The sequence below is a fragment of the Coregonus lavaretus genome (assembly GCF_964263955.1).
Source record: "Coregonus lavaretus genome assembly, contig: HAP1_SCAFFOLD_253, whole genome shotgun sequence".
In the NCBI taxonomy this organism is placed as follows: Eukaryota; Metazoa; Chordata; class Actinopteri; order Salmoniformes; family Salmonidae; genus Coregonus; species Coregonus lavaretus.
This window is the reverse complement of record NW_028164325.1, coordinates 577,573-649,661: the sequence shown is the minus strand read 5'-3', so window position 1 is coordinate 649,661 and position 72,089 is coordinate 577,573. Positions and strand designations below refer to the sequence as shown.

At 42.2% G+C, this 72,089-nt stretch overlaps 1 pseudogene across 1 annotated transcript; it reads left to right on the top strand.

The window, feature by feature from the left end:
- Nucleotides 1-54,277: 54,277 nt before the first annotated feature.
- LOC311117161 (NACHT, LRR and PYD domains-containing protein 3-like) lies at nucleotides 54,278-66,321 on the top strand (annotated as a pseudogene). The gene is made up of 11 exons (XR_014615537.1): nucleotides 54,278-54,544; nucleotides 56,807-56,923; nucleotides 57,241-57,325; nucleotides 57,456-57,704; nucleotides 58,081-59,942; nucleotides 60,205-60,378; nucleotides 60,787-60,960; nucleotides 61,369-61,542; nucleotides 62,980-63,106; nucleotides 65,006-65,099; nucleotides 65,654-66,321. The product of XR_014615537.1 is annotated as an NACHT, LRR and PYD domains-containing protein 3-like (transcript).
- The last annotated feature ends 5,768 nt before the right edge of the window (nucleotides 66,322-72,089 follow it).

The window sequence follows — 72,089 nt, the reverse complement described above, 5'->3', positions numbered from 1 at the left end:
TGCATAAAATTCAGATTTATTTGGTCACTGGCCTACACACAATACCCCATAATGTCAAAATGGAATTATGTTTTACGAAGTCTTTACAAATGTAATTAAAAATGAAAAGCTGAAATGTCTTGAATCAGTAAGTATTCAACCCCTTTGTTATGGCAAGCCTGAAAAGTTTCAGGAGTAGAAATGCGCTTAACAAGTCACATAATAAGCAGTAGGAGTGCGTGGGTGAAATCACTGGGGAAGACAAGACAGAAAAATGCATATTACAATCTACAGTTGAAGTCTGAAGTTTACATACACCTTAGCCAAATACATTTAATCAGTTTTTCACAATTCCTGACTCCTGAATCCTAGTAAGAATTCCCTGTCTTAGGTCAGTTAGGCTCACCACTTTATTTTAAGAATGTGAAATGTCTTTCATCACATTCCTAGTGGGTCAAAAGTTTACATACACTCAATTAGTATTTGGTAGCGTTGCCTTTAAATTGTTCAACTTGGGTCAAATGTTTCGGGTAGCCTTCCACAAGCTTCCCACAGTAAGTTGGGTGAATTTTGGCCCATTCCTCCTGACAGAGCTGGTGTAACTGAGTCAGGTTTGTAGGCCTCCTTGCTCGCACACGCTTTTTCAGTTCTGCCCTCAAATGTTCTAAAGGATTGAGGTCAGGGCTTTGTGATGGCCACTCCAATACCTTGACTTTGTTGTCCTTAAGCCATTTTGCCACAACTTTGGAAGTATGCTTGGGGTCATTGTCCATTTGGAAGACCCATTTGTGACCAAGCTTTAACTTCCTGACTGATGTCTTGAGATGTTGCTTCAATATATCCACATAATTTTCATTCCTCATGATGCCATCTATTTTGTGAAGTGCACCAGTCCCGTCTGCAGCAAAGCACCCCAACAGCAAAATGCTGCCACCCCGTGCTTCACGGTTGGGATGGTGTTCTTTGGCTTGCAAGCAACCCCCTTTTTCCTCCAAACATAACAATGGTCATTATGGCCAAACAGTTCTATTTTTGTTTCATCAGACCAGAGGACATTTCTCGAAAAAGTATGATCTTCGTCCCCATGTGCAGTTGCAAACCGTAGTCTGGCTTTTTTATGGCGGTTTTGGAGCAGTGGCTTCTTCCTTGCTGAGTGGCCTTTCAGGTTATGTCGATATAGGACTTGTATTACTGTGGATATAGATACTTTTGTACGTGTTTCCTCCAGCATCTTCACAAAGTCCTTTGCTGTTGTTCTGGGATTGCATTTCACTTTTCGCACCAAAGTACGTTCATCTCTAGGAGACAGGACGCATCTCCTTCCTGAGCGGTATGACAGCTGTGTGGTCCCATGGTGTTTATACTTGCGTACTATTGTTTGTACAGATGAACGTGGTACCTTCAGGCATTTGGAAATTGCTCAAGAGTTTGCAAAGCTGTCATCAAGGCAAAGGGTGGCTACTTTGAAGAATCTCAAATATAAAATATTTTTTGATTTGTTTAACACTTTTTTGGTTACTACATGATTCCATGTGTGTTATTTCATAGTTTTGATGTCTTCACTATTTTTCTACAATGTAGAAAATAGTAAAAATTAAGAAAAACCCTTAAATGAGTAGCTGTGTCCAAACCTTTGACTGGTACTGTATATATGTATTTATTTTTACACATACACTATATATACAAAAGTATGTGGACACCCCATCAAATTAGTGGTTTCGTCTATTTCAGTCGCACCCGTTGCTGACAGGTGTATAAAATCGAGCACACAGCCATGCAATCTCCATAGACAAACATTAGCAGTAGAATAGCTTTACTGAAGAGCTCAGTGACTTTCAACGTGGCACGGTCATAGGATGCAACATTTCCAACAAGCTCGCCGCCATTGGACTCTGGAGCAGTGGAAACACGATCTCTGGAGTGATGAATCACGCTTCACCATCTGGCAGTCCGCCAGACAAATCTGGGTTTGGCGGATGCCAGGAGAACGCTACCTGCCCTAATGCATAGTGCCAACTGTAAAGTTTGGTGGAGGAGGAATAATGGTCTGGGGCTGTTTTTCGTGGTTCGGGCTAGGCCCCTTAGTTCCAGTGAAGGGAAATCTTAACGCTACCGCATACAATGACATTCTAGACGATTCTGTGCACAAAGCAAGGTCCATACAGAAATGGTTTGAACTGGAAGAACTTGACTGGCCTGCACAGAGCCCTGACCTCAACCCCATCGAACACCTTGGGAATGCCTACTGCGAGCCAGGCCTAATCGCCCAACATCAGTGCCCGACCTCACTAATTCTCTTGTTGCTGAATGGAAGTAAATCCCCGCAGCAATGTTCCAACATCTAGTGGAAAGCCTTCTCAGAAGAGTGGAGGCTGGTATAGCAGCAAAGGGGGAACCAACTCCATATTAATGGCCACGATTTTGGAATGAGATGTTGGACCAGGAGGTGTAATGAGATGTTGGACCAGCAGGTGTAATGAGATGTTGGACCAGCAGGTGTAATGAGATGTTGGAGCAGCAGGTGTAATGAGATGTTGGACCAACAGGTGTAATGAGATGTTGGACCAGCAGGTGTAATGAGATGTTGGACCAGCAGGTGTAATGAGATGTTGGACCAGCAGGTGTAATGAGATGTTGGACCAGGAGGTGTAATGAGATGTTGGACAAGCAGGTGTAATGAGATGTTGGACAAGCAGGTGTAATGAGATGTTGGACCAGCAGGTGTAATGAGATGTTGGAGCAGCAGGTGCAATGAGATGTTGGACCAGGAGGTGTAATGAGATGTTGGACCAGCAGGTGTAATAAGATGTTGGAGCAGCAGGTGTAATGAGATGTTGGACCAGGAGGTGTAATGAGATGTTGGAGCAGCAGGTGTAATGAGATGTTGGACCAGCAGGTGTAATGAGATGTTGGCCAGCAGGTGTAATGAGATGTTGGACCAGCAGGTGTAATGAGATGTTGGACCAGTAGGTGTAATGAGATGTTGTACCAGCAGGTGTAATGAGATGTTGGACCAGCAGGTGTAATGAGATGTTGGACCAGCAGGTGTAATGAGATGTTGGACAAGCAAGTGTAATGAGATGTTGGACAAGCAGGTGTAATGAGATGTTGGACCAGCAGGTGTAATGAGATGTTGGAGCAGCAGGTGTAATGAGATGTTGGACCAGGAGGTGTAATGAGATGTTGGACCAGCAGGTGTAATAAGATGTTGGAGCAGCAGGTGTAATGAGATGTTGGACCAGGAGGTGTAATGAGATGTTGGAGCAGCAGGTGTAATGAGATGTTGGACCAGCAGGTGTAATGAGATGTTGGACCAGCAGGTGTAATGAGATGTTGGAGCAGCAGGTGTAATGAGATGTTGGACCAGCAGGTGTAATGAGATGTTGGACAAGCAGGTGTAATGAGATGTTGGACAAGCAGGTGTAATGAGATGTTGGACCAGCAGGTGTAATGAGATGTTGGAGCAGCAGGTGTAATGAGATGTTGGACCAGGAGGTGTAATGAGATGTTGGACCAGAAGGTGTAATGAGATGTTGGACCAGCAGGTGTAATGAGATGTTGGACCAGCAGGTGTAATGAGATGTTGGACCAGTAGGTGTAATGAGATGTTGGGCCAGCAGGTGTAATGAGATGTTGGACCAGCAGGTGTAATGAGATATTGGACCAGCAGGTGTAATGAGGTGTTGGACCAGCAGGTGTAATGAGATGTTGGACCAGTAGGTGTAATGAGATGTTGGAGCAGCAGGTGTAATGAGATATTGGACCAGCAGGTGTAATGAGATGTTGGACCAGCAGGTGTAATGAGATGTTGGACCAGCAGGTGTAATGAGATGTTGGACAAGCAGGTGTAATGAGATGTTGGACAAGCAGGTGTAATGAGATGTTGGACCAGCAGGTGTAATGAGATGTTGGAGCAGCAGGTGTAATGAGATGTTGGACCAGGAGGTGTAATGAGATGTTGGACCAGCAGGTGTAATAAGATGTTGGAGCAGCAGGTGTAATGAGATGTTGGACCAGGAGGTGTAATGAGATGTTGGAGCAGCAGGTGTAATGAGATGTTGGACCAGCAGGTGTAATGAGATGTTGGCCAGCAGGTGTAATGAGATGTTGGACCAGCAGGTGTAATGAGATGTTGGAGCAGCAGGTGTAATGAGATGTTGGAGCAGCAGGTGTAATGAGATGTTGGACCAGCAGGTGTAATGCGATGTTGGACCAGCAGGTGTAATGAGATGTTGGAGCAGCAGGTGTAATGAGATGTTGGACCAGCAGGTGTAATGAGATGTTGGACAAGCAGGTGTAATGAGATGTTGGACAAGCAGGTGTAATGAGATGTTGGACCAGCAGGTGTAATGAGATGTTGGAGCAGCAGGTGTAATGAGATGTTGGACCAGGAGGCGTAATGAGATGTTGGACCAGCAGGTGTAATGAGATGTTGGACCAGCAGGTGTAATGAGATGTTGGACCAGCAGGTGTAATGAGATGTTGGACCAGTAGGTGTAATGAGATGTTTGGCCAGCAGGTGTAATGAGATGTTGGACCAGCAGGTGTAATGAGATATTGGACCAGCAGGTGTAATGAGGTGTTGGACCAGCAGGTGTAATGAGATGTTGGACCAGTAGGTGTAATGAGATGTTGGAGCAGCAGGTGTAATGAGATATTGGACCAGCAGGTGTAATGAGATGTTGGACCAGCAGGTGTAATGAGATGTTGGACCAGCAGGTGTAATGAGATGTTGGACCAGTAGGTGTAATGAGATGTTGGGCCAGCAGGTGTAATGAGATGTTGGACCAGCAGGTGTAATGTGATATTGGACCAGCAGGTGTAATGAGGTGTTGGACCAGCAGGTGTAATGAGATGTTGGACCAGTAGGTGTAATGAGATGTTGGAGCAGCAGGTGTAATGAGATATTGGACCAGCAGGTGTAATGAGATGTTGGAGCAGCAGGTGTAATGAGATATTGGACCAGCAGGTGTAATGAGATGTTGGACCAGCAGGTGTAATGAGATGTTGGACCAGCAGGTGTAATGAGATGTTGGACCAGCAGGTGTAATGAGATGTTGGACCAGCAGGTGTAATGAGATGTTGGACCAGCAGGTGTAATGAGATGTTGGACCAGCAGGTGTAATGAGATGTTAGACCAGCAGGTGTCCACATACTTTTGATCATGTAGTGTATGTTTGGTGAAGTAATAAAGAAGGTGTAATATTTTGGGTAGATGTTCCTAGAACAGATTATAACTATATATGGACATATTATAAAGTATGTGAATGAATAAACTCTTAAGGATTAAAGTGTAACTGAGATGAGGAAGTGAATCAGGAGGCTCAATATTAGGAGGGTGTTCTTAATGTTTTTTACACTGATTGTTTGTTGCTTTATGTAATGGCATATATTTAAATGCTTTGTGTAATGTCACATAATTTAATGCTTTATGCAATGGCATATATTTTAATGTTTTATGTAATGTATTTTATCTATTGAAATATAATTTTGATATATTTTAAAATGTATTTTCATGGTGATTTATTATGTTTTTCAGAATCTCGAACCAAACTCTGAGATCAGTCTCTCCAGTACCAAGTCATCTGTCCATTAAAAGTGACATCTCTATGGATTATCCTATACATTTTAGTGATGGATCAGTGACCTTTGACCCTAGGTAAGTTACTGGTCAGAATTGATGATATTACTATTGAAGAGTAGAATCAATGATGCAATGATCCGTTTTGATGAACAGTTTATTTGTATTCTGGGGTAACATACTATATTGTTAAAATTCCATAGGTGTTATATTTAACAGCTCAGTCATTTAACATATGCTTTTATCCAGAGCAACATAGAAGCACAAGTAGGGTTAAGTGCCTTGCTCAAGGGCACATTGGCAGATTTTTCACCTAGTCGGCTCAGGGATTTGAACCAGCGACCTTTCAGTTTACTGGCCCAATGCTCTTAATGCTAGGCTACCTGCCTTTCAGTTACTGGCCCAATGCTCTTAATGCTAGGCTACCTGCCTTTCAGTTACTGGCTCTTAACGCTAAGCTACCTGCCGTGACAGGTTGAATCAGATGTGCTAGCTCTCAAACTGCTGCAGGTCAATGTAGTGACGGGGAAACAAAGCTTCCTGATGCAAAGAGGCTTTCCAACCAATTGTGTCAAATAGGTTAATTGCTCTGAGCTTCTTTATTCATTCACACAATGCACATTAGTGACATCTGCTGGTCAGAAATAAATAACAATGTGTGATTATCAGATAGAGGTATTTTTTTCTCAACTGATTTGATCAAAACGCTGTAGCGGTAAGTCGTTGGCTTTAATAGCCTACAGTCAGTTCACATCTTACATCATGCTTCGTTTTCTGCCTTCAAGTGGACTATTTTTCAAAAATGGAATATGGTATTATTGAGGATGTTTAAGAGAAAAACTTATACTATACTAAATAAAACAAATTATTTGAACAATAGTGCAGAAAGTGTGGTTTCACAAAACTATTTTCAAAATAGTGTCCATTCAACGGGATTCGAACTCATACTCCCACATCCTGGAATGTTCCATAGTTCCCTACTCTACCAGCTAAGACACCAGTCAGGTGAAATTATTTGTACAAAATCCTAACTAAATGTATAAGTATGGTAAACAGTAGCGGTCGGTGTATGAAAGCAGCTTAATCGAAGAAAGCACCAGAACCACGGTGAAATCAGTGGGATCTCGCATTTTGCAACACATGGTTTAAAAAAGCATGTGATCAAACGAAGCTTCGGACATCATTGATGACGTACTTCTGATAAAGTGATACATGCATCGGCACACTGATTCGAAGTTAGCTGCTTAGCGATTTCAACGCATGTCTTGGAGCTCCAGTATGAAACGTAACATCACTAGATCACTGAGGAGAGAATTGAGAACCACTGACTTAGTCAACCGTTCTCAATTGACACAAGGCCATACGTGAGTCGTTCACAAGACACCGTCACTGGCCATAGTCCTGTGTATTAACAGTCATTGCATAACACAACACATTAGAATAGATCAACTGGAATGATACTCACTCACTGTTACACAAAAAGAGCTTTGAACAAACCACACCCCAAAATGTTTGAATGAGCCACTGCCCCTACATTTAAATTATCACTAAAAAGCTAATAACCCTTTTGTGAACGGCAAAGAACCATTGAATGGCTTGAAGGGTTCTTTGAGTCATTATGGTTCCACATAGAACCATCACCCTTCCCAAAGAACCCCTGCGGAACCCTCTTTTCTTAGTGTGTACATTCTATACTTTTGAAGATTTCTACAATCTGAGTTCATATAGTTTAGTAATACCACTGTGGACATGTTTCTACAACCTTCTGAGTTCATATAGTTTATTAATAACACTGTGGACATGTTTCTACAACCTTCTGAGTTCATATAGTTTAGTAATACCACTGTGGACATGTTTCTACAACCTTCTGAGTTCATATAGTTTAGTAATACCACTGTGGACATGTTTCTACAACCTGAGTTCATATAGTTTAGTAATACCACTGTGGACATGTTTCTACAACCTTCTGAGTTCATATAGTTTAGTAATACCACTGTGGACATGTTTCTACAACCTGAGTTCATATAGTTTAGTAATACCACTGTGGACATGTTTCTACAACCTTCTGAGTTAATATAGTTTATTAATACCACTGTGGACACGTTTCTACAACCTTCTGAGTTCATATAGTTTAGTAATACCACTGTGGACATGTTTCTACAACCTTCTGAGTTCATATAGTTTAGTAATACCACTGTGGACATGTTTCTAGAACCTTCTGAGTTCATATAGTTTATTAATACCACTGTGGACATGTTTCTACAACATTCTGAGTTCATATAGTTTAGTAATACCACTGTGGACATGTTTCTACAACCTTCTGAGTTCATATAGTTTAGTAATACCACTGTGGACATGTTTCCACAACCTTCTGAGTTCATATAGTTTCGTAATACCACTGTGGACATGTTTCTACAACCTTCTGAGTTCATATAGTTTAGTAATACCACTGTGGACATGTTTCTACAACCTTCTGAGTTCATATAGTTTAGTAATAGCACTGTGGACATGTTTCGACAACCTGAGTTCATATAGTTTAGTAATACCACTGTGGACATGTTTCTACAACCTTCTGAGTTAATATAGTTTATTAATACCACTGTGGACATGTTTCTACAACCTTCTGAGTTCATATAGTTTAGTAATACCACTGTGGACATGTTTCTACAACCTTCTGAGTTCATATAGTTTGGTAATACCACTGTGGACATGTTTCCACAACCTTCTGAGTTCATATAGTTTAGTAATACCACTGTGGACATGTTTCTACAACCTTCTGAGTTCATATAGTTTAGTAATACCACTGTGGACATGTTTCTACAACCTTCTGAGTTCATATAGTTTAGTAATACCACTGTGGACATGTTTCTACAACCTTCTGAGTTCATATAGTTTAGTAATACCACAGTGGACATGTTTCTACAACCTGAGTTCATATAGTTTAGTAATACCACTGTGGACATGTTTCTACAACCTTCTGAGTTCATATAGTTTAGTAATACCACTGTGGACATGTTTCTACAACCTGAGTTCATATAGTTTAGTAATACCACTGTGGACATGTTTCTACAACCTTCTGAGTTCATATAGTTTAGTAATACCACTGTGGACATGTTTCTACAACCTTCAGAGTTCATATAGTTTAGTAATACAATCTCTCTCTCTCCTTTATCTCTGTAGTGGAAGGTCTACTCTGTTAGAGGATCAGTATTAACATCTACAATCTCTCTCTCCTTTATCTCTGTAGTGGAAGGTCTACTCTGTTAAAGGATCAGTATTAACATCTACAATCTCTCTCTCTCCTTTATCTCTATAGTGGAAGGTCTACTCTGTTAGAGGATCAGTATTAACATCTACAATCTCTCTCTCCTTTATCTCTGTAGTGGAAGGTCTACTCTGTTAGAGGATCAGTCCAGGTGTGCAGTGTGTCATCAGGTGCTGAGGGATCCAGTCTCTATCACCTGTGGACACGGGTTCTGCAGACAGTGCATCACCAGATACTGGGAGAAACCTGCTCCTTCAGGAGACTATGACTGTCCTCAGTGTAGAAAGAGATCCAGAACACGGCCTGTACTACAGCAGCTGAGTCAACCCAAGAAAACAAGAGGCTCTGAAAACAGTAAGACCACTTGCACACGTGGGCCAAGTCAATACCTTAATATGATTTACAGTAGGTAACTACAATATTATGAGATAATAGAAGTTACTGTAGTTGTGGAAGGCCCACTTTTCATCCTGTCAATGAATGTTTCTGATACACATCATTTTTCCTCTTCCCTTGTAGTGGATGACAACCTGCAGAGAGCTATAGTAAACCATAAAGACTGAAATGGAGGTATGAATGTGTGATAGAAGGCATGGAAAAAGCAGGGAACCAAACTCCCCTCAACAGGATTTACACAGAGCTCTACATCACAGAGGGAGAGAGTGAAGGGGTTAACAATGAACATGAGGTGTGGCAGCTAGAGACAGCATCCAGGACACCAACCTCACATGACACAGCAATCCACTGCAATGACATCTTTAAACCCTTACCAGGCCAAGAGAGAAGCATCAGAACTGTGCTGACGAAGGGCATCGCTGGCATCGGAAAAACAGTCTCTGTGCAGAAGTTCATCCTAGATTGGGCTGAAGAGAAGGCGAACCAAGATGTGGATATCATATTTGTGCTTCCTTTCCGGGAGCTGAACTTGATTAAAGATCTCCAGTACAGTCTTCTCAGACTTTTAAATGGCTTCCACACAGAACTAGACATAGGCAATGCAAAGAAACTCACTGCCTGTAAAGCTATCTTCATCTTTGATGGTTTGGATGAAAGCAGACTTCCATTGGATTTCCAGCGCAACGAAATGGTGTCTGATGTCACACAGACTTTCTCAGTGTTCAGCACTGGCCTACATGCTACAGATATCAGAGGAGGTTCTGGATGTGTTTGACCTGAAGCAATACAAGACATCACAGGAGGGTCGTAGGAGACTGCTCCCGGCTGTGAGGCGCTGCAGGAAAGCTCTGTAAGTAATATCCCACACCAAAATAAATTGTAGTTATAGCAGTATTTTAATTAGCTGACCAAACTTTCTATCAGCTGAAAACTCTTCAACAACCTATAACTGATCAGAAAAAGTTGAGCCATGTATGCACGGCGTACATATTAGTCATGCAGGGCTAACAGCGTAAGCAGGGAAAGCTAAGCGTAACATTATAATAACATGTCTGTCATGGTATTTACTCTGTGTTGACAGACTCACTGACTGTCACCTCTCAGACGCATTATGTGAAGTGTTGGCTTCAGTTCTCAGCTCAAACTCCTCACATCTGATAGAGCTGGATCTGAAGGAAAGTTATGGCCTGACGGATTCAGGAGGGAAGCTGCTCTCTTCTGGACTGGGGAATCCCCAATGCAAACTGGAGACTCTGAGGTCAGTATTCCTTTACTTGATCAGCAAGTGATAATTGTTCAGTCAATCCATGTGCTTCTAATATAATATGGGGCCTTAATTTTGTGAATTGTAATTTGATGGCGGGTGCTTAGACTCTGGGTTTAATCGGCAGAGGTTGCTGGGATAGCTGTTCAGTTTATAGTTTGGTGCCATTGCAGGTGCCTGATCTCTGCTCATAGTATGGCATCCTTTATTTTACTGGTACCCTGAAGTTGTGTAGCTCGCTTTAATTAAACCTTGAGTCTACATCTGAAGTTGGAGTGTCCATAGATAACTGTTTAACCCCGGCCTTACAATAGCTTGACTGCTCCTGTTATGAGCTTTAAATCAAAATCAGTGGAGGGACGTTGGAGGTCCAGTTGTGGAGTGCCGCAGAAAGGCTCTGTAAATACTTGTGTTGGTGCTTTCAAGACAACTGGGAACTCAGAAAAAAATTAGGTCAAATCCTGACGTCAGTGATCTTCAGGTCGGAAAGTCGGAGCTCTAGAAAGATCACATATCCTGATGCCGTATTTATTGTAGCTTGGGACTTTAATAAAGCAAATCTGAGAAAAATGCTTACGAAGTTTTATCAACACTTCGCCTGCAGTACTTGTGCTTCTAAAGATTTCGACCATTGTTACTCTCCCTTCCTGGATGGCTACAAGGCCCTCCCCCGCCCCCCTTTGGCAAATCAGATCACGACTCAATTTTGCTCCTCCCTTCCTATAGACAGAAACTCAAACAGGAAGTACCCTTGCTAAGTTCTATTCAACGCTGGTCTGACCGATCGGGATCCATGCTTCAAGACTGTTTTGATCACGTGGACTGGGATGTTCTGCGTTGCTTCTGAGAATAACATTGATGTGTACACTGACACGGTGACTGAGTTAATCAGGAAGTGTATAGGGGATATTGTTCCCACTATGACGATTAAAACCTATCCAAACCAAAAACCGATGGTCACTCTGACAGAGCTCAAGAGTACCTCTGTGGAGATGGGAGAATCTTCCAGAAGGACAACCATCCCTGCAGCACTCCACCAATCAGGCCTTTATGGTAGAGTGGCCAGACGGAAGCCACTCCTCAGTAAAAGGCACATGACAGCCCGCTTGGGGCTCTCAGACCATGAGAAACAAGATTCTCTGATCTGATGAAACCAAGATTGAACTCTTTGGCATTAATGCCAAGCGTCACGTCTGGAGGAAACCCGGCACCATCCCTACTGTGAAGCGTGGTGGTGGCAGCATCATGCTGTGAGGATGTTTTTGTTAAGTGGCAAGGATGGGAGACTAGTCAGGATCGAGGGAAAGGTGAACGGAGCAAAGTACAGAGAGATCCTTGATGAAAACCTGCTCCAGAGCGCTCAGGACCTCAGACTGGGATGAAGGTTCACCTCAGGAACGTCCAGTTTTGGGAAAGACCAGGTTACCCGGGAGAAAATTTGTTTATTTTTGGTATGGAACATTTGTAAAATCCAGGGAAGATATTAAACCCTAGTTCTGGAGTTCCGAGATTATCTTTGTAGGAACAGCAGTTTCATTTGCTGACTAGATTGTCTATCAGCTGAAAACTCTTGAACAAATTATAATACAAACTGATCAAAATAAGTTGCAACATCAAGCCATGTACAGTATTCACGTTGTACACATTAGACCTGCACTGGTAACTGTGTAAGGAAAGCTAAATGTAACGTTGTCATACAACCTGTCTGTCATGGTATTAACTCTGTGTTGGCAGAATCACTGACTGTGAACTCACCGACACATCCTTTGAAGTGTTTGTCTCAGCTGTCAGTTCAAACCCGTCATACCTGAGAGAGCTGGATCTGAGTAACAATGACCTGAAGGATTCAGGAGTGAAGCTGCTCTCTGCTGGACTGGGGAATCCCCACTGTAAACTGGAGACTCTGAGGTCACTATTCCTGTAGTTGGTCAACAAGTGATAACCTTTTATTAGATCCACATGTAATGGTTTTATATTAAAATGCTTACTCTGTGTTCATAGACTCACTTGCTGTAAACTCACAGAAGCATCTTGTGAAGTGTTGGCCTCAGCTCTCAGCTCAAACCCCTCACACCTGAGAGAGCTGGATCTGAGTAATAATGACCTGAAGGATTCAGGAGTGAAGCTGCTCTCTGCTGGACTGGGGAATCCCCACTGTATACTGGAGACTCTGAGGTCAGTGTTCCTATAGTGTAGTTGGTCAACAAGTGATAACTGTTCACCAGATCCACGTGTTTATAAAGGACCAAAATACATAATTCAATGTAAATCTGACACCTCATCATCTGACCTTTGACTGACAATATATAGATACATTTTTTATTTTATTTTAATTTAATGAAGCTGCCACTTTTTCTTTTCAGTACCAAAGAATAGCAGTGTCAGTGGCGATTTTAGCACGTAAATCTTGGTGGGGCAAAGCCACTACACAACACAACACTAAACAGTACATTCATTGGACGGTGACAAACGGTGCCCACAAACTGTTAGGGTCTACATAAAGCTCTCCCAACAGCAGTCCCAACACCTTACCACTGCTACACCTGGCTATCAGCAGAGCCTTGTCTGGCAGCAAAACAGTTCATTCAGCCTCATTTACTGCCTTTTAAAAACACATAGCTGATATGGCTGACTTGCTTAAACAAATGTGGTTACTACTGACAATTGAGATGTCCAAACTATGGCATAAGGGGATGACGAGCGGATAAGAGGCAATCCGTAATATCGATTAAGACATTAATGAGCGAGCTGGGACGGACGAAGTCAATATAACTATTTGTTCAGCACTTTTGAAATGTACAGCGACAGAATTCAGAACACGGGCCGTTCTTACAGTGTTCTCCCTGTACACCAAGTCAGAACTGTAGGATAAATAAAGGGGGAATATAAGCAGACAATGAAAGCTCTTACAATATTCAATGGTTACATTTCTCTAAAATAGGTTATAGGCTACATGTGCACCACCAAGTCAGAACAGTAGGCTAAACTATGAGGGGAAAAGGGACCAAATTATTAGGGTGAGGCACATGGGCTACTAACAGCTTACTACACAACATACACTTAATATTACTTTCTTAGCTGCAGTATACATATCTCCCAGGCATATTACATAATTCATGCAGTAGCGTACAATGCATTTTTGGACTCACCTTGTTGTTCTGTGCTCAATTGAACAGGAAGGTGGCGCGGCGGTCCTTCGTGGGCAAATTTAGTCATCAAACTTTGTCATCAAAGTCTGGCATTCTCTGGATTTATGGTGCTTTCAAGACAGCTGGGAACTCAGAAAAAAACAAGGTCGAATCATGACTTTAGTGACTTTCAGGTCGGAGCTCTAGAAAGAGGCCCAAGTTCCCGACTTAGAATTACAAGTTGGATGACCGTTCAAAACGTATTTTCCCAGTCGGAGCTCGTTTTTTTCAGAGTTCCCAGTTGTCTCGAACTCACTGAAGTCTGAGATTTCCAAGTTCCGAGTTTCCAGTTGTTTTGAAAGCGACAGAAGTCATGCTGGATTAACAGCATGGCCAATGTATTCAACCTTTTCTGGCCCATGATGTTGCATGTGAATGTTTATCCTTTTAAGCTTGGAAAAGAGACCCTTAAACCCAGACTTGGACCACACATCCACTCCACGGTATAGCAGGCTAGTGATCGCTTTGCAATGCTTGCAGTTAGCCACTGATTCCTTCTAAACCACTCGTTGTTGAATTTGCAATTTCCAACTTGTTGTGTAATGTTTATGTCCAATGGCCGATGAGCACTGATACGTTTTATCTATAATTTCCGTCCATAATTTATCTTCATGTGAAAAGGTTTGAAAAGGATTTGCCAGTAGATTGTCGACTTGATTCATGATGATGACTGCTAGCTTCCTAGTATGATGTTGATAGGATCAGTCCAATCAAAGCTACTGTAGATATAACGTGATTTGACGTCATTTTATCTGTGGCCAATGACGTTGAGCCTTCTGGGATGGGCACTTCTAATGTAACTCTATGGCAGCACCCAAGGGGCTTGAATTTTCGAGCTCTCCCCTTAGATTTTACGGTGACGTAGAGTCTCCATGAGTGACAGAACACTGAGCCAATCACGGCGCAACTAGAGAACATTACCAACCCCTATGCTCTGTATTTTCCGCTGGCTGCCCCACTACCACAGAAAGCACTGAGCTAGGCTGAAACACCTTCATTTTGAAGCTGCCTTACTCAAGAAAACAAAAAAGACAATGTTTGTATGCGGCTTTATTAACTCAATTTGTATTTTTAATTTTTTACATGTTTGCAAACTGATATCTGACACGTGTTAATGCAAAAATAACAAGCAAAACAGGCTCTTTTTTTAAAGCTAAACTGGTGGGGCTCAAAACAGCTCAAAACACCTGCCCTGAATGAAGGGTCGCCTCTTAGCAGTGTGATTTTGAAATCATGTTTAACTCTCTGCAGGTTGTCGCTCTGTGCAGTCGAAGAGGAAGGCTGTGTTTCTCTGGTCTCAGCTCTGAGGTCAAACCCCTCACACCTGAGAGAGCTGGATCTGAGTAACAATCACCCAGGAGACTCAGGAGTCAGACTGCTCTCTGTTGGACTGGAGGATCCACACTGGAGACTGGAGAAACTCAAGTATGTAGAGGGTTTGTGTCAATCTATGTTGATGATTGACTTACTGTAATAGAGCTTGAGACCACCTGAGTTGAGGGACAAGGACTGGATTGATCAGAGTAGACCACCTGAGTGGAGGGACAAGGACTGGATTGATCAGAGTAGACCACCTGAGTGGAGGGACAAGGACTGGATTGATCACAGTAGACCACCTGAGTGGAGGGACAAGGACTGGATTGATCACAGTAGACCACCTGAGTGGAGGGACAAGGACAGTAGACTATGTGATCAGTAGGAATGGATGTAGTCTATGACTCAACCTGAGCATCAGTAGGCCATGTGATTCAACCTGAGCATCAGTAGGCTATGTGATTCAACCTGAGCATCAGTAGGCTATGTGATTCAACCTGAGCATCAGTAGGCTATGTGATTCAACCTGAGCATCAGTAGGCTATGTGATTCAACCTGAGCATCAGTAGGCTATGTGATTCAACCTGAGCATCAGTAGGCTATGTGATTCAACCTGAGCATCAGTAGGCTATGTGATTCAACCTGAGCATCAGTAGGCTATGTGACTCAACCTGAGCATCAGTAGGCTATGTGATTCAACCTGAGCATCAGTAGGCTATGTGATTCAACCTGAGCATCAGTAGGCTATGTGACTCAACCCGAGCATCAGTAGGCTATGTGACTCAACCTGAGCATCAGTAGGCTATGTGATTCAACCTGAGCATCAGTAGGCTATGTGATTCAACCTGAGCATGAGTAGACTATGTGATTCAACCTGAGCATCAGTAGGCTATGTGATTCAACCTGAGCATCAGTAGGCTATGTGATTCATCAGTAGGCTACGTGATTCAACCTGAGCATGAGTAGACTATGTGATTCAACCTGAGCATCAGTAGGCTATGTGATTCAACCTGAGCATCAGTAGGCTACGTGATTCATCAGTAGGCTACGTGATTCAACCTGAGCATCAGTAGGCTATGTGATTCAAACTGAGCATCAGTAGGCTATGTGATTCAACCTGAGCATCAGTAGGCTATGTGATTCAACCTGAGCATCAGTAGGCTATGTGATTCAACCTGAGCATCAGTAGGCTATGTGATTCAACCTGAGCATCAGTAGGCTATGTGATTCAACCTGAGCATCAGAAGGCTATGTGACTCAACCTGAGCATCAGTAGACTATGTGATTCAACCTGAGCATCAGTAGGCTATGTGATTCAACCTGAGCATCAGTAGGCTATGTGACTCAACCCGAGCATCAGTAGGCTATGTGACTCAACCTGAGCATCAGTAGGCTATGTGATTCAACCTGAGCATGAGTAGACTATGTGATTCAACCTGAGCATCAGTAGGCTATGTGATTCAACCTGAGCATCAGTAGGCTACGTGATTCATCAGTAGGCTACGTGATTCAACCTGAGCATCAGTAGGCTATGTGATTCAACCTGAGCATCAGTAGGCTATGTGATTCAACCTGAGCATGAGTAGGCTATGTGATTCAACCTGAGCATGAGTAGACTATGTGATTCAACCTGAGCATCAGTAGGCTATGTGATTCAACCTGAGCATCAGTAGGCTATGTGATTCAACCTGAGCATCAGTAGGCTATGTGATTCAACCTGAGCATCAGTAGGCTATGTGATTCAACCTGAGCATCAGTAGGCTATGTGACTCAACCCGAGCATCAGTAGGCTATGTGACTCAACCTGAGCATCAGTAGGCTATGTGATTCAACCTGAGCATGAGTAGACTATGTGATTCAACCTGAGCATCAGTAGGCTATGTGATTCAACCTGAGCATCAGTAGGCTACGTGATTCATCAGTAGGCTACGTGATTCAACCTGAGCATCAGTAGGCTATGTGATTCAACCTGAGCATCAGTAGGCTATGTGATTCAACCTGAGCATGAGTAGGCTATGTGATTCAACCTGAGCATGAGTAGACTATGTGATTCAACCTGAGCATCAGTAGGCTATGTGATTCAAACTGAGCATCAGTAGGCTATGTGATTCAACCTGAGCATCAGTAGGCTATGTGATTCAACCTGAGCATCAGTAGGCTATGTGATTCAACCTGAGCATCAGTAGGCTATGTGATTCAACCTGAGCATCAGTAGGCTATGTGATTCAACCTGAGCATCAGTAGGCTATGTGATTCAACCTGAGCATCAGTAGGAATAAACAAGCTCTGTGTTATAATGAAAGGCTTTGAGCGTCATTACGCACTAGAAGGTGACACACTGCACAAAAGTGATACTCTGCAAACGTGAATTCCTGCTAACAGGGAACATTAGCCCAATACACATGGTCAAAGACGCACATCATAGGGATACAGTCATATAGGACCCAGCCCACTTTAAGATACAGTCTGCAACTAAATGGGACATAAGACAGAACATTTTAAAAACACTAAACTTGCCCAGCTGACGAGAACCTCCTGATCAGTCTGAGCATGTGCCCCATTGCTGAGCCGGCTGGCATGGCAAGTTGCAGGTGAATAAAGTACAGTGGCCTGAAGGGGACACAGATTCAGGTTCATTACTTAGAATCCAGAAGAACACGATAAGACCACCCTAATAATGCAGCAACAGCTGGGCTCTAGTTCAGGCTGGTTATTTCAGTTGGAGGCTAAAGAACGTGCTACAACAAGCAGCCTGTTCTATTCCAAAGGTGTAGGGGACAGGATGAGCACCCCTTGAAACACAACTATCTCATCTGGTTCCCCAAATTCCCCCTCACTACCTGTCTTTGTCGCCGGCAGCCCTACCCAGCAGCGAACGACAACCTGCCACCGTTAGAGCGAGTGCAATACAGATACTTGTAGGCTATGGAACCCAACGTTCATCAAAGCACCAGCTCTCCTCAATCACCTGCCTGAACTCTCGGATCGGCCTTATAACATTTTCTCAGAGACCCAGGCAGAGTTGGCAAGGAGGCACCGGCATAGAGCAGTTTGTTCATGATTTGGTGAAGTCATTCCTTGCAAGCTGTAATCACAGCGTCAACACAATACTGTAGGAAATGTTTGGGTTAGTTTGGGTTAGTTTTGATAATTATCAGGTTAGTTATGATAATTGATAGTATTCAGGTTAGTTATGATAATTGATAATTGTCAGGTTAGTTATGATCGTTTACAGTTATCAGGTTAGTTATGATCATTGATAGTTATCAGGTTAGTTAGGATAATTGATAGCTAGCAGGTTAGTTATGATAATTGATAGTTATCAGGTTAGTTATGATAATTGATAGTTATCTGGTTAGTTATGATAATTGATAATTATCAGGTTAGTTATGATAATTGATAGTTATCAGGTTAGTTATGATAATTGATAGTTATCTGGTTAGTTATGATAATTGATAGTTATCTGGTTAGTTATGATAATTGATAGTTATCAGGTTAGGTATGATAATTGATAGTTATCTGGTTGGTTATGATAATTGATAGTTATCTGGTTAGTTATCAGGTTATGTATGATTATTGATAGTTATCAGGTTAGTTATGATAATTGATAATTATCAGGTTAGTTATGATAATTGATAGTTATCAGGCTAGTTACAGTATGATAAATGATAGTTATCAGGTTAGTGAGAGAGATTTCCATTTACTAACTGTCTGTTCTTCTGCTCCCCCTACAGTGTGAAACCTGGTGGAGTGAACACAATCAAACCTTGGCCTAGAAAATGTGAGTGTTAACTGCTGGGAAGAATTAGCTTGTCATTACTCAGTCTTTTTTATAGTAAGGGGTTAGAAAATAATGACATCATTTTTCAGAGCTTGCTTGATAAGTGAGCTATGTATGTGTGGTTACACTGATAGGACTTCACTCTGTGGTTATGTTTTGCTGTGTGTTTGTGTTTTAAATGACCATACAGTATAACATATCATCATTCAGCAAGTCTTAAAGAACCTTTCCTTGGTCCTTTAATAACTAAAAACATTAACATTCTGATGTGGCCCTTTTAATACCTAGAAACATTAACATTCTGATGTGGCCCTTTAATACCTAGAAACATTAACATTCTGATGTGGCCCTTTAATACCTAGAAACATTAACATTCTGATGTGTTCCTTTAATACCTAGAAACATTAACATTCTGATGTGGCCCTTTAATACCTAGAAACATTAACATTCTGATGTGGCCCTTTAATACCTAGAAACATTAACATTCTGATGTGGCCCTTTAATACCTAGAAACATTAACATTCTGATGTGGCCCTTTAATACCTAGAAACATTAACATTCTGAAGTGGCCCTTTAATACCTAGAAACATTAACATTCTGATGTGGCCCTTTAATACCTAGAAACATTAACATTCTGATGTGGCCCTTTAATACCTAGAAACATTAACATTCTGATGTGGCCCTTTAATACCTAGAAACATTAACATTCTGATGTGGCCCTTTAATACCTAGAAACATTAACATTCTGATGTGGCCCTTTAATACCTAGAAACATTAACATTCTGATGTGGTCCTTTAATACCTAGAAACATTAACATTCTGATGTGGCCCTTTAATACCTAGAAACATTAACATTCTGATGTGGCCCTTTAATACCTAGAAACATTAACATTCTGATGTGGCCCTTTAATACCTAGAAACATTAACATTCTGATGTGGCCCTTTAATACCTAGAAACAATAACATTCTGATGTGGCCCTTTAATACCTAGAAACAATAACATTCTGATGTGATATGAAGATGATTTGTAATATACCTGGTCTTCTCCATCAGATGCCTGTGATCTCACACTGGACCCAAACACAGTAAACATAAAGCTCTCTCTTTCTGAGGAGAACAGAAAGGTGACACGTAGCGAAGAGGCTCAGCCGTATCCTGATCACCCAGAGAGATTTGAGGACTGTGAACAGGTGCTGTGTAGAGAGGGTCTGACTGGGTGCTGTTACTGGGAGGTAGAGTGGAGTGGGGGAGGGGCTGATATAGGAGTGACATATAAAGGAATCAGCAGGAGAGGATGGGGTGATGATGACTGTGTGCTTGGACAGAATGACAAATCCTGGAGTCTGAGCTGCTTTAACAACCGTTACACTGCCTGGCACAATGACAATCACACTAACATAGACGTCCCCTCCTCCAGCTCCCACAGAGTAGGAGTGTATCTGGACTGGCCAGCCGGCACTCTGTCCTTCTACAGAGTCTCCTCTGACACACTGACCCACCTGAACACATTCCACTCCACATTCACTGAGCCCCTCTATCCAGGGTTTCAGCTTTGGGATGACTCCTCTTCAGTGTCTCTGTGTCATGTGGTCCCTGTGCCAAACACATGATGTTTCACTGTAATCATGGTCATATTCAGTAAGACACACTAGAAGAAGAATTGATATGAACTCTCTAGTCACTAGTTAACAGATGATTATTATATCTAAATAGTCATGATTATACACCACTGAAGTTAATAGACATTGTAAAATAGTAATTCATAGAATGAATCACCACTGTTGTTAAAGGTTCTCATTTAGAATTCATTGATCTTGTTGTTATTGCTTTTTCATTTGTGTTTGTAAATATTCCTGTCTGTAAAATGTTTATTTGTCAAATTGTTGACCAAACAATCCTGCTTCTGTATAAACAAAATTACACTGAATGGAATTTACATGTCACAGATTTGACTAATGAAGGTCAATAAAACAGATGACAGAAGAGCAGTTCTAAATGTTTTATTTTTTATAAGAATATGACATTTAAATCAGTGGAGGCTCCTCAGAGGAGGAAGGGGAGGACCATCCTCCTCAGTGAACATCATAAAAATGGTAAAACATTTTAAAAGTTAGCCTTTTTAGATCAAACTATACTAAATATATTAATGTCACCAAATAATTGATTAAATCACAATGAAGGTCTACAGTAGCCTCAACAGCACTCTGTAGGGCAGCACCATGGTGTAGCCGGACGACTGCTAGCTTCCATCCTCCTCTGGGTACATTGACTTCAATACAAAACCTGGGAGGCTAATGGTTCTTACCCCCTTACATAGACTTACACAGTAATTATGACAACGTCCAGAGGACGTCATCCAACCAGAGCCTGTTAATTGAAGTGCATTCCAGGTGACTACCTCATGAAGCTGGTTGAGAGAATGCCAACATTTGACTAGTACTGCCAGTCAAAAGTTTCAACACACCTACTCATTCAACACACCTACTCATGTTTTACTATTTGTTACATTGTAGAATAATAGTGAAGACATCAAAACAATGAAATAACATATATGGAATCATGTAGTAACCAAAAAAGTATTAAACAAATCAAAATATATTTTAAATTTGAGATTCTTCAAATAGCCACCCTTTGCCTTGATGACTGCTTTGCACATTCTTGGCATTCTCTCAACCAGCTTCTTGAGGAAGTCACCTGGAATGCATTTCAAATAACAGGTGTGCCTTCTTAAAAGTTAATTTATTTCCTTCTTAATGTGTTTGAGCCAATCAGTTGTGTTGTGACAAGGTAGGGGGGGTATACAGAAGATATCCCTATTTGGTAAAAGACCAAGTCCATATTATGGCAAGAACAGCTCAAATAAGCAAAGAGAAACGACAGTCCATCATTACCAAGACATGAAGGTCAGTCAATACGGAACATTTCAAGAACTTTGAAAGTTTCTTCAAGTGCAGTCGCAAAAACCATCAAGCGCTATGATGAAACTGGCTCTCATGAGGACCGCCACAGGAATGGAAGACCCAGAGTTACCTCTGCTGCAGAGGATAAGTTCATTAGAGTTACCAGCCTCAGAAGTTGCAGACCAAATAAATGCTTCACAGAGTTCAAGTAACAGATACATCTCAACATCAACTGTTAAGAGGGGACTGTGCGAATCAGGCCTTCATGGTCAAAGTTCTGCAAAGAAATCACTACTAAAGGACACCAATAAGAAGAAGAGACCTGCTTGGGCCAAAAAACACGAGAAATGTACATTGGACCGGTGGAAATTTGTCCTTTGGTCTGGAGTCAAAATTAGAGATTTTTGGTTCCAACCGCCGTGTCTTTGTGAGAAGCAGTGTGGGTGAACAGATGATCTCTGCATGTGTAATTCCCACCGTAAAGCATGGAGGAGGAGGTGTTATGGTGTGGGGGTGCTTTGCTGGTGACACTGTCTGTGATTTATTTAGAATTCAAGGCATACTTAGCCAGCATGGCTACCACAGCATTCTGCAGCGATACGCCATCCCATCTGGTTTGGGCTTAGTGGGACTATAATTTATTTTTCAACAGGACAATGACTCAACACACCTCCAGGCTGTGTAAGGCTATTTGACCAAGAAGGAGAGTGATTGAGTGCTGCATCAGATGACCTGGCCTCCACAATCTCCCGACCTCAACCCAATTGAGATGGTTTGAGATGAGTCGGACGGCAGAGTGAAGGAAAAGCAGCCAACAAGTGCTCAGCATATGTGGGAACTCCTTCAAGACTGTTGGAAAAGCATTCCAGGTGAAGCTGGTTGAGAGAATGCCAAGAGTGTGCAAAGCTGTCATCAAGGCACAAGGTGGCTATTTGAAGAATCTCAAATAAAATATATTTTGATTTGTTGAACACTTTTTTTGGTTACTACATGATTCCATATGCGTTATTTCATAGTTTTGATGTCTTCACTATTATTCTACAATGTAAAGAAATTGTAAAAATTAAGAAAAACCCTTGAATGAGTAGCTGTGTCAACTTTTGACTGGTACTGTATTCAGACCCCTTGACTTTTTCCACGTTTTGTTACATTACAGACATTTTCTAAAATATATATATTTTTTTATATCCTAAGCAATACACAATACCCCATAATGACAAAGCAAAAATAAGTTATTTTTTGGGGCAAATTTATTAAAAATAAAAACATACCTAATTTACATAATTATTCAGACCCTTTGCTATGACACTCGAAATTGAGCTCAGGTGCATCCTGTTTACATTGATCATCCTTGAGATGTTTCTACAACTTGATTGGAGTCCACCTGTGGTAAATTCAATTGATTGGACATGATTTGGAAAGGCACACACCGGTCTATACAATGTCCCACAGTTGACAGTGCATGAGGTCGAAGGAATTGTCCGTAGAGCTCTGAGACATAATTGTGTCGAGGCACAGATCTAGGGAAGGGTACCAAAAAATGTCTGCAGCATTGAAGGTCCCCAAGAACAAAGTGACCTCCATCATTCTTAAATGGAAGAAGTTTGGAACCACCAAGATTCTTCCTAGAGCTTGCCGCCCGGTCAAACTGAGCAATCGGGGGAGAAGGGCCTTGGTCAGGGAGGTGACCAAGAACATTTACATTTACATTTTACATTTTAGTCATTTAGCAGACGCTCTTATCCAGAGCGACTTACAGGAGCAATTAGGGTTAAGTGCCTTGCTCAAGGGCACATTTACGTCATTTAGCAGACGCTCTAGTCCGACTCACAAATTGATGCATTCACCCTATAGCCAGAGGATAACCACTTTACAATTATTATTTTTTTGGGGGGGGGGGGGGGGGGGGGGGGGGGTAGAAGGATTACTTTATCCTATCCCAGGTATTCCTTAAAGAGGTGGGGTTTCAAATGTCTCCGGAAGGTGATGAGCGACTCCGCTGTGTGTGGGGGGGGGGGGGGGGGAAGAAGGATTACTTTATCCTATCCCAGGTATTCCTTAAAGAGGTGGGGTTTCAAATGTCTCCGGAAGGTGGTGAGCGACCCCGCTGTGTGTGGGGGGGGGGGGTAGAAGGATTACTTTATCCTATCCCAGGTATTCCTTAAAGAGGTGGGGTTTCAAATGTCTCCGGAAGGTGGTGAGCGACTCCGCTGTGTGTGTGGGGGGGGGGGGGGGGGGTAGAAGGATTGCTTTATCCTATCCCAGGTATTCCTTAAAGAGGTGGGGTTTCAAATGTCTCCGGAAGGTGGTGAGTGACTCCGCTGTCCTGGCGTCGTGAGGGAGCTTGTTCCACCATTGTGGTGCCAGAGCAGCGAACAGTTTTGACTGGGCTGAGCGGGAACTATGCTTCCGCAGAGGAAGGGGAGCCAGCAGGCCAGAGGTGGATGAACGCAATGCCCTCGTTTGGGTGTAGGGACTGATCAGAGCCCGAAGGTACAGAGGTGCCGTTCCCCTCGCTGCTCCAAAGGCAAGCACCATGGTCTTGTAACGGATGCGAGCTTCAACTGGAAGCCAGTGGAGTGTGCGGAGGAGGGGGGTGACGTGAGAGAACTTGGGAAGGTTGAACACCAGACGGGCTGCGGCATTCTGGATGAGTTGTAGGGGTTTAATGGCACATGCAGGGAGGCCAGCCAACAGCGAGTTGCAGTAATCCAGACGGGAGATGACAAGTGCCTGGATTAGGACCTGTGCCGCTTCCTGTGTAAGGCAGGGTCGTACTCTCCGAATGTTGTAGAGCATGAACCTGCAGGAGCGGGTCACCGCCTTGATGTTAGCGGAGAACGACAGGGTGTTGTCCAGGGTCACGCCAAGGCTCTTCGCACTCTGGGAGGAGGACACAACGGAGTTGTCAACCGTGATGGCGAGATCATGGAACGGGCAGTCCTTCCCCGGGAGGAAGAGCAGCTCCGTCTTGCCAGGGTTCAGCTTGAGGTGGTGATCCGTCATCCATACTGATATGTCTGCCAGACATGCAGAGATGCGATTCGCCACCTGGTTATCAGAAGGGGGAAAGTAGAAGATTAGTTGTGTATCGTCAGCGTAGCAATGATAGGAGAGGCCGTGTGAGGATATGACAGAGCCAAGTGACTTGGTGTATAGGGAGAAAAGGAGAGGGCCTAGAACTGAGCCCTGGGGGACACCAGTGGTGAGAGCACGTGGTGCGGAGACAGCTTCTCGCCACGCCACTTGGTAGGAGCGACCGGTCAGGTAGGACGCAATCCAGGAGTGAGCCGCGCCGGAGATGCCCAGCTCGGAGAGGGTGGAGAGGAGGATCTGATGGTTCACAGTATCAAAGGCAGCAGACAGGTCTAGAAGGACAAGAGCAGAGGAGAGAGAGTTAGCTTTAGCAGTGCGGAGAGTCTCCGTGACACAGAGAAGAGCAGTCTCAGTTGAATGACCAGTCCTGAAACCTGATTGGTTTGGATCAAGAAGGTCATTCTGAGAGAGATAGCAAGAGAGTTGGCTAAAGACGGCACGCTCAATAGTTTTGGAAAGAAAAGAAAGAAGGGATACTGGTCTGTAGTTGTTGACATCAGTGGGGTCGAGTGTTGGTTTTTTGAGAAGGGGAGCAACTCTCGCTCTCTTGAAGACGGAAGGGACATGGCCAGCGGTCAAGGATGAGTTGATCAGCGAGGTGAGGTAGGGGAGAAGGTCACCGGAGATGGTCTGGAGAAGGGAGGAGGGGATGGGGTCAAGCGGGCAGGTTGTTGGGCGGCCTGCAGTCACAAGTCGCAGGATTTTATCTGGAGAGAGAGGGGAGAAAGAAGTCAAAGCATAGGGTAGGGCAGTGTGAGCAGGACCAGCAGTATCATTAGACTTAACAAACGAGGATCGGATGTCGTCAACCTTCTTTTCAAAGTGGTTGACGAAGTCATCCACAGAGAGAGGAGGGGGGGGGGGGGGATTCAGGAGTGAGGAAAATGTGGCAAAGAGCTTCCTAGGGTTAGAGGCAGATGCTTGGAATTTAGAGTGGTAGAAGGTGGCCTTAGCAGCAGAAACAGATGAAGAAAATGTAGAGAGGAGGGAGTGAAAAGATGCCAGGTCGGCAGGGAGTTTAGTTTTCTTCCATTTCCGCTCCGCTGCCCGGAGCTCAGTTCTGTGAGCTCGCAATGAGTCATCAAGCCACGGAGCTGGAGGGGAGGACCGAGCCGGCCGGGAGGATAGGGGACACAGAGAGTCAAAGGATGCAGAAAGGGAGGAGAGGAGGGTTGAGGAGGCAGAATCAGGAGATTGGAGGGAGAAGGATTGAGCAGAGGGAAGAGATGATAGGATGGAAGAGGAGAGAGTAGTGGGAGAGAGAGAGCGAAGGTTGCGGCGGCGCATTACCATCTGTGTAGGGGCAGAGTGAGTAGTGTGGGAGGAGAGCGAGAGAGAAAAGGAAACAAAGTAGTGGTCGGAGACATGGAGGGGAGTTGCAGTGAGATTAGTAGAGGAGCAGCATCTAGTGAAGATGAGGTCAAGCGTATTGCCTGCCTTGTGAGTAGGGGGGGACGGTGAGAGGGTGAGGTCAAAAGAGGAGAGGAGTGGAAAGAAGGAGGCAGAGAGAAATGAGTCAAATGTGGACATAGGGAGGTTGAAATCCCCCAAAACTGTGAGGGGTGAGCCATCCTCAGGAAAGGAACTTATCAAGGCGTCAAGCTCATTGATGAACTCTCCAAGGGAACCTGGAGGGCGATAGATGACAAGGATATTAAGCTTAAATGGGCTAGTGACTGTGACAGCATGGAATTCAAATGAGGAGATAGACAGATGGGTTAGGGGAAAAATTGAGAATGTCCACTTGGGAGAGATGAGGATTCCTGTACCACCACCCCTCTGACCAGATGTTCTCGGGGTATGCGAGAACACATGGTCAGACGAGGAGAGAGCAGTAGGAGTAGCAGTGTTTTCAGTGGTGATCCATGTTTCCGTCAGCGCCAGGAAGTCGAGGGACTGGAGGTTGGCATAGGCTGGGATGAAGTCAGCTTTGTTGGCAGCAGAACGGCACTTCCAGAGGCTGCCTGCGACCTGGAACTCCAGGTGTGGGGTGCGTGCAGGGACCACCAGGTTAGAGAGGCAGCAGCCACGCGGTGTGGTGCGTTTGTGTAGCCTGTGCAGAGAGGAGAGAACAGGGATAGGCAGAGGCATAGTTGACAGGCTGTAGCAAATGGCTACAAAAATGCAGAGGATATCGGAATGAAATGAGCTAAGCATCTGGGAGAGGAGAGAGCAGGGCCTCCCTCACCAAAAACTTCTACCTCAGAAACTAAAATTGTTTCACTGAACCACCCGAACAAAAACTCTCCCAACTTCCACCTTTAGAAATCAGAATTGTTGTGAACCACAGCGGTTCAATGTTTAAAGGAATAGACTCAACCCACTTTATTCAGCTAGCTAACTATGACACCATAGCTAACTAGCATGCTAGCATCCAATAACAATAACACACAGTTTAGCACCAACACACCTGCATTAGGTGCTTCTACACCTGCATTACTAGCTGTTTGGGGTTTTAGGCTGGGTTTCTGTACAGCACTTCGAGATATTAGCTGATGTAAGAAGGGCTATATAAAATAAAATTGATTGAACACTTGGTCACAACAAACCACCAATAGTGTGTTAACTAGCTAACTAGCATGCTAGCATCCAGTAACACACAGTTTAGCACCAACACTTGGTCACAACAAACCACCAATAGTGTGATAACACACTAAACAGATCATTCGTGTCTGTGTCAAGTTCCTTTCATGACGCAGCAATGATTAAACGTTGGCTAGCTAGGACAAGTATATTGTATTTAGCTACTACAGTACAGTTAGCTGGTCGTGTTGGGTAGCTAGCAATGGCCACTGTGTTGACTTTGTTTGAAGAACGGCTAGCTAGCTAGCTTCGTGCTACACCCGGCACACAATGGCTACTGTGTTGACTCTGACTCTGTTCGAAAAACGGCTAGTTAGCTCGCTTCGTGCTACAGCCGTCACGGCCGAAGACACTGCCAAGACACACCAATAGTGTGTTAACACACTAAACAGATCATTCGTGTCTGTGTCAAGTTCCTTTCATGACGCAGCAATGATTAAACGTTGGCTAGCTAGGACAAGTATATTGTATTTAGCTACTACAGTACAGTTAGCTGGTCGTGTTGGGTAGCTAGCAATGGCCACTGTGTTGACTTTGTTTGAAGAACGGCTAGCTAGCTAGCTTCGTGCTACACCCGGCACACAATGGCTACTGTGTTGACTCTGACTCTGTTCGAAAAACGGCTAGTTAGCTCGCTTCGTGCTACAGCCGGCACGGCCGAAGACACTGCCAACCTACAGTAACTACCGTGTCTAGTTCCTTTCATAACGCATAACGCAGCAAAAATTAAACGTTGGCTAGCAGCACATTAACATTGGAAACAGCTCTCCACCGTTGCTAAACGTTACCAGTAGCTACCCGCTAGCTAGCTAGCCTCGTGCTTCGATACTAACCTACAATTACCTACGGAAACCTACAATAACAACAATACTAACCTACAATAACTACAATACCTAACTACAACTAACTACCTACCTACGATCTAATACATGGTTAAGCTTTACTCAACACCATATGAGAAGCTTACCTCCTGCTTACCTCCTGCTAGAGAAAAACACAACCTCTCCCGATGGTGTCCTCTGCAAAACATGATTTAGTACTTGGTGGCAAAACCCTTGTTGGCAATCACAGAGGTCAGACGTTTCTTGTAGTTGGCCACCAGGTTTGCACACTTCTCAGGAGGGATTTTGTTCCCGATGGTCACTCTGACAGAGCTCTAGAGGTCCTCTGTGGATATAGGAGAACCTTCCAGAAGGACAATCATCTCTGCAGCACTCCACCAATCAGCCCTTTATGGTAGAGTGGCCAGACGGAAGCCACTCCTCAGTAAAAGGCACATGACAGCCCGCTTGGAGTTTTCCAAAAGGCACCTAGACTCCCAGACCATGAGAAACAAGATTCTCTGGTCTGATGAAACCAAGATTGAACTCTTTGGCCTGAATGCCAAGCGTCACGTCTGGTGGAAACCTGTCACCATCTCTACAGTGAAGCATGGTGGTGGCAGCATCATGCAGTGGGGATATTTTTCAGCGGCAGGGACTAGGAGACTAGTCAGGATCGAGGCAAAGATGAACAGAGCGAAATACAGATCCTTGATGAAAACCTGCTCAGGACCTCAGACTGGGGCGAAGTTTCACCTTCCAACAGGACAACGACCCTATGCACACAGCCAAGACAACGCAGGAGTGGCTTCTGGAAAAGTCTCTGAATGTCCTTGAGCGTCCCAGCCAGAGCCATACAGAGACTGAGAGAGACATCAGCTAACAGTTTGCCCTGATCAAGGCCCTTCTCCTTGATTTGCTCAGTTTGGTCAAGCAGCCAGCTCTAGGAAGTGTTTTAGTGGTTCCAAACTTCTTCCATTTCAGAATGATGGAGGCCATTGTGTTCTTGGGGACCTTCAATGCTGCAGAAATGTTTTGGTACCCTTCCCCAGATCTGTGCCTCGACACAATCCTTTCTCGGAGTTCTACGGAAAATTAACTCGACCTCATGGCTTGGTTTTTGCTCTGACATTCACTGTCAACTGTGGGACCTTATATAGACAAGTGTGTGCCTTTCCAAATCATGTCCAATCAATTGAATTTACCACAGGTGGACTCCAATCAAGTTGTAGAAACATCTCAAGGATGAAGAATGGAAACAGGATGCACCTGAGCTCAATCTCGAGTCTCATAGCAAAGGGTCTGAATACTTATGTGAATAAGGTATTTATGTTTTTTATTTTTAATAAATTCGCAAAAATGTCAAAAAACCTGTTTTTGCTTTGCCATTATGGGGTATTGTGTGTAGATTGATGAAGGAAAAAACCCCAATGTAATCCATTGTAGAATAAGGCTGTAACGTAACAACATGTGGAACAAGTCAAGGGGTCTAAATACTTTCCAAATGCACTGTATAGTGTACACTATAAAAGGGAAATCCTCAAAGATCTGTGGAGAATGTGAGAATGTAACAGACTGTAGTCTGGTTGGGAGTTCAACGTTATATCAATCATTTATTTATGAAGCCCTTTTACATCAGCAGTTCCATGTGGGGAGAAATAGAGGGAAATGTCTGACATGATGAATGATCCAGGGTGATTTCTGATACTACTGATCATCATTACTGTATGAAATACTATGGGGTTTAATAATGATCCAGGGTGATTTCTAATACTACTGATCATCATTACTGTATGAAATACTATGGGGTTTAATAATGATCCAGGGTGATTTCTGATACTACTGATCATCATTACTGTATGAAATACTATGGGGTTTAATAATGATCCAGGGTGATTTCTGATACTACTGATCATCATTACTGTATGAAATACTATGGGGTTTAATAATGATCCAGGGTGATTTCTCATACTACTGATCATCATTACTGTATGAAATACTATGGGGTTTAATAATGATCCAGGGTGATTTCTGATACTACTGATCAACATTACTGTATGAAATACTATGGGGTTTAATAATGATCCAGGGTGATTTCTGATACTACTGATCATCATTACTGTATGAAATACTATGGGGTTTAATAATGATCCGGGGTGATTTCTGATACTACTGATCATCATTACTGTATGAAATACTATGGGGTTTAATAATGATCCAGGGTGATTTCTGATACTACTGATCAACATTACTGTATGAAATACTATGGGTTTAATAATGATCCAGGGTGATTTCTCATACTACTGATCATCATTACTGTATGAAATACTATGGGGTTTAATAATGATCCAGGGTGATTTCTGATACTACTGATCATCATTACTGTATGAAATACTATGGGGTTTAATAATGATCCAGGGTGATTTCTGATACTACTGATCATCATTACTGTATGAAATACTATGGGGTTTAATAATGATCCAGGGTGATTTCTCATACTACTGATCATCATTACTGTATGAAATACTATGGGGTTTAATAATGATCCAGGGTGATTTCTGATACTACTGATCATCATTACTGTATGAAATACTATGGGGTTTAATAATGATCCAGGGTGATTTCTCATACTACTGATCATCATTACTGTATGAAATACTATGGGGTTTAATAATGATCCAGGGTGATTTCTCATACTACTGATCATCATTACTGTATGAAATACTATGGGGTTTAATAATGATCCAGGGTGATTTCTCATACTACTGATCATCATTACTGTATGAAATACTATGGGGTTTAATAATGATCCAGGGTGATTTCTAATACTACTGATCATCATTACTGTATGAAATACTATGGGGTTTAATAATGATCCAGGGTGATTTCTAATACTACTGATCATCATTACTGTATGAAATACTATGGGGTTTAATAATGATCCAGGGTGATTTCTCATACTACTGATCATCATTACTGTATGAAATACTATGGGGTTTAATAATGATCCAGGGTGATTTCTCATACTACTGATCATCATTACTGTATGAAATACTATGGGGTTTAATAATGATCCAGGGTGATTTCTCATACTACTGATCATCATTACTGTATGAAATACTATGGGGTTTAATAATGATCCAGGGTGATTTCTGATACTACTGATCAACATTACTGTATGAAATACTATGGGGTTTAATAATGATCCAGGGTGATTTCTAATACTACTGATCATCATTACTGTATGAAATACTATGGGGTTTAATAATGATCCAGGGTGATTTCTAATACTACTGATCATCATTACTGTATGAAATACTATGGGGTTTAATAATGATCCAGGGTGATTTCTGATACTACTGATCATCATTACTGTATGAAATACTATGGGGTTTAATAAAGATCCAGGGTGACTTCTCATACTACTGATCATCATTACTGTATGAAATACTATGGGGTTTAATAATGATCCAGGGTGATTTCTCATACTACTGATCATCATTACTGTATGAAATACTATGGGGTTTAATAATGATCCAGGGTGATTTCTGATACTACTGATCATCATTACTGTATGAAATACTATGGGGTTTAATAATGATCCAGGGTGATTTCTGATACTACTGATCATCATTACTGTATGAAATACTATGGGGTTTAATAATGATCCAGGGTGATTTCTGATACTACTGATCATCATTACTGTATGAAATACTATGGGGTTTAATAATGATCCAGGGTGATTTCTCATACTACTGATCATCATTACTGTATGAAATACTATGGGGTTTAATAATGATCCAGGGTGATTTCTGATACTACTGATCATCATTACTGTATGAAAAACTATGGGGTTTAATAATGATCCAGGGTGATTTCTGATACTACTGATCATCATTATTGTATGAAATACTATGGGGTTTAATAATGATCCAGGGTGATTTCTGATACTACTGATCATCATTACTGTATGAAATACTATGAGGTTTAATAATGATCCAGGGTGATTTCTGATACTACTGATCATCATTACTGTATGAAATACTATGGGGTTTAATAATGATCCAGGGTGATTTCTAATACTACTGATCATCATTACTGTATGAAATACTATGGGGTTTAATAATGATCCAGGGTGATTTCTGATACTACTGATCATCATTACTGTATGAAATACTATGGGGTTTAACAATGATCCAGGGTGATTTCTGATACTACTGATCATCATTACTGTATGAAATACTATGGGGTTTAATAATGATCCAGGGTGATTTCTAATACTACTGATCATCATTACTGTATGAAATACTATGGGGTTTAATAATGATCCAGGGTGATTTCTAATACTACTGATCATCATTACTGTATGAAATACTATGGGGTTTAATAATGATCCAGGGTGATTTCTGATACTACTGATCATCATTACTGTATGAAATACTATGGGGTTTAATAATGATCCAGGGTGATTTCTATTACTACTGATCATCATTACTGTATGAAATACTATGGGGTTTAATAATGATCCAGGGTGATTTCTCATACTACTGATCATCATTACTGTATGAAATACTATGGGGTTTAATAATGATCCAGGGTGATTTCTGATACTACTGATCAACATTACTGTATGAAATACTATGGGGTTTAATAATGATCCAGGGTGATTTCTAATACTACTGATCATCATTACTGTATGAAATACTATGGGGTTTAATAATGATCCAGGGTGATTTCTAATACTACTGATCATCATTACTGTATGAAATACTATGGGGTTTAATAATGATCCAGGGTGATTTCTGATACTACTGATCATCATTACTGTATGAAATACTATGGGGTTTAATAAAGATCCAGGGTGACTTCTCATACTACTGATCATCATTACTGTATGAAATACTATGGGGTTTAATAATGATCCAGGGTGATTTCTCATACTACTGATCATCATTACTGTATGAAATACTATGGGGTTTAATAATGATCCAGGGTGATTTCTGATACTACTGATCATCATTACTGTATGAAATACTATGGGGTTTAATAATGATCCAGGGTGATTTCTGATACTACTGATCATCATTACTGTATGAAATACTATGGGGTTTAATAATGATCCAGGGTGATTTCTGATACTACTGATCATCATTACTGTATGAAATACTATGGGGTTTAATAATGATCCAGGGTGATTTCTCATACTACTGATCATCATTACTGTATGAAATACTATGGGGTTTAATAATGATCCAGGGTGATTTCTGATACTACTGATCATCATTACTGTATGAAAAACTATGGGGTTTAATAATGATCCAGGGTGATTTCTGATACTACTGATCATCATTATTGTATGAAATACTATGGGGTTTAATAATGATCCAGGGTGATTTCTGATACTACTGATCATCATTACTGTATGAAATACTATGAGGTTTAATAATGATCCAGGGTGATTTCTGATACTACTGATCATCATTACTGTATGAAATACTATGGGGTTTAATAATGATCCAGGGTGATTTCTAATACTACTGATCATCATTACTGTATGAAATACTATGGGGTTTAATAATGATCCAGGGTGATTTCTGATACTACTGATCATCATTACTGTATGAAATACTATGGGGTTTAACAATGATCCAGGGTGATTTCTGATACTACTGATCATCATTACTGTATGAAATACTATGGGGTTTAATAATGATCCAGGGTGATTTCTAATACTACTGATCATCATTACTGTATGAAATACTATGGGGTTTAATAATGATCCAGGGTGATTTCTAATACTACTGATCATCATTACTGTATGAAATACTATGGGGTTTAATAACAAACAAAAATACGTTGTGGAAATATTGTACTTGTAAATGTTTAGACCCCAACCAGACCCAGAGAGTAGAGTCTCCAGTACCCAGCTGTCAGAGACTCCAACCAGACCCAGAGAGTAGAGTCTCCAGTACCCAGATGTCAGAGACTCCAACCAGACCCAGAGAGTAGAGTCTCCAGTACCCAGCTGTCAGAGACTCCAACCAGACCCAGAGAGTAGAGTCTACAGTACCCAGCTGTCAGAGACTCCAACCAGACCCAGAGAGTAGTCTCCAGTACCCAGATGTCAGAGACTCCAACCAGACCCAGAGAGTAGAGTCTCCAGTACCCAGCTGTCAGAGACTCCAACCAGACCCAGAGAGTAGAGTCTACAGTACCCAGCTGTCAGAGACTCCAACCAGACCCAGAGAGTAGAGTCTCCAGTACCCAGCTGTCTCTATGAAGAGTGACTGGTCCATGGACAATCTCCACATTTTATCAGCAGAACGACGCCATTTGATCAAAGGTAATATGAGAGAGACAGCACTTTCAACAGTACCTTTTATTGTTCAGAGGGTTTTGAGTTCACTTCCTGGGTCGGCGAGAAAGGGACAGAACTATATATCAGTACCTGTTGCTTACTCTGCTCTGTTAAAAAGTTCATCATGACATCACATTCATTGAGAAATAGCAGTGAACAATCTCAATGTCCTTATGTTTTTATATTGTTCCTTCAGCTCTCTGCCAGAGGATCAGTCCAGGTGTGCAGTGTGTCAGCAGGTGCTGAGGGATCCAGTCTCTATCACCTGTGGACACAGGTTCTGCAGACAGTGCATCACCAGATACTGGGAGAAACCTGCTCCTTCAGGAGACTATGACTGTCCTCAGTGTAGAAAGAGATCCAGAACACGTCCTGTACTACAGCACCTGAGTCAACCCAGTGATGCAAACCCTCAACCATATTTGTTGATATGACATGGCAGGTGGAGAGGGATCCCCATATGTAACTCTGTGGGGACACCACTAGGTGGAGTCAGAGTGCCACTGTCACACCACAATTTATTCTCACCACAACTACGAGTTATTGTTTAAACGGAATGGAATAGTCCCAAAGGTGCAAAGATCAGTGGAAATCAAGTTCATCTAAAATACAGTACCTAACATTATGAATCCTTTACCCAAGTCTAGTATGAAGCTATGATTTCAGGATGTTCAGAACATTCCATTTTCAGACAGAAAGGTAGAACTGACCTGAAACAGGATACTGGGCCTCATAGTAGGAGTGCTGATCTAGGACCTGTCCATATAATCTTATTCATTATATGATCTAAAAGGCTAAACTGATCCTAGATCAGTACTCCTACTCTGAGATGGTTTGTGGATACGGCCCCTGACCTGAAACAGGAAACTTTTCTCTTCATTTAAGCTTTTGTGTTAAAATTCTAAATCCCTGTAGCTCATCAACATGGGTTCCTACTGTAACTATGGCAACCAGGACCAGATATACTGAATTACTGTGTTGTTGTGTCTCTACAGCTGAACAACTCTTTCCATGATGGAGGACCAGATATACTGAATTACTGTGTTGATGTGTCTCTACAGCCGAACAACTCTTTCCATAATGGAAGACCAGATATACTGAATTACTGTGTTGATGTGTCTATACAGCTGATCAACTCTTTCCATAATGGAGGACCAGATATACTGAATTACTGTGTTGATGTGTCTATACAGCTGAACAACTCTTTCCATAATGGAGGACCAGATATACTGAATTACTGTGTTGATGTGTCTCTACAGCTGAACAACTCTTTCCATAATGGAGGACCAGATATACTGAATTACTGTGTTGATGTGTCTATACAGCTGAACAACTCTTTCCATAATGGAGGACCAGATATACTGAATTACTGTGTTGATGTGTCTCTACAGCTGAACAACTCTTTCCATAATGGAGGACCAGATATACTGAATTACTGTGTTGATGTGTCTATACAGCTGAACAACTCTTTCCATAATGGAGGACCAGATATACTGAATTACTGTGTTGATGTGTCTATACAGCTGAACAACTCTTTCCATAATGGAGGACCAGATATACTGAATTACTGTGTTGATGTGTCTCTACAGCTGAACAACTCTTTCCATAATGGAGGACCAGATATACTGAATTACTGTGTTGATGTGTCTCTACAGCTGAACAACTCTTTCCATAATGGAGGACCAGATATACTGAATTACTGTGTTGATGTGTCTCTACAGCTGATCAACTCTTTCCATAATGGACCAGATATACTGAATTACTGTGTTGATGTGTCTCTACAGCTGAACAACTCTTTCCATAATGGAGGACCAGATATACTGAATTACTGTGTTGATGTGTTTATACAGCTGAACAACTCTTTCCATAATGGAGGACCAGATATACTGAATTACTGTGTTGATGTGTCTCTACAGCTGAACAACTCTTTCCATAATGGACCAGATATACTGAATTACTGTGTTGATGTGTCTATACAGCTGAACAACTCTTTCCATAATGGAGGACCAGATATACTGAATTACTGTGTTGATGTGTCTCTACAGCTGAACAACTCTTTCCATAATGGACCAGATATACTGAATTACTGTGTTGATGTGTCTATACAGCTGAACAACTCTTTCCATAATGGAGGACCAGATATACTGAATTACTGTGTTGATGTGTCTATACAGCTGATCAACTCTTTCCATAATGGAGGACCAGATATACTGAATTACTGTGTTGATGTGTCTCTACAGCTGAACAACTCTTTCCATAATGGAGGACCAGATATACTGAATTACTGTGTTGATATGTCTCTACAGCTGAACAACTCTTTCCATTATGGAGGACCAGCTATACTGAATTACTGTGTTGATATGTCTCTACAGCTGAACAACTCTTTCCATTATGGAGGACCAGATATACTGAATTACTGTGCTGATGTGTCTCTACAGCTGAACAACTCTTTCCATAATGGAGGACCAGATATACTGAATTACTGTGTTGATGTGTCTCTACAGCTGATCAACTCTTTCCATGATGGAGGACCAGATATACTGAATTACTGTGTTGTTGTGTCTATACAGCTGAACAACTCTTTCAATAATGGCCTTGTCATTGAACAAGCCCAGAAGGCCAAAGCCTCTTCTGCACACAACATGATGGACAATATCTTTAAACAATATCTTCAATTAAAACCCTTCATTAAAACCCACTAAATATAATTTTAGTGAATCCCTTGTCCTTCCAGGTGTTAGACTATTATCAGTGAGTCAGGTGTTCTCTGAACCTGGTCCTGGAGAGCCACTGGGTGTGAGCTCTGTGGGCTATGGAGTGAAGCTACACAAAAGAGACTGTTGACTGAAAGTCATCTGACCTTGGCAAAGGACATTGGAATCAGTGTGTCCACGGAACTAGCTGCTAAAGAGGCTCACCAGTTGAGTTCATCAGGAACTTAGTGGGTTCATCTAACAATCCTAATCACCAGCTGATACATTTTAATTTCATACACAGGGTAAACCTTCCACCTAGAAAACATCATTTAATAGAAATCACAACCGCTCCTCTGTGTGATCTATGTAATCAAGGTGCCTTGGGCTCCTTTAATCATATGTACTGGGAGTGACCAGGGGACATGTTTTGGAAAGAGGTATCCTCATACCTTGTTCCCCCAAACTGTTATTACTGAATGATAATTCAACACTGTCATTACAGCAAAGACGTATAATGTTGTCAGGTTTGACAGCAGCTATAAAGACGTTGGAACTAAGATGGCAACCACCACACCTCATTGGATCAGCACTTTTATAGATATCATTTATTTAAAACTATCCACTGCTAGGATCCATGGGGCTAGCCAAACATCAATTGCAGCTGAAACCATAAAATAACTCCTGTAGTGGGTTTTACCCAACAGATTGCCCATTCATGATCATTTCGTGCAAATGTGTACCTTACTGATTTTATTATTATAATTGTATTTACATGCAATAAGTGGTTTCCATAATATACTGATATACATTTTATATATAATTTAACAGTATTCTGTCTCTAGCTGTATAACCATTCCTGCTGCTATTTGTTCTGATATATATTTTAACAGTATTGTGTCTCTAGCTGTATAACCATTCCTGCTGCTATTTGTTCTTGTCTGTGTTCCTTTCAAATAAATGAAAAGTTGATCACAGAGTTTCAACTGAAAATCAGAGACCAGGAAATCAAGTCACATGCTTCCACTGTGGCAAGGTGTTACATCAGACGTCTACATGCTGGTGTAAGGACATGGATTGTCCAGTCTGTGGTAAAAAGGGCAACATCGAACAAGTCTCCAGAAACAAAAAGAGAACAGAGAAAACGCAAAAACGGGAAACAAGAAACAGACATTCCAACGAAAGACACAAAGACATGTTCACACTGTTGAGTAAGAGAACACTGAGGTGAGTGACTCATCAGACCAGGAAGTCACACTGAAAATCCTGACTTTTTCCTGGCGGGCCGCACGGCTACTATGTCTCCCCCTTGCTTGAGGGACAGCCGGTGGGTATGGAGATTGACACACGGGCAGCTGCATCTCTTGTGTCAGAAAAAAGACACTGAAACACCTTCCACTTCAACCAGCGCACCTCGTGTTAAAGACTTACACAGGTGAATCTGTCGCTGTGAGAGGCATCACTGATGTCACAGGTCAGGTAAACAGACAAACTGAAAAGCTGCCACTCTATGTTGTGAAAGGAGACTATGCATCACTACTGGGATGTTCATAGATGGAGAAAATCACACTGGACTGGCCATCAGTGCATACAATGACACATGGAGACACATATCTACCTGCCATCTTAAAGAAACATGGAGAAGTCTTTAATGGACAGCTGGGTAGTATGAACGACATTACATGGAAGCTTAGCATTAAGCCAGACAGCAAACCAACATTTCTGAAAGCAGGACCTGTACATTATGCTATCAGACCATAAGTTAAGGCTGACTTGGAGGCTTTAGTCAAGAACAAAGTACTGGAGCCGGTCAGCATGAGTGAATGCATGCGCAACACCCATCTACCAGTCCTTAACACTAGAACCGCCCGGCCTTTCAGCTAGTAGGGATGGGTACTCCAATCCTCGGGATGTCACACTTTTCCCCTCATCCCTAACAAACACAGCTGATTAAACTAATCACATTCTAAACTGAAGATCATGATTAGTTAATTATTGGAGTCAGGTGTGTTAGCTGGGGCTTGGGCAAAAGTGTGACACCAATCAGGCCCCCGATGACTGGAGTTGCCCATCCCTGCACTAGAGCAAGGTGTGACACCAATCAGGCCCCGAGGACTGGAGTTGCCCATCCCTGCACTAGAGCAAGGTGTGACACCAATCAGGCCCCGAGGACTGGAGTTGCCCATCCCTGCACTATAGCAAGGTGTGACACCAATCAGGCCCCGAGGACTGGAGTTGGCCATCCCTGCACTAGAGCAAGGTGTGACACCAATCAGGCCCCGAGGACTGGAGTTGCCATTCCCTGTGCCATAGCAAGGTGTGACACCAATCAGGCCCTGAGGACTGGAGTTGCCCATCCCTGCACTAGAGCAAGGTGTGACACCAATCAGGCCCCGAGGACTGGAGTTGCCATTCCCTGTGCCATAGCAAGGTGTGACACCAATCAGGCCCAGAGGACTGGAGTTGCCCATCCCTGCACTAGAGCAAGGTGTGACACCAATCAGGCCCCGAGGACTGGAGTTGCCCATCCCTGCAATAGAGCAAGGTGTGACACCAATCAGGCCCCGAGGACTGGAGTTGCCCATCCCTGCACTAGAGCAAGGTGTGACACCAATCAGGCCCCGAGGACTGGAGTTGCCCATCCCTGCAATAGAGCAAGGTGTGACACCAATCAGAACCCCGAGGACTGGAGTTGCCCATCCCTGCACTAGAGCAAGGTGTGACACCAATCAGGCCCAGAGGGCTGGAGTTGCCCATCCCTGCACTATAGCAAGGTGTGACACCAATCAGGCCCAGAGGACTGGAGTTGCCCATCCCTGCACTAGAGCAAGGTGTGACACCAATCAGGCCCCGAGGACTGGAGTTGCCCATCCCTGCACTAGAGCAAGGTGTGACACCAATCAGGCCCAGAGGACTGGAGTTGCCCATCCCTGCACTAGAGCAAGGTGTGACACCAATCAGGCCCCGAGGACTGGAGTTGACCATCCCTGCACGATAGCAAGGTGTGACACCAATCAGGCCCAGAGGACTGGAGTTGCCCAACCCTGTGCTAGAGCAAGGTGTGACACCAATCAGGCCCAGAGGACTGGAGTTGCCCATCCCTGTGCTAGAGCAAGGTGTGACACCAATCAGGCCCAGAGGACTGGAGTTGCCCATCCCTGCACTAGAGCAAGGTGTGACACCAATCAGGCCCGGAGGACTGGAGTTGGCCATCCCTGTGACACCAATCAGGCCCCGAGGACTGGAGTTTCCCATCCCTGCACTAGAGCAAGGTGTGACACCAATCAGGCCCCGAGGACTGGAGTTGCCCATCCCTGCACTAGAGCAAGGTGTGACACCAATTAGGCCCCGAGGACTGGAGTTGCCCATCCCTGCACTATAGCAAGGTGTGACACCAATCAGGCCCCGAGGACTGGAGTTGCCCATCCCTGCACTAGAGCAAGGTGTGACACCAATCAGGCCCCGAGGACTGGAGTTGCCCATCCCTGCACTAGAGCAAGGTGTGCAAACATGGTTGATAAATAAATCCTTGATACATAGTGCATAAACTATTGTAAAGGATTAATTGCATGAAGAAATATTAGTGGAAATATATATTTTTTGTAACTTAAAAAAAAGTTTATTCTACGAAGTAAAATAAAAAAAGGCCTATAGCCTATTTCTGTTTCCCTTACAATAAAAACCTTACAGTGTAAACCATTTAATCAACTGTATTTGTAGATTAAATTAGTAATAGAGTTATAGTACTTAATAAAGTCCATTTACAGTTTATTTTGACAAAGTAGAAACTACAAATATAATAATAATAATAATAATATAACCAGCCAGGTGTTCAGGTGAAATTATTTGCTGTATTTCTAAACAAAAGCACCAGTGCATGAACAATTATAAAGGATTAAATCCATGAATAAATATTTGTGGAAATATATTAATGACAAGATATAAAATCAATAATGTGTTGATTGTATCAGACACTGTACCGAGCCTTTACTCATGAACCAATCACGTCTTCTCTTTATGCTTCAGGTCCACAGTCAGCACACAGCTTCGGGGCTTTGTGTGAGCAAGCCCCACAAACAAATCGGTTGCCCTGCACACAGTTTTATGAGACTTTTTCCGTCCGCTCTTACTTACTTGACATTGTGTCTCCTTTTTCCCCAGTGGGAGCTGTGGTTCTTGGGGAAGAGGGAGAGCAGGACCTGCTGTCTTGGCATTGTGTATTTTTCCCCAGTGGGAGCTGTTTGTCACGATCGTTATAAGAAGCGGACCAAGGCGCAGCGTGATAGGCGTACATCTTTTAATGAGTACTTTACACAAACAACAAAACGATACGTGAAGTCCTGAGGTTAACACAACACAAACCTATACGGAACAAGATCCCACAAATAACCAGGTGCCAACAGGCTGCCTAAGTATGCTCCCCAATCAGAGACAACGAGCTACAGCTGCCTCTGATTGGGAACCACACCGGCCAACATAGTTATACATGATCTAGAATAACTAACACAGACAAACTAAACCATGAAAATCCACACCCTGGCTCAACATTTAAAAGTCCCCAGAGCCAGGGCGTGACACTGTGGTTCTTGGGGAAGAGGGAGAACAGGACCTGCTGTCTTGACATTGTGTATTTTTCCCCAGTGGGAGCTGTGGTGCTTGGGGAAGAAGGAGAGCAGGACCTGCTGTTTTGACATTGTGTATTTTTCCCCAGTGGGAGCTGTGGTGCTTGGGGAAGAGGGAGAGCAGGACCTGCTGACTTGACATTGTGTCTTTTATTTGGGCTCACGTGTCTCAAAACCACAGTCTCAGACAGTCACTCACAAGCTGATCTGGTTGAATCTTTCCCCAGATATGGAAAGACACTGAGCAAGTTGGTTTCAACATCCGCTGCTAACCAAAACAGAAGTCACATGCATCATTATCAGTTTCTATCTGGTTTCTTTTGGCCATTCATCCATTGACGACAGAATATTATGTTACTAGTTGTTGCTTAGTAGCCAGAGCAATGCTGACACTAGAGTGGTCAAGTGCTAAATGAATGAACAGCAGGGATGTTGGTGAAAAAGTGACATTTGGAAATAGAGCTTCACCTCTTGAATGTTGAGAGTTATTTGATAAAGGTAAGTGCCATAGAAACTGCAGAATATGCTCTTTCAGATACAGCACTATATAGAAATCACAATGTTTTACCTGCATGGGACTCTGAAGGAGGATTTGATAAAGAGATGCTCCTTTCCCTGCATCTGTCAATTACAAGATGTGTCCATCTCTTCATGTACAATTTGACCACTGATAATATTATCACTCATCAGATTATTGTCAGTGTAATCTGGTCTATAGGCTAACTCTTATCATGTGTGAAATTAGTTTAGGTAGAGTCAATGATATGTTTTGCATTATTCTAAAGGCATACGTTTTGCAACACAATCTCACACTCAATTCGAGCAAATATGTACAAAAAGTATTTTAGCAGATTTTGTGCGTTTTTGTGTGGCTTAATTCGCCTCCCAAAAATGTATTTTCCTATGAATTAAGTCGTACAAAAATGTGTATTTTCACACGAATTAAGCCACACAAAAATGCACAAATACGCACAAAATCTGCTGAAAACGTTTTTGTGCATATTTGCACGGATTGAGTGTGAGATTGTGTTGACTGCAACACATAGCATGTTTTCGTTTCCCACAATACATTTGATTAGTAATAGAGTTACAGTAAATAAAACAGTCCTGTAACAGTTTATTTTTACAAAGTAAAATGTAAATCAGAATGGTATCAACCTGCAAGATGCGGTCAAATGATTTGCTGCTGATAAACAGGCATAACACAAACTCATCATTACACTATTGTTCTAAATTAATTCAACATCTGCACCCTCCTTATCATTCAGTTAAGCCTAATTTAAATTAATTTATGAAGTAACGTGTACAATTATCTCCCATTCATCCATTTGTCATTCATTCAGTGAGGAAAGAGAGAGTCATTAGTGCCTGGCTGGGTACCAACGTCCTACAGCGGATTAAATTGGGAATAGGTTAAAAAACGGGTAAAAAAACAAACAAAAACGGGTAACAAGGCATAGAATACTTTTCTATTTGTGATTTTAAAATTCTGACAAATGAGCAGTGTAAAATACAAACATTGAGGAAAAGTCAGGGAGCAGGACATAGGTTTATTTGGGGTCTGATTCTAGTGTTAAATGGCAATTCCGCAACTTTTCAACCTCATATTCATCCTCTCCAGCACCACAACAGTGTCTATATTTGTGAAAACAGCACGTTTCTATGATCTGTAGTTAAAAAGACAAGAAGAAAAGTCTTTACAAAATGTGACATAAAAGTAAAAAACAGTGATTTCCACCTGCAGTGAGTTTCTAGTTTCCAGTCCAATGGAGTAAACCCAGTGATTTCCACCTGCAGTGAGTTTCTAGTTTCCAGTCCAATGTAGTAAACCCAGTGATTTCCACCTGCAGTGAGTTTCTAGTTTCCAGTCCAATGTAGTAAACCCAGTGATTTCCACCTGCAGTGAGTTTCTAGTTTCCAGCCCAATGGAGTAAACCCAGTGATTTCCACCTGCAGTGAGTTTCTAGTTTCCAGCCCAATGGAGTAAACCCAGTGATTTCCACCTGCAGTGAGTTTCTAGTTTCCAGTCCAATGGAGTAAACCCAGTGATTTCCACCTGCAGTGAGTTTCTAGTTTCCAGCCCAATGTAGTAAACCCAGTGATTTCCACCTGCAGTGAGTTTCTAGTTTCCAGTCCAATGGAGTAAACCCAGTGATTTCCACCTGCAGTGAGTTTCTAGTTTCCAGTCCAATGGAGTAAACCCAGTGATTTCCAGCTGCAGTGAGTTTCTAGTTTCCAGCCCAATGGAGTAAACCCAGTGATTTCCACCTGCAGTGAGTTTCTAGTTTCCAGTCCAATGGAGTAAACCCAGTGATTTCCACCTGCAGTGAGTTTCTAGTTTCCAGTCCAATGGAGTAAACCCAGTGATTTCCACCTGCAGTGAGTTTCTAGTTTCCAGCCCAATGGAGTAAACCCAGTGATTTCCACCTGCAGTGAGTTTCTAGTTTCCAGTCCAATGGAGTAAACCCAGTGATTTCCACCTGCAGTGAGTTTCTAGTTTCCAGTCCAATGGAGTAAACCCAGTGATTTCCACCTGCAGTGAGTTTCTAGTTTCCAGCCCAATGGAGTAAACCCAGTGATTTCCACCTGCAGTGAGTTTCTAGTTTCCAGCCCAATGGAGTAAACCCAGTGATTTCCACCTGCAGTGAGTTTCTAGTTTCCAGTCCAATGGAGTAAACCCAGTGATTTCCACCTGCAGTGAGTTTCTAGTTTCCAGCCCAATGGAGTAAACCCAGTGATTTCCACCTGCAGTGAGTTTCTAGTTTCCAGCCCAATGGAGTAAACCCAGTGATTTCCACCTGCAGTGAGTTTCTAGTTTCCAGCCCAATGGTGTAAACCCAGTGATTTCCACCTGCAGTGAGTTTCTAGTTTCCAGCCCAATGGAGTAAACCCAGTGATTTCCACCTGCAGTGAGTTTCTAGTTTCCAGCCCAATGGAGTAAACCCAGTGATTTCCACCTGCAGTGAGTTTCTAGTTTCCAGCCCAATGGAGTAAACCCAGTGATTTCCACCTGCAGTGAGTTTCTAGTTTCCAGTCCAATGGAGTAAACCCAGTGATTTCCACCTGCAGTGAGTTTCTAGTTTCCAGTCCAATGGAGTAAACCCAGTGATTTCCACCTGCAGTGAGTTTCTAGTTTCCAGCCCAATGGAGTAAAACCAGTGATTTCCACCTGCAGTGAGTTTCTAGTTTCCAGCCCAATGGAGTAAACCCAGTGATTTCCACCTGCAGTGAGTTTCTAGTTTCCAGTCCAATGGAGTAAACCCAGTGATTTCCACCTGCAGTGAGTTTCTAGTTTCCAGCCCAATGTAGTAAACCCAGTGATTTCCACCTGCAGTGAGTTTCTAGTTTCCAGTCCAATGGAATAAACCCAGTGATTTCCACCTGCAGTGAGTTTCTAGTTTCCAGTCCAATGTAGTAAACCCAGTGATTTCCACCTGCAGTGAGTTTCTAGTTTCCAGTCCAATGGAGTAAACCCAGTGATTTCCACCTGCAGTGAGTTTCTAGTTTCCAGCCCAATGGAGTAAACCCAGTGATTTCCACCTGCAGTGAGTTTCTAGTTTCCAGCCCAATGGAGTAAACCCAGTGATTTCCACCTGCAGTGAGTTTCTAGTTTCCAGTCCAATGGAGTAAACCCAGTGATTTCCACCTGCAGTGAGTTTCTAGTTTCCAGTCCAATGGAGTAAACCCAGTGATTTCCACCTGCAGTGAGTTTCTAGTTTCCAGTCCAATGGAGTAAACCCAGTGATTTCCACCTGCAGTGAGTTTCTAGTTTCCAGTCCAATGGAGTAAACCCAGTGATTTCCACCTGCAGTGAGTTTCTAGTTTCCAGCCCAATGGAGTAAACCCAGTGATTTCCACCTGCAGTGAGTTTCTAGTTTCCAGCCCAATGGAGTAAACCCAGTGATTTCCACCTGCAGTGAGTTTCTAGTTTCCAGCCCAATGTAGTAAACCCAGTGATTTCCACCTGCAGTGAGTTTCTAGTTTCCAGTCCAATGGAGTAAACCCAGTGATTTCCACCTGCAGTGAGTTTCTAGTTTCCAGTCCAATGGAGTAAACCCAGTGATTTCCACCTGCAGTGAGTTTCTAGTTTCCAGCCCAATGGAGTAAAACCAGTGATTTCCACCTGCAGTGAGTTTCTAGTTTCCAGCCCAATGGAGTAAACCCAGTGATTTCCACCTGCAGTGAGTTTCTAGTTTCCAGTCCAATGGAGTAAACCCAGTGATTTCCACCTGCAGTGAGTTTCTAGTTTCCAGCCCAATGGAGGGGATTGTATTGCTCCCCACACCACTGCAAATCTGATTGTGTTTGAACATTTCTGGTTTTAAAATGTTTCAACTTTTAAATTAGGTCTTTTTAACTTTATATAATTTTCTACAAAACTTAGAAATGCACATTTTTCACATATGATCTTCTTTTATTTTTACGGCTGCATTGGACCTTTAAAGGTAGTTTTTTAAAAATATATATAGTTTGCCTCCACAGCAACATGGACACCTGCATACTGTCACATAACCAGAGGAGGCTGGTGGAGGAGCTATAGGAGGACAGGCTCATTGTAAAGACTGGAATGGAATCAATGGAACGATATCAAACACTTAATTTATTTATTCAATTTCAGCCATAAAAATGAACCCGTCCTCCTATAGCTCTTCCCACCAGCCTCCTCTGGGAAATGTCTCTGTTCTGGTAAAAGAGAAGTAGATAGTATCACATCTTGTTTCTGTTTTGTCTACATGTATCTTCATTAAACCACAGGTTCTGTTCTTGAGACGGATGGGGAAGAGTGGGGTGGAAAGGCTTTTGCAACACTACTTTAGTTAGCACAACCTTGTGACTAATTTAACTTCCTGTTTGAGATACTTGGGAGAAATTCAATGTTATCTTTCTACCTTCCCAATACCTTCCCCCATGTCTCATATTCACTGTTATCTTTCTACCTTCCCAATACCTTCCCCATGTCTCATATTCACTGTTATCTTTCAACCTTCCCAATACCTTCCCCATGTCTCATATTCACTGTTATCTTTAAACCTTCCCAATACCTTCCCCATGTCTCATATTCACTGTTATCTTTCAACCTTCCCAATACCTTCCCCATGTCTCATATTCACTGTTATCTTTCTACCTTCCCAATACCTTCCCCATGTCTCATATTATTTAGTGTACAGTTCAGAGATAGTTTGATGTGGTGTACAGAGTAGAGGGCATAGTCCTTTAGTCTCTATGGACCAGATGGTAGTGTACAGTTCAGAGATGGCTTGATGTGGTGAGCAGCATAGAGTGTATAGTCCTTTAGTCTCTATGGACCAGATGGTAGTGTACAGTTCAGAGATGGCTTGATGTGGTGAGCAGCATAGAGTGTATAGTCTTTTAGTCTCTATGGGTCAGATGGTAGGGTACAGTTCAGAGATGGCTTGATGTGGTGAGCAGCATAGAGTGTATAGTCCTTTAGTCTCTATGGGCCAGATGGCCAGTTGGTGAGGGCCACAGCATGGGGAAAGAAACTGGGATGGGGGTCTATAACATCCAATCACATAGGTTTACAGCAGCTGACAGTTGCAACATCATTGCTAATAATGCAAACTGTCTTGGTTTAGATAAAGACAAGTTCTGTACAGATGTAGGATCTTACTTTAATCAGCCTGTTGCAGGAGAACTAAAACGTGTTGTGTATTTGAGGGTTAAAAAGGCTTCTGAAGTTTGTAATTTCCACTTTTCCACCTTTCCCTTTTGAAAAATGTCAATTCATTATAATTCATATAATAATTCAAATGTCGTGTTGCTTCAGGGTTATTTTCCTGCTGTAGCAAATGGGCTCAAATTACGATCCTACATCTGTAGCAATGTACCTGTCTTTAATGTACATGGCTATATTAGGAGGACAGGATTCTCTTTAGACCATTGTTTTTTGACCATTTGACATATTTTATTTACTGTTGTTTAGGCTGGTTGAATGAGTTCCCTATGAGAGGCTACTTCATCTGCAAGAAAACAGGCGGCCGCACCAGTTTCCTCATATGAAATTAAAAGTAAGTGTGTAGCCTACGCACTTACACAATGGATGTTGAAACTGTGGGACACATTTCTCGGCAACATTAAAATTAGGATAAATGTGTTGATTTGAAGGAAAGACGGGCAGACTCTGGTAAGTCTAGGCTACATAGAACTATTATATTAGAACGTTAGGTGGTTTACAGACATTCAATAGTCAGAGTAGGTTTGATATATGATCACTTATCATGCTGACCAACCTGATGGTCTCTGTTGGAAATGTGAAACATATCATGCCTAGGCTACAAGCTCTGTCCTGCTACTGGTAGGCCTGTAACGTTATGGGAACTGATCTGAACAGGTTTAGGCTGGTCATCTAGGATATGTAGGCTATAGCTGAGGTATAGACCTCCATCTGCATATCACTAACAAACCGCTGTTATATATTATAACCTAGCCAACTTTACATAATATAAATCTCCTACTTGTTGCAAAAATACTTTCTGAATGTATCAATGATTCCCCCTCAGATCAATCATGCCCGTTTTAGCCCTTCTGTCTACATTCTCAGATTGAAAGACAACAAATAGCCTACTTTTAATTAATACAAATAAGTGTGAGACATGGCCTTGTGTTGCTGCACTGTCTATAACTACCTTAACAAACAGTGACTTATTATTATTATTGACAGTTAACATGGAGAAGAGATGTCACAACCAGATGTTCATCTGATTGCATTAAATAGCCTGACTGTTTTCATATGTCTGTTAGTTAATGTTTTATTTCTAAGAGATCATGAGTAAAAGAGAACAATGGACATTCTAGAATTAGTTGTCACTGTGTTCACCACAACCAACATGCTGCATCTCTGTTTAGGGGTCAGTGGTCTAAAATGAGTCTCTCTGGAGAGAGAGAGGAGGGGGGCCCTGCCTCTAAAATGAGTCTCTCTGGGGAGAGAGAGGAGGGGGGCCCTGCCTCTAAAATGAGTCTCTCTGGGGAGAGAGAGGAGGGGGGCCCTGCCTCTAAAATGAGTCTCTCTGGGGGACACGACACCAAAGCTAAGAGGTGAGATGACAATTTTGTTTCCAAAACGCTATATCCACAATTTTTTTCAGCAGAAATGATTGCCTTGGATACCTTCAATATTACTGGGTACCTTCAATATTACTGTTCTCAGATTTTTTATTAATGGATTTGAGATGTGTATAAAAATAAATGTTTTTTTGTCTAAATGCTATATATCCATTGTTTAGCTTGAATGGAATGTTCGTATCCTGTATATTTGACTGTGATATGTGGTTGTCTCACCTAGATATCTTAAGATGAATGCACTTACAGATGCCATATCTTAATTTGACCCAGTTTCTCACAGCAGGAAAATAATTCTGCAGCAATAAGAAATGTAAATTATTATGTGCATTATAAATCACTAAAAAATTTTGTCGTGGTCGGTACATTTTTCATTAGGGCAAATCAAGTTTGACATTTTTAAAGTGGAAATTACAAACTCTAGAAGCCTTTTTAATGAAATATGAAATATATTGAGACAGATTACAGACCGTAGTCTACAAGTAGCAAAATAGAACTCAATGGATTGATCATGAAACGTATTTCAATATGATTGAAATAGGCCTATAGCCTGCTGTTTATATTTTAATGCGGTTATCTCGGTTTTCATTTGAAGCATCATTTTATACGTCCTTGTTTGTATCAATTGCAAAGACATTTGCAACTTTGTATTTGTAGTCAACTTTGTTCTGAATTTATCGGTGGTCACAGAGAGACGGATAAACCATGTGATTCTATGTTTAGCGGAGATCTTCTGTGTATAAAGTGATGCGGGAGGGCAAAAAAGCATCTAACGACGCACTTGGCTGTTCTACAAGTGGTCTGAGGCAGGTGTTAGAATATGAACGTTTTCAAGTGCAACGTTAATAACGATGGTTTTGGGAAACAGCTCAGAGATTTAACAATGCTCCTACGAAGGTTCTAACGATGAACTTAGCCTTAAGATGCTTTTGGGATACCAGGCCCTGGACAAAAACATCTGCTAAATTCAAAGGTAAATGTTTTATATACTGATCTCATATTACTGGATTTATTTTATTTTTTATTTTTTATATTGATGTTACAAATGTATCATATGTACAGTTCTTTATAAAAAATGTAGTTATTTGTTACATTTGACTGTGTAAAACCTAGCAGCACTACTTATTTCTCTGAGAGTGAGGCAGATGTACATTCAATAATTAGTTGTCACTGTGTTAACCACAACCAACATGCTGTATCTCTGTTTAGGGGTTAGTGGTCTAAAATGAGTCTGTCTGGGGAGAGAGAGGACCAACTTTCTACTCTGAGACGCTTTGTGGATATGGACCCTGATCTCAAATTATTGTTTTAAATAACAACGAATTTTTGTTTTACATAATCCTCAAATGAATATTACTAATGTAAGCCACTGTAAAGACTGGGTTTAGTTTATTGCGTGGCTCTGCTCATGTCCACGTTCTGGAACTGTCCGCGTCCACGTACGGTTTGGCGCCAAGCATATTGTCCAATTACTCGCAGAGTGGTCTGAGGTGATCTTGGGGAACAACGACGGAGTTCGTTACAGTGTTGAGACGCCGAAGTTTATTGTTCAATTTGCTTTTTTGCGTAATGGTCAGTGACAGTATGAGTGTAGCCAGATCCTTTTCACTCGCTATCCTTGTTTCATCTTGTGTGGTTCACCGGATTCGTCATCATCGAGGGACAGACGAACGACTTGCTAGCTAGCCAAGCTAGTCAGTACAGCTAGCTAAGCTAGCTACTCTACCAGCAGCATCCTAGTTATCCTAGCTACCACTACATCATCACCGGCTGCCTGCATTTCTTGTGGACCGATGGAGCTCCCTGGTTGTTTCTTCCACCTGTTAAATACGGTGGAGGGCTTCTCCCTCTCTCGTTGACGGATGCTGGGTACCTACCATCCCTCTGTCCGGTTCTCCTCTCTTCACTAGATGGACGGTAACTTTAGTGTTTAACCCCCCTCTGTGTCCAAGGACTGAACTTTTGAATATTATTTTCGGGGCGCCTCAAGTGACATTTTGTACAACCTTTATTTCTGATAAAATTAGTTCATTGCATCCACCATGGAGCCCAGTTTCATAATATTACCTTCTGTCCCTGGTTATGAAGTAATTGCGAAAAAACAGGCCTTATGTTTGGGCATTTTTCACCCTACCAGCTCCTATTAGTTCTATTGAGCTCCATGACACCGACTCGCCTTCAGAACGTTCTATTCCCAGCCCATTGTTCTGCGTCACAATGCCAGCTTCACTATTGTTATCAATGAGACCTGCCTGCGTTAACCCTGTAGGTTTACCTCAGGTAACTTATTATTAACAAGGTTACAGCTACTTGGTGAGCGTTAACCCTGTAGGTTTACCTCAGGTAACTTATTATTACCAAGGTTACGGCTACTTGGTGAGCGTTAACCCTGTAGGTTTACCTCAGGTAATTTATTATTAACAAGGTTACAGCTACTTGGTGAGCGTTAAGCCTGTAGGTTTAGGTAACTTATTATTACCAAGGTTACGGCTACTTGGTGAGCGTTAACCCTGTAGGTTTACCTCAGGTAACTTGTGGTCCTCTGTAGCTCAGCTGGTAGAGCACGGCACTTGAAACGCCAAGGTAGTGGGTTCGATCCCCGGGACCACCCATACACAAAAATTTATGCACGCATGCATGTAAGTCGCTTTGGATAAAAACATCTGCTAAATGGCATATTATTATTAACAAGGTTATGGTTACTTGGTGAGCGCGCTCACTGTTAACCTGAGTACATGTTGTGGTGAGCAACACTCTAAGAGGTGTTGTCTGGCACAAAGCCATCAAACGTTAAACATTTTCTGGTCATGGTTAAACATATTTGTTTTAAGAAAAAAGTGTACAATCTAAACAAAACGCATGTCCCTGTCCTCTTTTTCAAGATGTGGCAGATTTAAACAGCCAGAATACATTTTTTAATTAAGAAATAACCATTTTTTTGATGACTTGTTGTTTCTAAATGGCTGCTGGGTAATTTGATATGCAACGAAATCTTCGTTCGTAGGCATCAAATTGAGCGAATGCTACACAGGTTCACTGAGTTGCAAACCAAATGGGTATAATGGGGTGATTGTTGTCTAATCGGGTGGTCTAGCTAATGGATTTGTAGATCTGACGCAGTTGCTACCTCAGATTATGAGCCTAGCAAGTGTCATGAAGTGTCAGGTCTCCCGAGTGGTGCAGTGGTCTAGTGCCACTAGAGATCCTTGTTGTCGTAGCCGGCCGCGACCGGGAGACCCGTTGGTTTGCTTCCCACGGGGGGCCAGTATGAAAAAATAAATAATGTATGCACTCACTAACTGTAAGTCGCTCTGGATAAGAGCGTCTGCTAAATGACGTAAATGTAATGAGTGAGTTATATAGAACCCACATACGGCCAAAAGGAGGAGCCAGAGTGCTATAAACCCATACTGTTTTTTGCCATATAAACCCTAAACCTAACAATCAATCAAATGTATTTATAAAGCCCTTTTTACACCAGCAGATGTCATAAAGTGCTTTACAGAAACTCTTACCTTACTTATAACCTATTTTAGCCGTAACCCTAACCCCTAATTCTTGGGTAGGGTAGCCTAGAACATTTTTAGAAACTATTTTAGTAATAATATTATCTTAGTAAATACAATTATAGTATTAAATAGCGTTTTGATTATTTTGTTGTTATTTTATTATATGTATAATTCCAAGACACATTTGTTTTATTTTTCAAATGTGGTTTGAATTGGGTGACCTAGTAACCTCTGTGTGAAAGTCCAGCAATTGGCGTGGGGCAGGTTTGTGACTGATCTAATACACTTTATTTCTCAGCTGCCTCACCAACATCTGTACGTGACTTAATAACTTTTAATTGCTAAATATTTCCAATAGATTGCAGCATAAGACCACGAAGCATCAGTTATAAGCTACAAGCAGCAATATGATTGACATAAAATAGCATGCAACCAAATACTATGTCCCATGATTTTCTAAAATGGTCACTCATTACTTTAGTTAGCGATATATCTCGTATTAGGCCTGTGATGCTTTTGGAAGAGCAATTAAATAGTGACTATAGCAGGTGTTGAACCCCTGGTAAATAATCACTGGTCAGATGCTCCAACCTCAACCCTAGTATACATGCATTTTTAAATATCTAATATTACGATTAAACAACCTCGGAATAGATAAGACAAGAGTGCGTCTTCCAGCCCGCCAATAAATTACATCATGCAACCCTCCCAGTTAGCAAATGTACCTCAACATGCCCCTCGCTTGTGCTAGAAGGCAGAGTGCTCGCTGCTGGTTGATGAATCGGACAATGAATGTACCAGGAAAATATGTTTTTCTCGACCAGAGGTGACTAAATTAATGTTCAGGCTTATTGGTAATCGTTATAGTAATGAAGTATAATTTCAAAACATGAGCATAAAAACAGCTAATAATAAACATGAATCATCATTATATTATTTCACAGTAATCTGTTAAATGTTTTTTCAGTCGTTCCTCTTGCGTTAGCAGTGTGGAAAGGGACAGTAAAAAGCGTGTGCAGGAGTTTTCCTGTGAGGGGGAGTGGTGGTGTATCCAGGGAGAAAACTAAACAAATCTTCTGAAATGTCATTCGTGGTCTTATGCTTCCATCTATTGGAATTATTTAGTAACTGCAGTAGTACTGAATAAAGTATATCCTTACTAAAGTAGTAATTACTCAGAATTGCAAAATATGACATTTTCTAGTTCATTTTACCACTTACAACCATAAAATAACCATTTATAGCATAACAAACAATGAAACTGACATAAACCAAAAGCACCATACATTTAGTTAAGTATATATATATATATATATATATATATATATATATATATATATATATATATATATATATATATATATATATATATATATATATATACTATTTATTTAGATGGGTGACATTATCTGCCAAAGTAACACCACTGTAGATAAAGAAGAGCTCTCCAGTAGGTGTACCAAAACATTCAAAGGCCATTTTCTCAAAAGTGAGGTTACAAGTTTATAATCTTTCAAAGCAGAATTACTTTCCCATTGTTCCTCAACTGTAGTGTATGATATACCTTTTTCTAGCTGAGTCTCTACTTTTATCCAATGTCAAAAACACAATTTCAAATTTTGCTACATAAGATCGAGCCGGTCGATCACATTTGACTGAGTAAAACCTAGCAATACTATTTATTTCTCTGAGAGTGAGGCAGATATATATTATTACTGTGTGAAACCTAGTAGTACTACTTATTTCTCTGAGAGTGAGGCAGATATATTATTACTGTGTAAAACCTAGCAGTGCTACTTATTTCTCTGAGAGTGAGACAGATTTTAAACAAATACATGTCTCCAATCTCTTTCATAATTTCTTCAAACAATAAAAGCTAATTTATGAACATTTCTGAAAATGGATATATAGCGTTTTGGAATGAAACTCTTCTTATGTTTCCCCATCTGAGCTCAGAGTAGATGAGAGATGTAATGTTTGTCTCTGTTGTGTTGAAGTCCAATCAAGCAGGAGAGACCAGCCTCCCCTGTACCCAGCTGTGTGTCCATGAAGAGTGACTGGTCTATGGATCAACCTCTATACTTTAGAGAGGGAGACTTTTCTAGTGAACAAAGGTAAGAAGAACTCATGGGTCATGGTCAGTGGGTTAAACAACACTGTCTCTAGTCATTTCTCCTCTCCCATTTTCCCATTTATTTTTGTTGTTTTCATAATCCATAGGCTAAACCTTTTTTCCATTTTCATAGTCCTGAAACAATATTTAACTAACACAACATTCCATTCCCTGTGTGTGTGTGTGTGTGTGTGTGTGTGTGTGTGTGTGTGTGTGTGTGTGTGTGTGCAAGTGTGTGCACTCCCCAGATGAGGAGATGTAATCTCTATCCTGATTGCCTAGTCACTTTTACCCCTACCTATATGTACATATTACCTCAACTACCTGGTACCCCTGTACATTGACTCAGTACTGGTACTCCTTGTATATAGTCTAGTTATTACCTCAACTACCTGGTACCCCTGCACATTGACTCAGTACTGGTACTCCTTGTATATAGTCTAGTTATTACCTCAACTACCTGGTACCCCTGCACATTGACTCAGTACTGGTACTCCTTGTATATAGTCTAGTTATTACCTTAACTACCTGGTACCCTGCACATTGACTCAGTACTGGTACTCCTTGTATATAGTCTAGTTATTACCTCAACTACCTGGTACCCCTGCACATTGACTCAGTACTGGTACTCCTTGTATATAGTCTAGTTATTACCTCAACTACCTGGTACCCCTGCACATTGACTCAGTACTGGTACTCCTTGTATATAGTCTAGTTATTACCTCAACTACCTGGTACCCCTGCACATTGACTCAGTACTGGTACTCCTTGTATATAGTCTAGTTATTACCTCAACTACCTGGTACCCCTGCACATTGACTCAGTACTGGTACTCCTTGTATATAGTCTAGTTATTACCTCAACTACCTGGTACCCTTGCACATTGACTCAGTACTGGTACTCCTTGTATATAGTCTAGTTATTACCTCAACTACCTGGTACCCCTGCACATTGACTCAGTACTGGTACTCCTTGTATATAGTCTAGTTATTACCTCAACTACCTGGTACCCTGCACATTGACTCAGTACTGGTACTCCTTGTATATAGTCTAGTTATTACCTCAACTACCTGGTACCCCTGTACATTGACTCAGTACTGGTACTCCTTGTATATTGTCTAGTTATTACCTCAACTACCTGGTACCCCTGCACATTGACTCAGTACTTGTACTCCTTGTATATAGTCTAGTTATTACCTCAACTACCTGGTACCCTGCACATTGACTCAGTACTGGTACTCCTTATAGCCTCATTATTGTTATTTCAATGTGTTACTATTTCCTATTTTTATTTAGCTAAATTTTCTTACTTTTTAACTGCATTGTTGGGAAAGGGCTCATTAGTAAGCATTTCACGGTAAAGTGTACAGCTGTTGTATTCGGCGCATGTGAGAAATACAATTTGATTTGATTTGAAGCTCATTGGCAGAAATTAACGGTCGTCTCGTGCCGAACAGCGCATGTTCGGATGTTGAAGCACTGTGGCTAGGAAAAACTCCCTCGAAAGGCAGGAACCTAGGAAGAAACCTAGAGAGGAACCAGGCTCTGAGGGGTGGCCAGTCCTCTTCTGGCTGTGCCGGGTGGAGATTATAACAGTACATGGCCATTAAGGCCAGATCGTTCTTCAAGATGTTCAAACGTTCATAGATGACTAGCAGGGTCAAATAATAATCACTGTGGTTATAGAGGTTGCAACACGTCAGCACCTCAGAAGTAAATGCTAGTTGCCTTTTCACAGTCGAGCATTCAGAGGTTGAGAGAGAGAGAGAGAGAGAGAGAGAGAGAGAGAGAGAGAGAGAGAGAGAGAGAGAGAGAGAGAGAGAGAGAGAGAGAGAGAGAGAGAGAGAGAGAGAGAGACAGAGAGACAGAGAGAGAGAGAGAGAGAGAGAGAGAGAGAGAGAGAGAGAGAGAGAGAGAGAGAGAGAGAGAGAGAGAGAGAGAGAGGGAACAGCAGGTTTGGGACAAGGTAGCACGTTCGGTGAACAGGTCAGGGTTCCAAAAAAACATGATTATTTGTCTCTCTGAAATGAAACCATTAAGTGATAGATTTTAAACAAATACTTGTCTGTCTTTGAACAACCCCATACCATGATTAGATGGTGAAAAAACACACCAATCTCTTGTATAATTTCTTTAAACAATAAAAGCAAATTTTCCAACATTTCTGAAAATGGTTATATAGCGTTTTGGAATGAAACTCTTGTTTCCCCATCTGAGCTCAGAGTAGATGAGAGATGTAATGTTTGTCTCTGTTGTGTTGAAGCCCAATCAAGCAGGAGAGACCAGCCTCCCCTGTACCCAGCTGTGTGTCCATGAAGAGTGACCGGTCTATGGTTCAACCTATAGTGTTTAGAGAGGGAGACTTTTCTAGTGAACAAAGGTAAGAAGAACTCATGGGTCATGGTCAGTGGGTTAAACAACACTGTCTCTAGTCATTTCTCCTCTCCCATTTTCCCATTTATTTTTGTTGTTTTCATAATCCATAGGCTAAACCTTTTTTCCATTTTCATAGTCCTGAAACAATATTAAACTAACACAACATTCCCTCCCTGTGTGTGTGTGTGTGTGTCTGTGTGTGTGTGTGTGTGTGTGTGTGTGTGTGTGTGTGTGTGTGTGTGTGTGTGTGTGTGTGTGTGTGTGTGTGTGTGTGTGTGCACTCCCTGGATGAGGAGATGTAATCTCATGTTTTGTCCACAGAAACCAACAGGAGAGATCAGAGTCAGAGATTCTCAGTGGTCAGTCTTCCCAGAGTCATCAAACAGACCTGGCCTCCATATTCAGTGTATGTGGTCCTGTTATGTACATTTGTTTTTTGTTTACCTCAAGTAAAGTTGATCTGTCAATCATTCATTAATGTGTTAATGAGAAAGCATTTCTTCTCTTGCTTAACTTATTTACTTGATTTATTTCAGTTGCTTGAAGAGAATATTATGACATTTGTGAAGAACGAGCTGAAGATGTTCAAGAGGATTCTTAGTCCAGAACTCCCAGAAGGTTTTGAGAGTCAGAAGCAGGATAAGGAAGTGGTGGACGCTGAAGATGAGAAGCAGGAGAGCAGTGCCAGAGAGGGGGCTCTGAAGATCACACTGCACGTCCTGAGGAAAATGAACCAGAAGGAGCTTGCTGACACACTGGAGAAAAGTAAGAGCTGTCAGCCTCATGTTGAATGCTGTTTTAGAACATTTAAAAGCTGTAGCTAAAGTACAGCTAAAGTAGCTGTGTAACTCAATGATATTGTAGCAGCCTTAACACAACACCTAGTGACCTCATCAAGTAGCAGCAGGGATGTGTTGTGTTGATTCATTTAGACAGAGAGAAGAGGAGAGAGAGATAGAGAGAGAGAGAGAGAGAGAGAGAGAGAGAGAGAGAGAGAGAGAGAGAGAGAGAGAGAGAGAGAGAGACAACATTATTAATGCCATCAATAATACCAATAATGATATAAATCAGTCACACCAGTGTGTAATGCATTATGAAAACATTTACAGATTTATACAGACAAGATAATAAATGATTATAATTTAAAACTTTATAAGACAGTCTTACAATACTGTAGGCATTAAAACAGATGTAATATTAATATCCTCTGTGTTATTTCTAGATTCAGATGAGCGTGCTGTGATTCTTCAACGTGAACTCAAATCTAATCTAAAGAAGAAGTTTCAATGTGTATTTGAGGGGATCGCTAAACAAGGAAACCCAACACTTCTCAATAAGATCTACACAGAGCTCTACATCACAGAGGGTGGAACAGGAGAGGTCAATAATGAACATGAGCTGAGACAGATTGAGACAACAACCAGGAAACAAGCAAGACCAGAGACTGCAATCAAATGTAACGACATCTTAAAACCCTTAACTGGACAAGACAAACTTATCAGAACTGTGCTGACAAAGGGAGTTGCTGGCATTGGAAAAACAGTCTCTGTGCAGAAGTTCATTCTGGACTGGGCTGAAGGAAAAGCAAATCAGGATGTCCAATTTGTATTTTCATTCCCTTTCCGGGAGCTGAATTTGATGAACAGGGAAAAACACACTTTCATTGAACTTCTCAATCACTTCTCAATGGAAACCAAAGAATCAAGAATCTCCAACTACGACAAGTACAAGGTTCTGCTCATCTTTGATGGTCTGGATGAGTGCCGACTGCCCCTAGACTTCCAGAAGAACAAGATCTGTTGTGACGTCACACAGTCAACCTCAGTGGATGTTCTGCTGACAAATCTCATCAAGGGAAATCTGCTTCCCTCTGCTCTCCTCTGGATAACTACCCGACCTGCAGCAGCCAATCAGATCCCTTCAGGGTGTGTTGACCAGGTGACAGAGGTACGAGGGTTCAATGACCCACAGAAGGAGGAGTACTTCATGAAGAGATTCAGTGATTCAGAGGACCTGGCCAGCAGAATCATCTCACACATAAAGACATCAAGGAGCCTCCACATCATGTGCCACATTCCAGTCTTCTGTTGGATTTCTGCAACAGTCCTTGAACACATGTTGAGTACAGACAAGACAGAAGAGATGCCCAAGACTCTGACTGAGATGTTCATACACCTTGTGGTGTTTCATAGCAAACAGAAGAATGAAAAGTATCTTGGGAAAGAAGAGACAGGTCCACACTGGAATAAAGAGAGCATTCTGTCACTGGGAAAACTGGCTTTTCAACAGCTTGTGAATGGCAATCTGATTTTCTATAAAAAAGACCTGAAAAAGGCTGGCATTGATGTCAATGAAGCCTCAGTGTACTCAGGATTGTGCACACAGATCTTTAAAGAGGAATGTGTAGTGTACCAGGAGAAGGTGTACTGCTTCGTGCATCTGAGCATTCAGGAGTTTCTGGCTGCTGTATATGTGTTCCTCTCATACATCAACAACAACGAGAATCTAATGGCCAAACCTCAATCAAACTGGAACTGTTTTGCACTGTTCAGAGACAAGTCTGAAGTTACTTTCTACAAGAGTGCTGTGGATAAAGCCTTACAAAGTGAGACAGGAAACCTGGACCTGTTCCTCCGCTTCCTTCTGGGCCTCTCACTGGAGTCCAATCAGAAGCACTTACGAGGTCTACTGACAAAGACAAGAAGCAGCTCACAGAGCCATGAAGAAACAGTCAAGTACATCAAGGAGAAGATCAGGGAGAATCCCTCTCCAGAGAGGTGCATCAATCTGTTCCACTGTCTGAATGAACTGAATGACCATTCTCTAGTGGAGGAGATCCAAAGCTACCTGAGATCAGGAAGTCTCTCAGAAGAAGAACTCTCACCTGCACAGTGGTCAGCTCTGGTCTTTGTGTTGCTGACTTCAGAAAAGGAGCTGGATGTGTTTGACCTGAAGAAATACTCCAGATCAGAGGAAGGTCTTCTGAGGCTGCTGCCAGTGGTCAAAGCCTCCAGAGCTGCTCTGTGAGTACATAAAATGACATTTAAGTACTAATCATCAGGAAGAAATATTCAGTTTAGAGACATATGTATTTTTGAATAACATATTGAATCAATGCATTGATGTTCACATTAGTCTAACAATATGAGCATACAATTCTAGGAGACAAAAGATGAATCTATATTTTGTTTAAGAGAATAAACCAAATGCAACTGCCATTGTCCTTCTACACTAATGGTGTTAAATTAACAGTGTGTTTGTGAAATCATGATGATCTCTTTGCAGGCTGTCATTCTGTGGAGTCACCGAGGACGGCTGTGCTTCTCTGGTCTCAGCTCTGAAGTCAAACCCCTCACACCTGAGAGAGCTGGACCTGAGTAACAATGACCTGAAGGATTCAGGAGTGAAGCTGCTCTCTGCTGGACTGGGGAATCCCCACTGTAAACTGGAGACTCTGAGGTCAGTATTCCTGTAGTTGGTCAACAAGTGATAACTGTTCACCAGATCCACATGTGTTTACCAGGCACACATAGTCCACACCATATGTGTTTGGACAGTGAAGCTTACAGTTTTACATTTGGTGCTATGCTCCAGCATTTTGGATTTCAGATTGAATGTTTCATTATAGAATGTCACCTTTTATTTGATGTTAATAATTGTTAATGGTGAGAGGTTAGCATGTTTTGTTGTAGCCTCTGTAACTTTCTCACTCATTATTATTCATGATTCATTCATGATATTTCTCAATCATGGCATCATTAGGATTCATTCAGTAGTGTTTAGAAACATGTTATCTACTCAAAGAAAGAAAATAACTCAACACCAAAGAATAGCAGTGTGGTTTTAATATGATTTGACTCTTTGCAGGCTGTCAGGCTGTCTAGTCACAGAGGAAGGCTGTGCTTCTCTGGTCTCAGCTCTGAAGTCAAACCCCTCACACCTGAGAGAGCTGGACCTGAGTAACAATGACCTGAAGGATTCAGGAGTGAAGCTGCTCTCTGCTGGACTGGGGAATCCCCACTGTAAACTGGAGACTCTGAGGTCAGTATTCCTGTAGTTGGTCAACAAGTGATAACTGTTCACCAGATCCACATGTGTTTACCAGGCACACATAGTCCACACCATATGTGTTTGGATAGTGAAGCTTACAGTTTTACATTTGGTGCTATGCTCCAGCATTTTGGATTTCAGATTGAATGTTTCATTATAGAATGTCACCTTTTATTTGATGTTAATAATTGTTAATGGTGAGAGGTTAGCATGTTTTGTTGTAGCCTCTGTAACTTTCTCACTCATTATTATTCATGATTCATTCATGATCTTTCTCAATCATGGCATCATTAGGATTCATTCAGTAGTGTTTAGAAACATGCTATCTACTCACAGAAAGAAAATAACTCAACACCAAAGAATAGCAGTGTGGTTTTAATATGATTTGACTCCTTGCAGGCTGTCAGGCTGTCTAGTCACAGAGGAAGGCTGTGCTTCTCTGGTCTCAGCTCTGAAGTCAAACCCCTCACACCTGAGAGAGCTGGACCTGAGTAACAATGACCTGAAGGATTCAGGAGTGAAGCTGCTCTCTGCTGGACTGGGGAATCCCCACTGTAAACTGGAGACTCTGAGGTCAGTATTCCTGTAGTTGGTCAACAAGTGATAACTGTTCACCAGATCCACATGTGTTTACCAGGCACACATAGTCCACACCATATGTGTTTGGACAGTGAAGCTTACAGTTTTACATTTGGTGCTATGCTCCAGCATTTTGGATTTGAGATAGAATGTTTCATATTAGGCAACAGTACAGAATGTCACCTTTTATTTAAAGGTATTCATACATATCTGTTTTACTGTTTAGATATGAAAGCACTTTACGTATCTAGTTCTCCCATTTGAAAAAGTCATAATAATTTGGACATATTCACTTATATTGTATTAAAGTAGTCATACGTTTAGTATTTGGTCCCATATTCCTTACCTGCAGTGATTACATCAAGCTTGTGATTCTACAAACTTGTTGAAAACATTTGCAGTTTGTCTTGGTTGTGTTTTGGATGATGTTTTTCCTAATAGAAACTGAATGTTGAATAATGTCCTGTCATTTTGGAGTAACTTCACTTGTATTGTCAGTAAGAATAGAAGATGTTTCTGAACACTTCTACATTCATGTGGATGCTACCATGATTATGAATAATCATGAATGAATCATGAGTGATGATGAATGAGAAAGTTACAGAGGAACAAGGATCAGACCCCGTCTGTTATTGGTAATGGTGAGAGGTTAGCATGTTTTGTTGTAGCCTCTGTATCTTTCTCACTCATTATTATTCATGATTCATTCATGATTATTCTTAATCATGGCATCATTAGGATTAATTTAGTAATGTTTAGAAACATGTTATCTACTCACTTAGACAGAAATTACTCCAGTCATCATCCACCATTCAGTTACTATTGGGCAAAACATAACCCAAAACACAACCAAAACAAACTGCAAATGCAACCAACGAGTTTACAACCAAATGCTCAACTTTGGACTACTTTAATACACTATAAGTCAAATGGTCAGAATACTTATGACTTCTTCACATGGGGGACTAGATACATAAAGTGCTTTCATTTCTGAACAGTGAAACAGATATGTATTAAAATACCCTCAAATAAAAGGTGACATTATATACTGTCACCTCATATGAAACATTTGATCTCAAATCCAAAATGTTGGAGTATAGAGCCACATTTAAAATGTTAGCTTCACTGTCAAACTAGATATGGTGTGGACTGTATACTCAATACAATCTAAATCTGATACCTCACTGTCTGTCTTTTGACTGATACTGCTTTTTAAACTGCTCTGGTCAGTCTACTCAAAAATTTGTACTATACATGTTTCTCTCTACAAGCAATATTATGATCATTTCTAATAATGATACATTCGTTTATGAATAGATATGTCAGGTTTCAGGACACTGATGTATCTGAATATGTAGAAAAAATATACTGCCACTATTTTCACCACCAAAGAATAGCAGTGTGGTTTTAATATGATTTGACTCTTTGCAGACTGTCAGGCTGTCTAGTCACAGAGGAAGGCTGTGCTTCTCTGGTCTCAGCTCTGAAGTCAAACCCCTCACACCTGAGAGAGCTGGACCTGAGCTACAATCACCCAGGAGACTCAGGAGTCAGACTGCTCTCTGCTGGACTGGAGGATCCACACTGCAGACTGGAGAAACTCAAGTATGTAGAGGGTTTATGTCAATGTTCATATCAGACATGTTGGAGTTATCAGGCTAGTTAAGACAAACATTCTGACCACCATTTGGACAAAGTTATATAAAGACTGTGTATGTGTGTGTGTGTGTGTGTGTGTGTGTGTGTGTGTGTGTGTGTGTGTGTCCTGTTTGTGTGTTTGTATGTGGTGTGTTTGTGTATCAAGTGTGTGTGTGTGTGTGTGTCCATTGTATGTGTGTGTATGTCCCATTGAGTGTGTGTGTGTCCAGTGTGTGTGTATGTGTGTGTCCCTTGTGTGTGTGTGTCCAGTGTGTGTGTGTGTCCAGGGTGTGTGTGTGTGAGTCCAGTGTGTGTGTGTGTGTGTGTGTGTGTGTGTGTGTGTGTGTGTGTGTGTGTGTGTGTGTGTGTGTGTGTGTGTGTGTGTGTGACACACACACTAGACACACACACACTGGACACATACACACTGGACACACACACACATACACACACACACACAAACACACACACACACACTGGACAAACACACAGTGGACACACACACACTGGACAAACACACACATACACACACACAAACACACACACACACACACACTGGACACACACACGCTGGACACACACACCCACACATTGCACACACACACACACACTGGACACACACACACTGGACACACACACTGGACACACAAACAATGGACACACACACTCAATGGACACACACACACACTGGACACACACACGCTGGACACACACACAATGGACAAACACAAACACTGGACACACATACACAAACACACACACACTGGAAACACAAACGCTGGACCGCACACTGGACACACACACACACACACACACACACACACACACACACACACACACACACACACACACACACACACACACACACATACACACACACACACACACACACACACACAAACACACATACACACACACACAAACACACTGGACACACACACAATAGACACACACTCAAACACACACACACACACACACAAACACACACACACTGGACACACACACACTGGACACACACACACATAAACACACACACACACACTGGACACACACACACGCTGGACACACACACACACACACACACGCTGGACACAAACACACACTGGACACACACACAACAACTGGACACACTCACACACACACACACACACACACACACACACACACACGCTGGACACACACACACACGCTGGACACACACACACACTGGACACACACACACACACACAGACACACTGGACCCACACACACACACAAACTGGACACACACACACACACTGGACACACACACAATGGACACACACACACACTGGACACACACACACACACAAACAACCACACACACTGGACACACACACACACACTGGACACACACACGCTGGACACACACACACACTGGACACACACACACTGGACCCACACACATTGGACACACACACACATACTGGACACACACACACTGGACACACACACACTAGACACACACACACACACATACACACATACTAGACACACACACACACACACACAGACACGTATACTGGACACACACACACATACTGGACACACACACACTGGACACACACACTGGACACACACACACTAGATACACACACACACACAGACACGTACACTGGACAGACACACACATTGGACCCACACACACTCGCACACACACACTGGACACACACACACAGACAATTATTCTTACCACAGCTTGGACAAAGTTATATGCTGACTGTGTGTGTGTGTGTGTGTGTGTGTGTGTGTGTGTGTGTGTGTGTGTGTGTGTGTGTGTGTGGATGTGTGTGTGTGAGTTCAGGTGTATCCCTCAATGACTGTCTGTTCTTCTGCTTACCGCTACAGTGTGGAACATGGTGGAGAGAACACAATGAAACCTGGACTTAGAAAATGTGAGTGTTGACTGCTGTGAAGAATATGACTAAGAATAAGTCTTAATTCAAGTGAAGTCAAAGTCAAAGACCACCATCATTACTTACTTGGTCACAATAAATATCAGCTGTAGTTCTACAGAAGGACAAATCAGGGACACCAAAGTTTACAATGAGTTGCTTTGACAATGTGTCAGGATGTGTGTGTGTGTGTGTGTGTGTGTGTCCAGTGTGTGTGTGTGTGTGTGTCCAGTGTATGTGTGTGTTCAGGATGTGTGTTTGTGTGTCCAGTGTGTGTGTGTGTGTGTGTGTGTGTGTGTGTGTGTGTGTGTGTGTGTGTGTGTGTGTGTGTGTTCAGGATGTGTGTGTGTGTGTGTGTGTGTAATTAATGGGAATAAGTGTGTTTTATATTACCATACAGTATAACATATGATCATTCAACAAGTCTCAAGTTACCTTAACTTCTCCTTTTGATACCTAGAAACATCTACATTAAATGAATTAGTGAAAAGTGAGTTAACATTCTAATGTGAATGATGATGATTTCTAATATTGTGTCTGGTTTCATCCATCAGATGTCTGTGATCTCACACTGGACCCAAACACAGTAAACAGACTCCTCTCTCTGTCTGAGGAGAACAGAAAGGTGACATGGAGGAGAGAGGAGCAGCCGTATCCTGATCACCCAGAGAGATGAGAGAGGAGCAGCCGTATCCTGATCACCCAGAGAGATTTGAGGGCTGGAGACAGGTGCTGTGTAGAGAGGGTCTGACTGGGCACTGTTACTGGGAGGTAGAGTGGAGTGGGAGAGGGGCTGGTATAGGAGTGACATATAAAGGAATCAGCAGGAGAGGAGGGGGTAATGACTGTATGATTGGATACAATGACAAGTCCTGGAGTCTGAGCTGCTCTGGCAACAGTTACAGAGCCAGGCACAATAATAAGTCTACTACCATAGACGTCCCCTCCTCCAGCTCCCACAGAGTAGGAGTGTATCTGGACTGGCCAGCCGGCACTCTGTCCTTCTACAGAGTCTCCTCTGATACACTGACCCACCTGAACACATTCCACTCCACATTCACTGAGCCCCTCTATCCAGGGTTTAGTGTTTGGTATGATGGGGACTCAGTGTCCCTGTAAATAATAACCATGGTAACACTGACACACATACACACACAAACACACACATACACACTCACACTGGACACACACACACACACACTGGACACACACACACAATGGAGACACACACACTGGACACACACACACTGGACACAAACACACACTGGACACACACACTGGGTACACACACACACACACACTGGGCACACACAGTGGACACACACTCACACTGGACACACACACACACTGGACACACACACACACACTGGACACACACACACAGACACACTGGACACACACACAAAGACACACTGCACACACACACACACACACACACTGGACACACACACACTGCACAAACGCACACACACACACTGGAAACACACAAACTGGACACACACACACCGGACACACACAGGACACACACACACACCGGACACAAACACACACTGGACACACACAAACACACACACACACACACTGGACACACACACACACACACACAATGGAGACACACACTGGACACACACACACTGGACACACAAACACCGGACACACATACACACCAGACACATACACACACACACTGGACACACACACTGGGTACACACACATACACACACTGGACACACACACCCACTGGACACACACTGGACACACACACACTGGACACACAGACACACACACCCACACACACCCACTGGACACACACACACTGGACACACACACACTGGACACACACACACCGGACACACACACACACACACCGGACACACACACACACCAGACACAAACACACACTGGACACACACACACACACACACACACACACACACACACACACACACTGGACACACACACTGGGTACACACACACACACACACACACTGGGCACACACACACACAGACACACACTGGACACACACACACACATGCTGGACACACAAACACTGAACACACACACTCACACTGAACACACACACTCACACTGGACAAACACACACACACACACATTGGACACTCACACAGACACTGGACACACTGGACACACACACACACACACCGCACACATACTGGGTACACACACAGACACACACTGGACACACACACACACACACACACACACTGGACTCACACACATGCTGGACAGACAAACACTGGACACACACTGGACACTCACACACTGGACACACATACACACACGCACGCATAAACACACTGGACAAACACACTGGACACACACACACACACACACATACACACACACTGGACTCACACACATGCTGGACACACAAACACTGGACACACACTGGACACTCACACACTGGACACACATACACACAAGCACACACTGGACACACACACAGGAGACACACACACACATATTGGACACACACACACACACACACACACACACACACACACACACACACACACACACACACACTGGACACACACACACACATTCTGGATACACACACACACTGGACACACACTCACACATCTTCCCATAATAGTGAGGACCTTGACACAGGACCTTCAAATGAGGACCATCATTTCTGATAGAATTGGGAACAAACAGACACCTCATTCCAGCACTAAGTGTCCAACAAACACAGACATCACTTCAAAACCTGATAAACTCCAATGAACAAATAGACATGCAGGGCACCAGTCTAGTGAGGACCAGTGGTTGCTAGGCAGTTTCTGGATCCCAGGTTCCAGAACAGCTTCTATCCCAGTTCTATCTGCCTGTTAAATCAAGCAACCTAAACTGTTTCCATCAGACTTTTAGAACATCACTGAACATTTTTTTTCCTTTTATGATCTTACCACTTTGCATGTTTTATTGATGTTCTTATGATATATTTTACTGTTTGTGTATACGTACCACAGGAGGTTGGTGGGACCTTAGTTGGGGAGGACAGGCTTGTAATGGCTGGAGCGGATTGAGTGGAATGGTATCAAATACATCAAATACATGGTTTCCATGGTTTCCATGTGTTTGATGCCATTTAATTGGCTCCGTTCCAGCCATTATTGTGAGCCGTCCTCCCCTCAGCAGCCTCCACTGGTATGTACTGTCCTATATGAGCTCCAACAAGGAATTATAATGTATGTATTACTTTTAATACCTGCAAATGGCAAATAAACTACTTGAACTCCTTATGAGTGTCTGCAGCCGACTAGGCTGTTGCCTTCTGACAAGATGCCATCTGACATTACAGGAATATTCTGCAAATGTTGATGAATCCATCCAAAGCAACATGTAGTCTTTCCACTAGACTCCCATGAAGTTATAGAGTGACGTTATGAGTTGACGTTGAGGTAACATACTCAGAACATACTGCACTTGTTTTATATTGTGTTAGGTGTATCCTCTGTTAAAACATTTAAACTTACAATAAAAATGTAAACTCTTACAATAACACTGTTAAAATACCAATGTGATAATTTGTTGAATATATTTTATGTTGAAAAATAAATTGTACAATTTATATATGGATATATTCTCCATAATTGCACAATTGTACATGGATATATTGTACTTTTCAAATAAAACATACTTGAAATAAGAAAAAGCATGTTAATTGTCAAAACAATGTCGTTATCGATTTTTCATTGTCCTCTCCCAGTCACAGGTTGACGTTTTGTCATGGATCTTGCCCTGGAGGCAGAACTGCGCAATTTCCTCTAGATATGACAGCTGCAAAGTCAAAATTGGCTATATCGTAAACATTTGTGGAAGATAATTGTGTTTTATGGTCTTAATTTAAGGTAAGGATTAGCAGTGAGGTTAAGGTTAGCATTAAAATCAGATATTATTACTTTATGCCTGTGCCAGCTAGTGACCACTTTGCAGAACTGCCTCCAGGGCAAGATTCATGACAATAAATGGCAACCTGCCTCCCAGTCATCCCCTCCCTATCTCTACAAGGCTGCAGAACATGCAAGCTAGTGATGCGGGGGTTGTCTCATAACCCACAGTCCCCAGGTGGGTGGGTGGCAGGCAGGTTCAATACAGAGAAAACAATAGACTACATAAGAAAAACCCATCAATGGATCATTATTGTGCAATTTACACTAAGTGGACAAAACATTAAGGACACCTGCTCTTTCCATGACAGACCGACCAGGTGAATCCAGGTGAAAGCTATGATCCCTTATTGATGTCACTTGTAGATGAAGGGGACGGGACAGGTTAAAGAAGGATGTTTCAGCCTGGAGACAATTGAGACATGGATTGTGTGTGTGTGTGCCATTCAGAAGGTGAATGGGCAAGACAGAATATTGAAGTGGCTTCAAACGGGGTATGGTAGTAGGTGCCAGGCACACCGGTTTGTGTCAAGAACAGCAACGCTGCTGGTTTTTTCACGCTCATGGTACACCAACCAAAGGACATCCAGCCAACTTGACACAACTGTGGGAAGAATTGGCGTCAACATGGGCCAGCATCCCTGTGGAACGCTTTCAACACCTTGTAGAGTCCATGCCCCGACGAATTGAGGCTGTTCTGAGGGCAAAAGTGGGGAGGTAACTCAATATTAGGAAGGTGTTTGATATAACGTCTTTTGATACAGCATTTTATTAATGTCTTTAAAGTCATCAGCTGTAGGTGAGAGAGAGGAGAAGGACACGCCATGTGTTGTGTCGGTCACGGATGGGGGGCCAGAAGGTCGGCGTGCCAAGATAGATTAGGGGCCACTGTTGCTAATCTTAGAAAGAGTATGTGATGGAATGGCCTGGCTAGGGTGCCACACGATACTATGTATGGGGATCCTATTGTAGGAGATGAGTGACACTCAATAATGGTTGGCAACTGTGGGATGGAAGTAGCTCGGAGAGCATTATATAAACTGAGAGGTTTTCTATGGAAGTCATTCAGATGACAAGAGGCTACGCCCGTACCGCTTGTCATTGAATCCAGTACTGTAACCATTAAATAACAATGAATCAACTCTCCATCTAAGTGGTCGACTACTCTCTTACATCCTGAAGTACGTGATACCAGAGAAACTGGTCATAACAGTGTTGTGAATATTTAGTCCACTCAGTGTATAACCTGTAGCTACACTGTGCAGTTAGCACCTTAACAGACGGCCCCTGTCTTTATCAGCATCATAAAAGATGACAGTATTTCAACCACATCAAATATGCATCCAAGCCAAAGACTAATGACACAGGAGTGGTATCTGATTCTACACTCTAGGAGCCTTTTCAAGTGGGTATGAGAGGTAATATTATTTCATAGGAGTCTGCCATAAAACAAAAGGGAATGATATGTGACTGGAGGAGATCGCCTGCCCAACATCCTCTATTCTGACCAACAGAGACAAATCCAGTCCCTTTGAACTACCTAGATCTATCCAGCAGGGTTGCCCACTCAGTCCTCTGCTCTTCGCTGTCTCCCTTGAACCCCTGGCGATACAAATAAGGGATCATCCTAATATCCAAGGTCTTAAAGTAGGAAACATAGAAAGCATCATTTCGTTATATATGCAGACGATGTGCTTTTATACCTCTCAGACCCAGTTGCCTCTGTCCCTAACCTACTAGACTTAATCAATTCATTTGGCAAACTATCTGGAAATTCAATAAATTGGGGAAAAAGTGACCTCATGTGTATCTCAGATAATTGTACAACAAGTGAGCTAGAGAGGATACCATTTAAAGTGGTGCATGATCACTTAACTTACCTGGGTCTAAACATACCTAGAAACCCAAAGCTCATCTGTAAATAGTATTTTTCTCCAACTACACAGAGGCCTCTACTGGTCATCTCAAGGAGACCTGGGGTAAAGAGTATTTTTCTCCAACTACACAGAGGCCTCTACTGGTCACCTCAAGGAGACCTGGGGTAAAGAGTATTGTTCTCGAACTAACAGAGACCTCTACTGGTCATCTCAAGGAGACCTGGGGGTAAATAGTATTTTTCTCCAACTACACAGAGGCCTCTCTACTGGTTGAATAATAATGAAGCTAGGTAAATTCAATTCAAATAATATAGCTAGTAACTTCAAAATACTTACAGCTGAAATACACTGCCGTTTTCTTTGTGAACATGGTGAGATGGAGGAAGCCGCATCCACATGTAGAGTTGTGGGGGAGGGGACACGTTTCCCAAATATACACTGGCTTCAGGTTTAAATTCCCCCCACTAATGATCCTTGTTAGGTTTGGGGGAGGGGAAGCTGATCCTAGATCTGTATCTAGGGGAAACTTCACCCCAGCAAAGAGAGATGGGGGAAGGGGAGGAGAGAGAGCGTTGCTCTCAGGATTGACAGATCATGTACAAAATCTACCAGTAGGAAATTGGTGTCAGAATATAATATCTGATCTTTAGCAGTTCTAATGTCTTCATTTGCTCCATTTCATTAGTCTTGTTGATTGATTGCTGATATCTAGTTTCACAGGTGAGATGGTGTTGATGAAGAGCATCCATCCGTTTTAGTACTGCATTAATAGTAATGCATTCATAGACATATAGTTGATACTGGTGGTCCTACCCATCCCCCACTTCACTCCATTAACCCTACACTTGCTGCTCACATGGTGGTTTGTCTAAATGTATCTGATTTTAGGTCCGTTTTTAAGGTTCAGAAGGTAAAGATTGTGTTAGGCTGTGTCAGGAGCACTAGTGGTAGTGCTGCCGCTCCCAGATCACACATTGCCCTATATAAGTATATACTGTAGCAAGCTGAACCCAACACCTACCAATTACCACCTGCTGATCTCTTGGTGTAATGGATAAGGTGTTGGCTTGATAGTCGCTGGACCCGGGTTCGAGTCCCGGTTGGAGCTATCCCTTAATTAGTTACATTGGTGTCAGTGTTATGATTTAACTGGATAGAACCCAAATGCAGACAAGTACACCAAGCCAGAGAAGTT